Below are 70,990 nucleotides of genomic sequence, written 5' to 3'. Positions count from 1 at the left end.
TTCAGATCACTCACAAAAAATTCAAAAACAGCCCAAAATTATATTCATATCCAAACACAACTCTAATTTTCAAATACCATTTTCACTTTAAAAACACTTTGACTTTTTTTCGAAATTTTACCATTCTTATGTCCAAACGCCCACTTAATGTCTCATAATACGGACTTTCTTCACGTTTATCAACAAAGACCACTGTTGTATAAACAATAACTATTGACCAAGTAACTATTAAGTAACAAAGTAACAATTAAGAATTAGTGGTTTCAAATGCTCATCGATTTTCTTCTATTTTCTCTTTTAAGCTTCTTTCTGAACAATCATGCCTTATCATCTCTGGTTCTAAAAATTTTGTCTAAACTGAATGACTCATAGCCAGAAATCTGGGGGAGTGGCTCTTATGATCTCCAACATTTAATCATTTTTAAACTAGGGAGTACATCAGATGTAATAAAAAATGCATCTAGCAACAAATCGATGTATACTTTTCTTCTTCTTCTTCTTCTTCAACTAGGGTTAGGGCATTCCACTATGGCTCCAGGTGGCTCTTCTCTCCTCGACTCATTCACAATTGTCTTACTACTTTCCCCTTCAATCATCCCCTGTAATACTCTTTGTAGTAACGGTCCTTATATATCTTATTAATAATCGCAATATATGAATAGGCCAAAAATCTGTCTTTGGAATATTTAGCATAAAATGGCATTAAAGAACGTCATCGGTCGAGCTCACCGAAGACATAGCGAGATTAATGGCCTAGGTGTCGACATGAGCCGTTGTCGAGACGCCAATAGAAATCGCGGTCAAGATATCAACAAGGGTCGAGGTCGAGATCGACTACTAGTGATAAGACTTGTAACGACTAATTTGTCAGAACAGGGTATTAAAACGGGAATATTCTAGTCAATATTCCTGATGTTTGTACTATTAGGGTTTCCTAAGAAAAAGGTCCCATATATATAGAAAGAAGAGACAATGATAGGGGCATGTAATATTATTGCTGATAAGAACACTTTTGAGAAGAAAACTCTCTCTAGCACAAACACAAAGATTAACTTTTTACAAAGATTTTTGATCATATTATTCCCTACTTTTTCATCTGATCCCAGGATTATTAATACGAATCTTGGATCTATCTGTCATACACTGTTGTCAGGCAGAATATTCGTTCTGTCATTTATTATTGGGTGAATCATTCTCTTTATTTACATAAAGGTCATTTATTGCTAGATATATCTCACTTAATGTTCTTGTTGTAAGAGTATTTTCCATATATTGTCATCAACTATATACGAAATTTGTCTCATCTACCGTGCCTCCTTGTGCTTAGTATCTTGAGTTATTATCCTTAACTAGATTTAGCCCTTCATCAAATAAATTTAATAGTTTAACCAAAAATTATATTTTTTGGTCAAACAATTTGGCGCCGTCTATGGAGATTTTCTAGCTAAGTTTTTTAGTTTCTTCTAGATCCACAACCGACGCTGGTTATTGAATAAGAAAACCCAAAATAAGAACCTTCTTCTCTTTATATGCACAGATCTAACGTGGCGGGTAACAAAGAAGAAAGAACGAGAATAATGGGCAACCCCCAACCAACCTCATGGACATTATCCACGAGAGCTCTGAAGCAATAAATGTGGACGCAACGCCCAATGCCTCTCCTAGGTGAGGTGGATCACCCCCTCTCCACTGCAACATCACCAAATCCCATGGCAAGACTGCCTCCATATCTGTGGGAGAGGAGACACCGCCAACGATAAAGAAGCTCCTTGAGGCTTGGCTGACTGATACATTGACAAGTGTCATCCATAAGCCCGTTCAGGACGCGGCCACAGTAAAGGCGAGATCATGCGCCGCACTATCAGTGGGCGAGCAATGTGATCAACCTCCACCCACAACGACAGGTATTGCTCACAGTGTTGTTAATAATGCAGGCGACGATGCTCTCACTGCCATTCTGAGAAGGATGGAGGAAATGAAAAATGAGAACAAGACACTTCGAGATCAAATGAGAGAGCACCAAGCAAGGGTCGATAAAATACCGGGAACTCCTAAGTTATTGCCGAAGAGAGACGTCAGTCGGTTCGTCGAGCAGTTGTACAGTGACAGCATCGCACCGCATGCCATACCAAAGACCTTTAAAATGCCGCCTTATCTAAAAATATACGATGGCACAACCGATCCCGAAGATCATGTGACCCATTATGTCACCGCCATGAAAGGCAATGATCTCGCCAAAGGACAAGTGTCCTCCATTATGCTAAAGAAATTTGGTGAAACCCTGACGGGAGGTGCATTAACCTGGTACTCGCAGCTGCCAGCATGTTCCATCGAAACCTTTGAGGAAATGGCTGACAAGTTCATGACGGCCCATGCAGGGGCCAAGAAGGTCGAGGCAAGAGTGAATGATATTTTTGCTATCAAACAATCCTCGGGAGAAGGACTGGGGTCTTTCTTGCCCGTTTCAACCGAGTGAGAATGACTCTACCCAATGTATCAGAAGGAATGGCGGTAGCTACTTTTCAAAATGGGCTGAACAGAAATGGTTCGAGAGCGACAAGAAAATTATTTAGTCGGCTCATGAAATACCCCTCGAAACTTGGGACAAAATACATAATGCATGCTGTCTCGAAGTACGAGCAGATGAAGACGACCTCAATGGGCCGACTCATCGACTGACCTCAGTACAAGCAGAATCCAGAAAAGATCGGAGAAGTGATATCAGGAGAGATCCGGCAATCTCACGGCCGAACCGGGAACGACATCTCCCATATGTCAGAACTACCGCTGTATCCTCACCTCGCCATGAAGAAGGCCCATCCCGATCAAGAACATGGACTCACCGGAATGAAAGAAGTATGCCCCTTTATTATCCACTCACAATTTTTGCGTGTCACCTACAGAGATTGTCAACGCCTTAGAGAAGCTTGGACCAAAGGTAAAGTGGCTGCAGAAAATGAGGTCAGACCCTAATACCAGAAAATCAGACGCCCTCTGCGAGTTCCATCAAGAGTGAGGACACAGAACCAAAGATTGCATCGCCCTAAGACAGGAGGTCGTAAACATGCTACGACAGGGACACCTCAAAGAATCACTGAGCGATCGGGGAAGAACCAACTTTGCCAGGGGACGCGAACATCATCAAGGGCCGCTGAAGCCGCCCTCGCCAACCCGCACCATCCACATGATTATCGGCAGAGGAGATGATGCTTCCATCAATAGCGTGAAGTTCACCATGACCCACAAGCTCAAACGGTCGATCACCCATGAACGATATGATGAACTCGAAGAAAGTATCATCTTCGATAAGTCAGATACCAACGGTTTGGCATTCCCTCACTATGACGCTCTTGTTATTACTTTATGAATTTTTGATACAAACGTAAGACAGATTATGGTAGACGATGGGAGCGGCGCGTGTATTATTCATCCCCGAGTACTCACACAAATGAAACTCGAGGATAAGATAGTACCATACTGCATCACACTAACAGGATTTAACAATGCAGTTGAACAAACATCTGGCGAGATCACACTCCCCGTCCTGGTGGGTGGCGTCACTCTGGAGACCACATTTCACATCATGGACCAGGATACGACATACAACGCCATAATAGGGCGACTGTGGATATACACCATGAGGGTCATACCCTCCAGCTTGTACCAAGTCATCAAATTCCCAACTCCATGGGGCATATTCAACATAAGCGGGGAACAACACACATCCCAAGAGTGCTACCGCATCGCCCTAGATTGCACGGTCGCTCAACAAATGAGAGACAAAGAGAAAGAAGCATAGCAATCAATAGGGTCGAGGTCGGTAGGCGAAGACATCGAGGACGTCATTGATGAGTGGGGATTTTGACTACTTATTAGCATCTTTTTGCTTTCGTTTTAGTCCAAAAGTGTTTAGTTGTGTTCCCAAAAACTGATGAAACATGCTTAATTGCAGGAATGGTCGAAAATGAGCCTAAAAGATGAAATCTAACTCAAGAAGGAGTAACCTGAACCAAGGACAAAAATAGGCACAGAGGCTCTAAAGTGCGGACCGCAAATTATCATCTGCGGCTGTAAATTGTGCAGAAGAACTTATCAGAGATTTGTGAGAAGTGCGGTCCACACATGAGATGTGCGGCCGCAGAAGCAAGGCAAGACCGGAAGTTCAGAGGACATGCATATCAAGTTTAACGAAAGTGCGGACCGCACAATTATTGTGTGGCCACAAAAGATCAGCTATGCGGCCGCAATTGCATTTGTGCAGTCTGTAGAAAAGCTATGTGCGGCCGCACTCAAAAATGTATGGACCGCAGAAAGAGAGAGATGCGGCCGCGGTTCAGAATTGTGCGGCCGCAAGAGTCCAATCCTGTCAAGCTGAAGCAAAGTGCGGGCCGCACATAGAATTGTGCGGCTGCAGAACCTTCGAAAGCACATTTTTGTCCGAAAATTCCAACACTGTATAAATAGAAGAGGTTCACTTTTTTAGGTTAAGTTTTGACATCAACAGCTACAATAGACGTTTTCTTTTACTCTTTTTAGTAGTTTTTGCCATTTTGAGCTTTTTGAACATTGATTTCATCATTTTAATTATCAATATGGGTTTAATTATCACCTCTTCTTCTTTCTCCTCCAATTTAAGCATGAGTAGCTAGATTCTCACTAGGGTTGTGACCCAACCCTAGTGTGTGAACTTAATGGGTGTTTGATTTATTGCTTGTTTATAGTTGGGTGTTGATTATCTAGCCTAGTTCTTGTTTTAATTTGAAGAATTAATGGTTGCAAACATTATTTCATGCCTATTTGACTTGGTCTCTACCTGAGAAAGAGAGATTTAGTCTAGGAAAACTTGGCTAGTAAGAAATTGGGTCAATCGAGAGATTGATAAGCCCAATTAAAGGATTGAACCTAGAGATAGTAAAACTCGACTTGAGCTTATTATCAACTGCTTTGTTCAATACCCATTTGGACTTGAGAAAACCAAATTGGACAAAATCACTCTTTGACCGAGAGGTATCGAGTGAGTACTTGAGTGTTGATAGCTATAATATACCCCAACCAATAAAACAAGCTTTAAGGCTTACAACCCATTAAGCGAACACCTAGGTGAAGGTCATAGCCCTAGGCCTTGTATATCATTTGAAAAATAACCAAAAACAATTTCCTAGTTTAAATTCTTAGTTTGTAATCTAAGTTTAAATTAGACCTAGAAACAACCCAAGTTTGTGTAAGTGCAATTTGAGATAATTCAAGCTCATACACTATAATATATATCCCTAAGACCCATTCATAGCTCCCTGTGGAAAATCGACCCCGACTCCTTGTTGGGTATTACTATTGCATCGACCATTTTCATATCCTCAAATAGAGGAGTGAAATTGGACAAGATCAATTTTTCCCGCCGTTGCCGGGGAGCTAAAAATGGTGTTAGCTATATATTTAGGTGTGTTTTTGGAATATCTTCTTTTTCTTCCTTGTTACTAACGTGTGAGTATTGTAGGTGCAATCATGGCAAACAACAAACTCGGAAACATAGCCGTGGGGGATGTGGACGTTGATGATGATGCAATGGATGAGGTTCCTCTTGAACCTCAAGCCAATATATGAGGCCGACCACCTCAAGACAATGTGCCCGTTCCACCCCCACCTCTACCACGAGCGGCTTCACACCGGGTGTTGCCGAATGAAGGGTATGCAAGTGCTATAGTCCCACCCCGTATTAGGGCGAGCAACTTTCAAATAACCAACGTGATGCTCACCTTGCTCGAGCAACGAGGGTTCTTCTTCACCGGTGCACCGAGTCAAAATGCATATAAACACTTGAAGGGGTTCGTTGATACGTGTTGGGGGAGCAAACAAACAAATGTCTCCGAGGAAGCTTTGAGGCTAAGGCTTTTTCCCTTCTCTCTACGGGGGAAAGCCTTAGATTGGTTGGAACATTTGCCAAATCATTCCATTCATACTTGGGATGAACTAGCGGAGAAATTTATTTCAATGTACTTATCTCCCGCTCACATGGCTATTCTTCGGGATGAAATTCTAGAATTCAAGCAAGAGCCTAATGAACCACTACACGAGATATGGGAAAGATATAGGACAATGGCGACAGAGTGCCCCAACAATTATATGACGGAGAACATGATTCAACAAACTTTCTATCAGGGGATCAATACCAACAACCAATGTGTAGTGAATCAACTTGCCGGTGGGAACTTCATGACAACGCCGTATGTAGAGGCATGTGATATTTTGAATTAAATGGAGGATACTTCATCGGCGTGGCAATCTAGAGCCAATGTCCCTCAAGGTGATCCAAATGTGATTCTTCTTCATAAAGAGTTAGATAACCATGGGCAAGCAATAGCCGAGTTGACAACCATCATGAACCAATTGGCAAAGGCTCAACTTCAATGCTATGAAGGAAGTCCATATGATGGTAAACGAGAGAAGAACTAGAAGTCCACAAGTGCAACAAAGAGTGGACAATTTTGTGCAAGATGATAATGGGTTTGATCAAGCAGATTCTTACGATGATCAAGACGAAGAGGTCCAATATGTGAACAAATTTCAAGGGCAAAGAAATAACTACCAAGGCCCTAGTCAACAACATTGGAGACCTTTGAATAATTAAGGCAATTGGAATTCTAGCAATCAAGGCAATTGGAATAGCGAAAAAAATCAAGGCAATTGGAGTGGAAGCAATAACCAAGGGAATTGGCAAAATAATAATAATCAAGGCAATTGGGGAGGCAACAACCAAGGCAGGTGGAACAACGACCAAGGTAATCGAGGGTCGGGTTTTCAAAGGCCCCCGATTTTCCAACAACCGAGCAACCCACCTCTTTATCCTTCTCACGGTCCTAGTCTCTCCAATAATGAAATGAGTCGTGAAATCTCTCAAGCTTTAAATTCTCATCCTAAAGGGGCACTACCAAGTGATACGGTAGTGAACCCGAAGGGTGGGAACACTACGGGGCATGCTATGGCCGTTACTATGAGAAGTGGAAAATGTGAGAATGCACCTACCTCAAGCCAAAGGCAACTTATGGATGATGAGCAAGTGGTAGAAGAAGAGGAGATCCTGAATAATATGGTGCAAGCAAATGATGAAGTGCGGATTGATATTGATGACACCGTGGAAGAGACTCAAGAGGATATGAACCCGTCTAGGGATCATGTGATTGACATACCCAGAACGGTAGTGCAGAAAGATAAGGCACCATTGCCTAAGCCACCTCCTCCCTATACTCAAAGGCTTGCCAAGAAAAATGGCGAGAATCAATTTAATAAGTTCATTGATATGATGAAGAGTCTCTCTATAAATGTGTCATTAGTTGAAGCTTTGGAGCAAATGCCCGGATATGCTAATTTTATGAAAGACTTGGTGACAAAGAAGATATCTATGAATTTGGAAACTATCAAAGTCACTCACCAAGTGGGTGCAATTGTGCATTCGATGGCTCCAAAGTTGGAAGATCCCGGTGCTTTCACAATTCCTAGTACCGTTGGAAGTGCCGAATTTGCAAAAGCTCTCTGTGACCTTGGGGCGAGTATCAACTTGATGCCCTATTCGGTTTTCAAAATATTGGGAATTGGACAACTAAGACCCACATCTATGAGATTATAAATCACCGACCGTACAATGAAGAGACCGTTGGGGGTGATTAAGGATGTATTGGTTTGGGTTGACAAGTTCATTCTCCCGACGGATTTTGTGATTCTTGATTGTGAAGTGGACTATGAGGTGCCGATTATTCTTGGTAGACCCTGCCTTGCTACAGGAAAGGCTCTTGTTGATGTGGAAGCTGGTGAACTCACTTTCCGGGTGGGTGATGAAAAGGTGATGTTCCACGTGTGCAAATCTATGAGGCAATCGAATAGCAATGAAGTGTGTTCGTTCGTGGACTTGGTGACCTATATGATTATTGATGATACAAGTACCACGATTAATGTGGGTGATATGTTGGAGGCCTTTTTGCTAAATTTTGATAATGATGAAATGGAAGGCTTCATGGAAAGTGTCAATTCTCTGCAAGGGATGGGGTCATACAATTATGCACCTCGGAAACTTTCCTTGGATCTTGAAAATAGGAAAACTCCTCCAACAAAGCCTTCAATTGAAGAGCCTCCTATCTTGGAGTAGGAGCCATTGCCTCCACATCTCAGGTATGAATTCCTTGGCCCTTGCTCTACTTTACCGGTTATTCTTTCCTCTTATTTGACTAACGTACAGGTTGACTCTACATTGGCGGTGCTCCACAAGAGGAAGAAAGCTATTGGGTGGACTTTGGCGGATATTCGGGGAATAAGCCCCGCATATTGCATGCACAAGATTAACTTGGAGGAGGATGCCAAACCCTCCATTGAACATCAAAGGAGACTAAATGAAGCCATACAAGACGTGGTCAAAAAGGAGATCATAAAGTGGTTAGATGCCGGGGTTGTCTATCCCATTTCTGACAGTCTATCCCATTTATGGCAGTTCGTAGACTTCTCCGGTGCAATGTGTTCTGAAGAAGAGGGGCATAACTGTGGTCACCAATAATAAGAACGAGTTGATTCCAACAAGAACGGTGATCGGGTCGAGAGTGTGTATGGACTATCAGAAGCTAAACAAAATCACAAGGAAAGATCATTTCCCACTACCCTTTCTTGACCAAATGCTTGATAGGTTAGCCAGCCGGGTGTTCTATTGCTTTCTAGATAGATATTCGGGCTACAATCAAATCCCTATTTCCCCGAAAAATCAAGAGAAAATAACCTTCACTTGTCCCTATGGCACTTTCACTTTCAAGCGGATGCCATTTGGCTTATGCAATGCACCGATAACTTTTCAACGGTGTATGATGGCGATCTTTACGGATATGGTAGAGGACTACCTTGAAGTCTTCATGGATGACTTTTTGGTAGTCGGGGATTCCTTTGATGATTGCTTGGCAAATTTGGATAAGGTTTTGGCAAGGTGTGAAGAAATGAACTTGGTGTTGAATTGGGAGAAATGCCTTTTCATGGTCGAGGAGGGTATTGTCCTTAGCCACAAAATTTCAAAGAAGGGAATAGAGGTCTACAAGGCAAAAATAGAGGTGATTTCTAAACTTCCACCTCCAACATTCGTGAAGGGCGTGAGAAGTTTCTTGGGTCACGCGGGGTTCTACCGGCGTTTCATAAAGGATTTTTCCAAGGTGGTGAACCCCTTGTGCAAGTTTTTGGAGAAAGATGCTAAATTTCAATTCAATGATGATTGTCTGAGAGCATTTGAATTGCTCAAGTTCAAGTTGACAACTACTCCCATTATCACCGCCCCCGCCCCAAATTGGAGCATTCCTTTTGAACTCATGTGTGATGCTAGTGATATGGCGGTTGTGAGTTCTTGTGGAAACACCTACATCTTGGCCGCGGTTGATTATGTGTCTAAATGGGTTGAGGCCGTTGCTCTACCCAACAATGAAGCAAGAAGTGTGGTGGCATTTTTGAAGAAGAACATCTTCACAAGATTTGGTACTTCACGGGCTATCATAAGCGATGAGGGGTTGCATTTTTGCAACAAAGCTTTTGACACCTTGCTTAGCAAGTATGGTGTCACTCATAAAGTTATGACTCCCTATCATCCTCAAGATAGCGGTCAAGTGGAAGTCTCCCACCGGGAGATAAAGAGTATTTTTTCCAAAATAGTGAATGCTAATCGGACGGATTGGTCAAAGAAGCTTGATGATGCACTATGGGCTTATCGGACTGCTTTCAAAACTCCTATCGGGATGTATCCATACCGGTTGGTGTTTGTCAAATCTTGTCATCTTCCGGTAGAACTCGAGCACAAGGCCATGTGGGATTTAAAGAAGTTAAATCTTGATTGGGATGTAGCTGCTAACTTGCGGGTTGCACATTTGAATGAATTAGATGAATTCTGGTACCATGCATATGCATGTTCGTCCTTGTACAAAGAAAGAATGAAGTACCTTCATAACAAATACATCTGAAACAGGGAGTTCAAGGTGGGAGATCTTGTTTTGTTGTTCAACTCACGATTGAAGATGTTTTCCGGAAAGCTGAAATCTAAATTGAGTGGTCATTTTGAAATTGTGGGTGTGAAACCTTTTGGTGCATTGGACTTGAAGAACAAAAGTGATGAGGTATTCCGAGTCAATGGACATAGGGTGAAGCATTATTTAGGACAAGCTGATGATGGCCATATGGTGGCAGTGATTCGTTTGAAGTGATAATAATCGGCGTCGTGCCGCGACGTTAAATCAGGTGCTTCTTGGGAGGCAACCCATATTTCTTTTTCTTTAGATAGGTCTTATTTTGTGTTAACTGGTTTTGAAGTATGTTGCAGGACTTGATATTGATAAGCCGACTTGAGCTTATTGAAAAATGGCACATCAAAAGAATACTGTCAATGCCTTACCACTCCGCGGGTAAAGGGCAAGCGGAATCCTCCAACAAGTCAATACTAAACATCATAAAGAAGAAGCTCGAACATGCGAAGGGACTGTGTCCGGAGATATTACCAGAAGTACTCTGGGCCTACCGAACAATTCCAAAAACGATCACATGGGAAACACCATACTCGTTAGTCTATGGGACTGATGCAGTAATACCAGTCGAGGTCAAAGAGCCCAGACTAAGATACTTCCATGAAAGCGGACCCTAGAACAATGACGGTAGAAGGAATGAGCTTGATGAAGTCGAGGAACAAAGAGATATGACCTATGTGAGATCCTCTACACACACTCCTGCTGCACTAGTCACAGTGGATGATGATGATGACATTCCAGACGATGGTAGAGGGGGTGATACGAGAGTGGCCGGCCTAGAGAGGTCAAAAAAGAAGGAAGTCTGGGAAGATAGATTTGTGATCTTGACAGTATTTAATAAATTCAGAGAGTGGTGGCCCCAGAGATCGCTCACACTTGAGCGATAATTTCTATTCAAGGATTTGGATAGATTCAATCCAAATGTGGCTAAATAGTTCAGGGAGCAAAAGGGGTGGACATGGTTCACTCAAAGTGTTATGGATGCCAATGAGCATTTAGTACGGGAGTTCTATGCCAATGTGGCACATATCAAGAAGGGTACTAAAGTGACCAATGTGAGAAACTTGAAGGTTCGATTTGATCAAAGCACCCTGAACACGTATTTGGGGCTTGAGGATATGGAGCTAGTTCAGTACTTGGAAACGTTTTCAATGGGTGATGCAGCTCGCCCTTGGTTAGCAGAGATCTTGGCGGCCCCAGGACCACCACCACCATGGATCACATCGGGGGTTCCCATTTCACGAGCTACCCTCAACTTTGAAGCAAAAGGGTGGCAAACATTTGTGTGCAGCCGCATATACCCGAGCCAAAATGAGAACAATCTTCCAATCCCCCAGGCAGTCTTGGTGGCATCTATCATGGCCGAGTACCCAATCAATATGGGTGCCATCATATCGGCTAACATGTCAATAGTTGTCAGACAGGGTGAGAGCTCCTACCCGTATCCTAACACCCTTACGGAGTATCTCACATATGCGGGGGTGGAGCCGAGGAGCTTTGATACGAAGGTTCGGGCAAAGAAGCCCTTCTCCTAGTATTCTTTGAAGGACCCGAGGAACCTGAAGCTCAAGGGTAAGTCAACTGCTACCGTAGGCCAGTCTGATGAGCCATCGGTGGTGGTTGCAGATTCAGCTGCTATGCCTTCTACAGCTTCCATGCCTTCCATAGCAACCGGTCCTTCCACCGAGACAGCTGACATGCCACCACCTCCATCTTCTAGACCGTCAGCATCAGTATCAATGCCTTCCTTCTCCACATATCCACTCACTGCGCTGCGAGTCTCCTAGACATTGGCGAGTCTCAAAAACTGGATACAGACAGCTACTGCAAAGCTGTCTGACATATCCAGTACCATTGCAACTCAGTCTTCTACCCTAGCAGCACCACATGTTCCTCCGCCAGTGGAGGAAACATTGAATAAGATCTTGGACAATCAGAAGACCATCATGGATACATTGGTGGCACATGTGGGAGCTATTGAGGAGTTGTGTAAACAGGTGAAGAAGATGAGGAAATCACAGGCCTCAAGAAAATTAGTGGACAAGTTGAGAAAAGAGGTAACCAAGATAAATCACAGGCCTCAAGAAAATCAGTGGACAAGTTGAGAAAAAAGGTGACCAAGATAGCAGCAGCTGTTGATCTTCCATTTGACTTACTGATGGAGATAGATCCATCAGTACCAGCAGACCTAGCAGCACCATCAGCACCAGTGGCACTAGCTGGCCAGTCTGATGAGCCAGACCTTGCTGTCCATACTGCTGAGGAGGTGATTCAGATGTTCACCAACCCCGTTACTCCCCGAGCAGAGGATGATGAGATCCAGTTGGAGGAGCCTGAGGGTGGTGATGCCACCATACACACTGAGACCACATAGGGAGTTCTCTTTACTTTTTCCCTCCCTTATTTTGATTTTTGTTAAGCATTGAGGACAATGCTTATTCTTATTCAGGGGGTGGTCCATTTTGATTTGATATGACATTGGCCTGTAATAACTATAATACTCTCTTTTTGATCTTTATTTTATTTTTCATTATGTATATATTCCTCCCTTTCTATTGATGTATATATTCTCTTTCCCATTCTCGGCTTGTATATTCATTTTTGCTTTCAATAGTTACTTCATAGATTCTTTATTTTGTTTCTTAGTAGTTTAGCTTCTTATTTACTTTAATAGCTTCTTGTTGATTTGGTAGCTTCTTTTTATGTTTAAGTGATCAATAAGCCTTTGGTTTTCTTAATGCCACAGTTCTTTCCAAAGGTGATTTTTGTGTGAACCGGGTGTCTCTTCCCAACGATGGATGACGTGACAACCTTCTTAAGGGATTGAGTCCGTTTTTGATGATTAGGTAAAAATAGTAGTAATAATGAATAAAAGGGTCAAGCATGCTTCACTTGGTACCAACACACTTAACTACACGCTTATGGTTGAAAACAAGTTCTTGGAAAGAAATGGCTCTAGTTAGTGACCTTTTGACTCTTGTGTTGACTTAGGCAATCATCGAATGGTTTAGTTGAACCATTAGCGATTTTCAAACTTGAATACGATTGTTGTGGGCCCTCGCCTCTATCCTCTTTAACAATCCAGCTGTGTGAGAGGTGAGATGTTTTGTTACAAGTCCAAGTACCCGTGCGAATGGTCTAGAAGTTGCCCCGAATGTGTTTCTAGGCGAAATTCTAAGTTTTGCTTGGCTTGAGAAGTGATTGTAGGCTCTCCTTGACCCATTTTGAAATTTTCCATGACCAACCAATGATGTTATCCCTAGTCAACCCTTTTGAGCCTGAAACCTTTCTCATTTGATAACCATGTTACAAACCTTTACCCATTTTGTAGTGACCCTCTCTTGGCACCTGAGCTTTCCTTAACACTCCTGAGAAGCAAATTGGCAAAAGCATAAGTTTGGGGGAGAGACGAGGAGTTTGAAAGTGGTATCAAGGTACAAAAAAAAGAGAAAAGAAATGAAGAAAAAGAAAGAACAAAAGAAAAACACAAAAAAAAAGTGAATAAATTGAAGAGTTGAAGGGATTCAAAGAAAAGCAAAAGTGCAAAGCATGGAGAAAACAAAGAAGGAGAAAATGAATATCATGACCAAGAAAGAGTGATGTCAAGTATCTCTAGTTCCCCCAAGGAAAAAGAAAATGACTCAAAGAGTCGGCAAAGCATGAGCCAAAAAGAGAAAATGGAGTACTTAAGGAAAGATGAACCCGTTCTATTCCAATATTTCCTACCTTAGTCCAAAAGCCTTCATTACATGCCGAAAAATCCCTACGTGATTTCAAGCCAAGTGAGCTTACATTAGTGGTGATTTACATGAGGGGTAAGCATATGGTACTTAGAGTCGTACTTGTGACATTCTTTTGAGAGTGATGAGCGAACTTTCCACAAATTATTGAATTGAGTGCTACATTTTTAAGTGAGATGAGATAACGGAGAGTATAGGAGAAGGAGTTTGGGATCCACAGTGACCTACATGAAAGTGTGAACTTTCTTGATGAGTAAAGTCAACTCTTGATGCTCAAGTGTCACATTAGAGTTATTTGTGCTTTAACCTTCAAAACATTGCCATGTTGATGATTCATGAGTGTGTGGGTAATTGTTGTTCCCAATTGATGTGTGTTTGGTTCACCTTAGCTTAGCTGGAATAGCTCTTTTCTTGTGGAGGTAGAAATTACCTTATTTTCTTGAGGACAAGCAAAAGCTTAAGTTTGGGGGAGTTGATAAGTGGGGATTTTGACTACTTATTTGCGCCTTTTGACTTTCGTTTAAGTTCAAAAATACTTAAAGGTATTCCCGAAAACTGATGAAATATGCTTACTTGCAGGAGTATTGGAAAATGAGCCAAAGTGATGAATTTTAACTCAAGAAGGAGTGATTTTGAACAAGGACAAAAATCAAGCAAAAGGCTAAAGTGCGGACCGTAGAATACTATCTGCGGCCGCAGAACAAGAAGCAAAATTTGACAGTGCTGCAATGTAAAGTGCGGACCGCACAATAATTGTGCGGCCGCAGAAGTAAAGGTTCCGAGAGTTGGGAATTCAAGACAATCAAGATCTGCGGATCACACTATCTCTAGGTTCAACCCTTTAATTGGGACTATCAATCTCTTGATTTCATCCCAAACTCTTGTTAGCTAAGTTTTCCTAGACTAAGTCTCTCTTTCTCAAGTAGAGACCAAATCAAATAGGCTTGAACCAATGTTTGCAACCATTGATTCTAAAATTATAGCAAGAACTAGGCTAAATAATACACACCCAACCATAAAAAAGCCCTAAATCAAACACCCATTAGGTTCCCACACTACGGTTGGGTCACAACTCTAGCTAGAAATTTAGCTACTCATAGTGGGTAATGAAAAAAAAAAGAAGAAAAGATGATAAGACTCATATTGAAAGATAAATAGATGAAAATCCAATGTAAAATCAACAAGATGGGCTAAAGTTGCCTAAAAGAGTAAAGAAAACGGCTACAAACTTTCTGGTATTCAAAACTTGCCCTAATTTCGTGAAAGTAGTCTATTTATACAAAGCTGGAATTTTCGGACAAAATTGCCCTTTCGAAGGTCCTGCGACCATACAATTATATATGCAGTCCGCACTTTGCTTCATCTCTTGACAGGAGTTGGATCTGCGGCCGCACAATTCTGAACTACGGCCGCACTTCTTGAGTTATGCGGACCGCACAATTCTGGGTGCGGCCGCACAATTATAGTGCGGTCCGCAGATCTTCATTTTCTTGAATTCCCAACTCTCTGAACCTTGACTTCTGCAGCCGCACAATTATTGTGCGGTCCGCACTTTACATTGCAGCACTGTCAAATTTTCTTCTTGTTCTGCGGCTGCAGACAGAATTCTGCAGTCCGCACTTTAGCCTTTTTGCTTGATTTTTGTCCTTGTTCAAAATCACTCCTTCTTGAGTTGAATTTCATCACTTTGGCTCATTTTTCAATACTCCTGCGAGTAAGCATATTTCATCAGTTTTCGGAAATACCTTTAAGCATTTTTGAACTAAAACAAAAGTCAAAAGGTGCAAATAAGTAGTCAAAATCCCCACTTATGAGTCGCCCAAAAGCAGCAAGCATAACGCTACTATAACAAAAGAGCAAAGATCAGGCCGCTTAAAGTCGGGGACTACATGCTGAAAGCTAAAACACAAGCAAGCAAAGACCCACAGGAAGGCAAACTAGGAAAAAACTAGGACGGCCCCTACAAAGTCACGGCAGCGGCAAGCAAAGGGTCATTCACACTAGAAACGATGGAAGGAAAGCGACTACCAAACAAATGGAACATTACACACCTCAAGTACTTCAACTTTTAAAGGACGAGGTCCCTAAAGTCTCACTTTTTTTCCCTCACTTGAGTTTTGTCCCAATTGGGTTTTCTCAAGGAGGTTTTTAATGAGGCGAGGACGGGGATACTTCAGGATCGAGGTGCGCACAGACGAGGGCACTGGACGACTAGTTCATTGCTCAATCTCTCACTATTTTTCCAGTTCGACCAATGAAGAGACTAGATAGATGGGGATTGGGACTGCACAACCAGCTAGTGCTCGAAAAATATGCAAATCTCTCCAAGAATATGAATAAAGCACAAGCATATGAAGTTTATCCCCACTCTCCCCAAGTAAAGGTTACATTCGACCTCGTTTGAATTAACACCTTTTCGGCCCACAACCTCAGAAGTAAAGGTTATATTTGACCTCGTTCGAATTAACACCTTTTCGGCCCACGACCTCAATTAAGTAAAGGTTATATTCGACCTCGTTCGAATTAACATATTTTCGGCCCACGTCCTCAATTAAGTAAAGGTTATATTCGACCTCATTCGAATTAACACCTTTTCGGTCTACGACCACCTCAAATAATTAAAGGTTATGTTCAACCTCATTCGAATTAACACCTAATCGGTCCACGGTCTTAACTAATATAAGGTTATATTCGACCTCATTTGAATAAACACCTAATCGGCCCACGGCCTCAATTAATATAAGGTTACATTCGACCTCGTTCCAATAAACACCTAAGCGGCCCACTACCTCACTCAATTAATATAAGGTTATATTCAACCTCGTTCGAATAAACACCTAATTGGCCCACAATCTCAATTAATATAAGGTTACATTCGATCTCGTTCGAATAAACACCTAATCGGCCCACGACCTCACTCAATTAATATAAGGTTACATTCGACCTCGTTCAAATTAACACCTACTCGGCCCGCAACCTCATTTAATTAATATAAGGTTACATTCGACTTCGTTCGAATAAACACATATTCGGTCCAAGACCTCAATTAATTAAAGGTTACATTTGACCTCGTTCGAATAAATAACTATTCGGCCCACTCAAACAAATTTGTTATGACAGAGGCAATCAAGCAACAAAATAAGAAAGCGCACAAATCCGAACAAAGAAAAGAAGCCAGGTACGAATAACAAAACTAACATTTCATACTTAGAATAGTTTCTACAAAGGCTGCATGCCTACAAAAAGTACACATGTCCGCGGCTAAAAAGAAAGAGAACTAATCACTACCCGGCTCAGCAGCGCTACCCGCTTGATCGCCCAAACCGTCTTCACCCATCTCATCGCCTTCGCCAATAGGATATTCATCCTCATACCAGGCATTTTGTTCAATCCGATCCGCGCTCGCACCTTCCTCATCATCGCCAACTTCCGGTGTAATGAGATTATAGCCACAAGCAAACTGAGCGTTACGCGCCTTAACACGTGCATCCTCGAAGACGGCTTCTGAAACCGCCCCCACCCCCATCAGATCCCTGAATATATCAAGCTGAGCCTCGGCGTGAATCCACTCCTCGTATAAATCCCGAGGAATATCAGGAAAAATAGAAGCGCGGGAGGAGGACGGCTGAGCCAATAACTACACCTTTTCGGCCTCAAGAGCGGCAACTCGATCGCTAAGGCCTGAAGCTTCTTTTTCTAACTCCCATATCCGCTCATCAAGTCGCTCCTCTCTGAGCCTAGCCGTCTCCAAAGTGCAATCCCGCTCAGAATGGAGAACGCGGATAACGACCTCTAGAGCCTCTGTTTTCCTCGCAACTGATAACTGGGCTGACTCTGCCTTCTCCAAACCCGCCACTTTCTCGGCGACCTCACCACTCAAAGCGACCACTTGGAGCCGACACTTCTCGAGCTCAGCGCGCAATGAGACTACTTGGGCTTGAAGGTCGGCACATTGGGCCTCGACCCCCCTGCTCACCTCGAGCTCCTCTTCTTTGTCCCTCAATGCTCCCTCGAGTTCACTATATTTTTTGATGACCCTCACTAACTCGTCATCCTTCTCCTTCAGTTTATCTCAGAGGGCCTGGAAATTGCTGCTCCCACTAAGCCGCCTACAAAGCTCGCGGTGCTTATCACTATATTTTCGCTCCATCTTATGGAAAATGGCCTTACGCCTCTCCTCTCGGCGGGCGCTCTCGATCTCCAAGATCACGGTCTGAAAGAAAGCCAGAGCGAGTAAGAACAAAACTGGATTCAACATACAAAACAAAGAAAGCATAAAAAATGAAGAAAGATCACCTAAGAGCAAGGCCAACTATGCTCCTCAACAAAGTAGCATCCTTCTGTTTGTCAAGGGTCTTACCCCCCACATCGGAACATAGGGGACCAAGAGAGGGGACCACATCCTCCGTATTAACTAGTAGATCCCGGTCCAAAGGGATCGCAATAGTCCGCGTGCTACCCTCAAATCTCACCTCAAGCCGGGTGAGTCCTTCTCCCATCATCCTAACTTCCTCGTCGTCCACATCGGAGCCCGTCTCATAACCTTCTTCGGCTACACTTTTCCCCTTTGTTTCAACCCAGGAAGAAGGATCCTTGACTGGTAATGAGATTGATGGCCCGCCCCCTCGTAGGGTGTCAGGGACTCTCGCTGACGGCCCCTCAAAATCTATTACGGCCTTAGGGAGCAATATACATCTCTCGGCCTCCGACGACGGCGGGATCGTGGGCGGTAACTCGACGCTATCTCCAAGGTCAATGGTCGCCGTTTCTCGTATGACAAAATCCTCTATCACCAAACCCCCCGCACGGGCACCTCTTCCGCCGATATCTACAGATTGCCTCTTGCGGAGAAGCGAGTTATCGTCATTCAGCGATGATCCTTCCTCATCATCCTCATCTATTAGATGACGCAAAGGGGAAGTCAAAAGCCCTGCTGCAGTAGTTGACGACCGAGTGGACCTCGCCACTGCAGAAAGAATAGAAGCGGACTTCCTCTTACGGAATGCTGGAGCGGGAGCCTTCTGCCTTCTCTAAGGTCCTCGGGCTGAAAAGAAAAATTGAAGACTGTCACGTCATGCTCAAAATTGTAATGAGCAGGCGACTATGAGATCAAAACGGCATGAACAAACTCACTGGTCGTTGAAAGCTTGGGCCCGAATTTCTTGATAAAAGCTGGCCATTCGCGAATCCCCACCGTGTGAAGCAAGACCTGGCTGACCCAGTCATGAATATCTGCAATCAAAAGAGGGGGCGAAGTCTCAGCTAAGCGAGGAAAAGACGGAATGTTAGATTACGATTAAAATAGGCAAAATAAATGCTTGGCAAGAGACACTTACGGACATAGTTCCAAGCCTCGGGGAATCCACTCGCGTTGGCCACCACGTCCTCGATCTTGACGAAGAAGTAGCTGAGCCAGAATTGACGATTTGCTTTATCGTCCATCTTCACAACCAAACTTTTACTTCCTCGATGACGAAGATGCAACATTGTCCCCCTATAAAAATTAGGTGCGAAGAGGTGCATCAGGTGGCGAAGAGAGATCCTGCGGCCAGCCAATTCCGCGTATTTCGTCAGCATCCGGATGAGTTTGTAGATGCAAGGTGAAAGTTGGGCCCGGCAGATGCCGTAGTAGCGGCAAAATTCCTCCGCCAATGGGAGAAGAGGAAAGGAGTAGCTAACATAGAACGGATATGCGTAGACCGCCAGTATCCGGGGCGATGTATCTGTACCACATCACGCCTCGCCGGGACCAGATCGATGTGGGCCGAGATTTTGAACTTCGCCCTAAAATCAGCAAGAACGACCTCATTCATCACCGATTCAGAGACCTTAGGTTCGTCCTCGGGTAACTTCGAAAAATCAGATCTAGGCTTTTCACTACGAGGAATTATTTCCTCCACCGTAGGAAATTTATCATCCTCGAGGGCAGCAGAAGTATCGTCGTCGTGAGGAGGCGTACGTACCGCCAAGGGGGTAGGGTTAGACGCCATACCGGAACTGGAGGTTACGTTAACCATAGTCTTGAAGGAGGATGTCTTAAGCACAGAAATTGGAAGCAATGGTTACTAGAATCAGGGGAGTGGGCATGCAACGATGAAGCAGAATGGAGACTAGGATTCAATATGCAAAATGAAAGAGAGAAACATAGGGGATTCAATATTAGATGAAAGCAAAACAAACACAAATGGCCTCAGATCGCTATTTATAAGAGTTCGAGCACCAAAACCAAAAAATCAGACCATCATTACCCAGAGGCGTAAGAAACGACGCAAAGCATCGCGAAAACGCGTCATGATGACGCATGATGTCATGACGTCATTCTGAAACGACGCATCCCCAAAGTTTGCAACTTACGAAAAGTCATGCTGCCACCTCGCCTAAAGCACCACTACCCAACTTGCTCGCCCAATTTCTTCAAATAATGACAAACAGAGTCCGCTCACCAAGGCCGTCCGACCTCGGCCTTAATAAGCGGAGGGACTAACTGAATAGGCCAAAAATTTGCCTTTGGAAATATTTAGCATAAAATGGCATTAAGAGAACGTCATCAGTCGAGCTCACCCAAGACATAGCGAGATTAATGGCCGAGGTGTCGACATGAGCCGTGGTCGAGACGTCAATAGAGATCGCGGTCAAGATGTCAACAAGATTCGAGGTCGAGATCGACTACTAGTGATAAGACTTGTAACGTCTAATTTGTCAGAACAGGGTATTAAAAGGGGAATATTCTAGTGAATATTCCTGATGTTTGTACTATTAGAGTTTCCTAAAAAAAAAGGCCACATATATATAGAAAGAAGAGACAATGATAGGGGCATGTAATATTATTGCTGATAAGAACACTTTTGAGAAGAAACCTCTCTATGGCACAAACCCAAAGATTATCTTTTTACAAAGATTCTTGTTTATATTATTCCCTACTTTTCCATCAGATCCAAGGATTATTAATACGAATCTTGGATCTATCTGTCATACATTATTGTCAGGCAGAATATTCGTCATGTCATTTATTATTGGGTGAATCATTCTCTTTATTTACATAAAGGTCATTTATTGCTAGATATATCTCACTTAATGTTCTTGTTGTAAGAGTATTTTACATTTATTGTCATCAACCATATACAGAGTCTGTCTCATTTACCGTGCCTCCTTGTGCTTAATATCTTGAGTTATTATCCTTAACTAGATTTAGCCCTTCATCATATAAATTTAATAGTTTAACCGAAAATTATATTTTTTGGTCAAACAATATGGTCGAAAGAAAAAATCTCTATTTGATAGGGCTTCTTCCTATACCTATGAATTCCAAACAACAGAACCAGTAGTTGCCCCTACTCCTCAGTACTCCTCTGATCCGAAACCATGCCCTGTTACAATTTCCCCATCCCTCACTACAAAACCCACCAGTCGTTCGACATCACAAAACGACACGGTTTTAGTTGTTACTGCTTGTATGTATTTTTCTTGCGTCTTCCTAATTTTTATCGCTGCGGTGCAAGCATGCTTTGATAAATCATAGCTTTTAGTTAGTAAGTTAAATTTGAACAGAGATTTTGTAGGATCACCTACTCTTAACGATTAATGAGCATCATCAGCTTTTGATAGAAAGATCAGATAGAAACTGCAACTTAAAATTTTTATAATTCAGAGTTACAAGACATCAACAATGCTTCAAAAATATATATTTTCACATATAATCTTACAGATGATAACAAAGTTACTGTAGTGTATTTTTAACTTTTTTGGTTCTTGTGGTATTTATCTTACATATTTAACATGCTGGACAGGTCACTCGCTTATATTACTTTATGCTGCTTTTGACTTTTGACTTAATCTGCAATTTCACATTCCATTTTCCTAAGAATACTTGGTAATCTACAACACTTTAAACATTTTCCTTTATATAGCACCAAAATCGACTAGTAAAAGTCGTTTCGTCTACTTAATGATAGAGTTGATTAATAACTCATTGCTTGTTTAGATGGTTGTTACCTATTATATTGTATCGTATTATTATTTTAGATATAATGTTTGTTTTGATTATTTTTTAAATTTTTTGGTATCGTATCGTTAAATTCATCTTACTAAACAATGAAAAGAACCACTTTATGGAACGACGGATTTGGTGTGATAGTGTCGTTTCCTTACTTTTTTCTCTCATCATCCCCTTCTTTATTATTAAATAATTATGTTTTATCCTTTATCCTATTTTTTTATATAATAATTCTACCCCGTATCCTATTTTTTCTTTGTAATATTACAAGTTTATTCTTTATATTGTTGGTGAATGATATCATTAAACGATGACAAACGATACAATTTACCCAAACATTATATTCATCAAACAATACAATACAATACGATACATTATGAAACAGACATGTAATAACAACAATTCAAACAAGCTGTTTCTTGTGTGTAGCCAAATTATTTCCCTAATTTGTCTCTCTTTGATTTTTTTCTTTTTTTTTTTGCATTTACGACATAGGAGTTTTCCGTCGTTGTGTTGATTTTTCCGATATTCTTCAAACTTATAATCTGCTTATAGTAAAAGACATTCACCTATGTTAATTTTCTACCAAAAAATCTAACTTCACTTTTAAGGTGTTTTTTGTTTCAGAGTTCTTTTTCACTTTTCAGTGATTGTACCCAGCAATTTTTAAAGTCCTCGATTTATCTTTTTTTCTTTTTCTTTTTGGACTTCTTAATTACTCCTATGAGTTTAAAATGGAAAAGACTCTTGATTGTTGTCATAATTAATTACTTATCAAAGAAAATGTTGGTCATTAGCTTTGAAACAATAACAAGAATAACAACAAGTGGAATCCCACAGATTTTGGATCGAAAAAAAGAAGAAGATAAAAAGCGTGTCACGACCCAAAATTCACGTAACCGGCACCCGGCACACTACCCGACTCGAGTGAATCAAACTATATGATGCACCCAAATCATATGCATGAAAACCAATTTAACTGCGGAAATTCTTTGAAAATCATATACATTTTCAAGTTAAATAATAAAATATTTTCCAATTCAAAAGCACACATTATGTCTTTCATGATAATAACAATGAGACTAAGTAAAATAAATATACTTTCATGTATGTCGTGTACAACCCGGTTATTACAACCTTTCACAACTATTTATGGAGCATCTATACCAAAGAATAGAACCAAAGGTTGAAGTAATTCCGACAAAATAAAATAAGGAAGAACATGATAGCTACCACGAAATAAAAGTGGTGCTTCATAATACATCGGAAAGAGAGTCGTCCTAGCCTGACCGCATGCCACATATCATACATCATCCTGAAACATGTAAAGTAAGCAGGGCCCTGGAGGGGGCCCCCTAAGGGCTGAGTACACCACAGCGGTACTAAATAAGTGTCATAGACTCTCTCTACTTAAGTTCTTGGGACAAACTTTATAAAAATAATGCACCAATATTTGATGTAAAACGATAAGAAATTTTATCAATTCACGGCCCTTGTTATTTTAAATAACAACCAAGTGAGATATAACCCACAATATAAACTTTTAAAATATTTACATCTATCCAAAATTTTGGATAAAATCGTACAAAATCGTTCCATTTGCTTTAACTCATCGAAATCACTTTCGGCTCCTTAGGCCTAAACATAAGGAAATCATTCTTACCTTTCACTGGGAGTACTATACCATCACCGACACAAGAGGTTAACTAGGTTATGTAACTAGCGGCAATTATCATATACCCTACTTGCTCAGGTCGTCTCATCGTAGTGCCGTACGAATCGACTCAGCCATGCTAATAATAGCAAAAAATAGTACTCTCTCGAGGGAGAACACTCTGCCGTAGTCTATACCACAAAGTGGCCATCTACGCCTACATCGATACGTGTAGTTTCATGACAACGAACACGATATATCCGAAGTCAATCTCGGTGAACACAAGTAACTCCCAAAATATTTGATACTTCAAAATAGATTCATAGCATAATAGCCTCAAATGATCTATTTTTATTAAATCATAGCATTTATAGAAAATGTAAATCCTTTGAACAAAATTTAAATAAATAACCTTTTACATGCTAAAGCCTTTAGAAATTTAACATCAATCTTTAAAAGATACCACAAATGCTATTATGTTCGTCAATTTCCAAAAGAATACTTTCCATGAAAATTTATCTTTAGCACTCAAATATGTATACTCTTGTCACTACGTAATTTTTGATAAAAACTTATAACATTTACCTTAAGTGTCACTTTGCCAACAAGATTTAAAATAAAATTTTATAAAACGGCGTGACACTACATATGCAACATAATATTCTAGTACACGGAGACATTCGTACTTTTTTGTCCCTACAAGTACGAAAGCACATTTGCAAACAACTTAAGTATTAACTCGAAACATGCTTTTAGAGAAAGTCCCTCAAGAAGAATAAGTTTTAATCAACTTACCTCGCTTTCGCTTTATTAACATTCACAAGCTTTCAATCCTCCTCCATCATTCCAATGTTTATTAAAATGCTCAACATCACCAACAAGTCGATATCTATAATTAGATATCCTAATTACATCAAAATATGACCTAAGATATTGATCAACATCCATATATGGCTCACAAGTTGGCTACAAGCCTCCAACAACTCAAATCGCCAAATAGTTTTACATGCTAGACCATTCAACTTTATTCTTGTGTTTTAATACCCATTCGGAGTCATTAATGATACTACATCAATTGTCCATTGCCACCAAGTTACTATTAATCGTCTTCCATTGTACCGACCCGGCCAGTCGTTCCGAGAGTTATAGCCCAGTTTCCCCATTCCTGCTTCTTTATGTATTGTTCAGCGGTGTTGAGTTGTATCGAGTTGGTAGGTTTGGGTCCGGAGTAGTTTTGGAGTGAAATGAACAGTTAGTCTCTTAGTTAGAAAGTTAAGTTAGAAAAGTTAACCAGAAGTTGACTTATGAGTAAACAAATTTGGATGTGGATTTTTATGATTCGATTAGCTTCGTTAGGTGATTTTAGACTTAGGAGTGTGTCCGGAATGTAATTTGGAGGTTCGTGGTAGAATTAGGCTTGAATTGATGAAAGTTGGAAGCTTAGAAGTTCTTAGGCTTGAATCCGATGTTGATTTGGTGTTTTGGTGTTGTTTTGGGTGTTCCGAAGGTTCGACTAAGTTTGGGTAGTGATATATGACTTGTTGAAATTATTGGTTGAGGTCCCGAGGGCCTCGGGTGAGTTTCGGATAGGTTTGGGTTGTGTTGCGCTCGTTTTTCTTATGTTTCGACGCCGTTTTTTCAAGCATAAATGATATCATATTGAACAAATGAGCTCCGATTTCTTTTTTGATTGAAGCATTAGATCTGTATCATAATTACGGACCCGTAGCAAAAAGAATCGTCGAATTTGGACATCGTATGAGGATTTTATGGTCATTTTACTAAGAATTAGGTTGTCAGATTTTTCAGATTAATTACGAAATTGCCACTGAAGGTGTATTTAAAAATCTGCACGATTTGCAAATATTAAAACCTACATATCTCCTTCATTATAAGGTCAAATTGAGTGATTCAAAAGCCTAACTTGACTAAAATTTTACAAGGAATCCATTGGAGACATAAAAAGCGAGATTCTGGATCATTTGGCATGAGAAACGAGGTAGAATAGCTGGCAGAAAAATATATAAAACGAGGATTTGTTCATTCGGTCATATTTTGAGTTGGGGAGATCGGATTTGGGCGATTTTGGGGGAGATTTTCACCATAAAGATTGGGGTAAGTGTTCTCTACTCAGTTTTGGTTAGATTTCATGAATTCATCTTCGTTTTTGGGATTTGATTGATGATTTCAAAGTAAAATTGAGGGAGATAAGGTTTGAGTTATGGAGAGTTTAAGTAAGGATTTGAGAGACTAAACAGAGTCCGATTTTGATAAATTTTATATGGTTAGACTCGGGAGAGGACGATATTTATTATTTTGTCATTTTTGACTGATTTCGAGACGTGGGTCCGGGGGCCGGGTTTTGGCCGGTTTCGAATTTTTGGCATATTTTGTAGTTTTTATTGTGGAATTCGATTCGTTAGCCTATCTTGATGGTATTAATCTGATTATGGTTAGATTTGGAGATTTTGGAGACCGAGTCGAGAGACGAGGGCATCCCGAAGTAGGATTTTACGCTGTTAAGGTAAATAACAGTTTTAACTCTGGCTTTGAGGGTATAAACCCGGAGAATTTGATATTGTGTGACTGTTTAGAGGTGATACCCACGCTAGGTGACAGGCGTGTGGGTGTATACCTCAAGGGATTGAGACTTGGTCCGTCTTGTGAGGCCTCATGGCCATCATCTGTGTTTACGTAGTTACTTGTTGTTGAACTTGTTTGCCTTCATGTTAGAGATCATGCTTAGGCTTTATTCATGCTCACATTATTTGTACTCAGTCATAGAAATTATTGTACATGTTTACCTCAGTCTCTATTATTTGTTAATATATTGTGATACTTGATGTGGGCTGTGTTCCCTTATTTGTTGATGATGGTGAGACTAGTGAGGTACATGATTGAGTGAGGCCGAGGGCCTGGTTGTGAGGATATTAATACCATAGCGCATGAGTTGTCCGCGTAGCATTTGAGTTGACCGTGTGGGTCCAGGTATTGATACTATAGCGCGTGAGTTGTTCGCGTAGCACGTGAGTTGACCGTGCAGATCCAGGTATTGATATGATGGCACGTGAGTTGTCCGTGCTTAGCGCTTGAGCTTTGGGAGCCCCTCCGGAGTCTGCACACACCCCTAGTGAGCGTAGAGTGTTGAGTGTTTTGACTATTGAGTGCCGAGTGCGAGTGATGGAGTGACACTGATGTGAGGTTGTATTTATTTGTGTTGTTGCTGCATTTATCTGTTAAACTTCTTTGATGTATTTACTGAGTTATGGAATTTACCTGTTTATTTCTGTTTATTTTTAAATTGTGAAAATAAATAATTGGACTGTTTTACTTAGCTCGTCACTACTGCTCAGTTCCTTAGTTATTTCTGTTACTACTTAGTCGGTTGTACTGATACTATACCCTGCACTTTATGTGCAGATCCAGGTGAGTTAGAGCGCGACGATCGTTGAGTTCAGGCCGGCTATCTGTGGAGATTGCAAGGTAGCTGCTAGCGTCCGCAGGACCTTGTTACTCCTTTTGTCATTTCTTCTTTCGGACAGTTAGACAGTTTATATATCTTAGTTTATAGTTTTAGACGCTCATGACTTAGTGACACCCCGATGTTTGGGGCTCGTTTTCGTATTTTTCTATATTATATTTAGAGTTGATTTAGTTTATGAAAAATTTAAATGTTGAAATGTTTTATTAAATTCTTATAATCGGTTTAGTAGTAATATTTTGGGAAGTAGGCTTGCCTTGTAACACGATAGGTGCCATCACGAGCATGGTTAGATTTTGGATCGTGGCATCCATAATCAACACTTGCAAAATATACAATTCGGGTGATTACTTAGTTGATCACTTCCATCTTTTGCTAACAATTATTTCCATAGGTTCATTGTATTCATAAATTTCATCGTCAAGATTACCATTCATCTTCTCTCTTATTTTCTCAAAAATACTATTCATGCCGTGAACTAGAGTTTTATAATCCAATCCTTCAACCATTAAAACTTGTAAGAAATGCCTCAAATACTTCTAACTACTCATAATAAACGAGTTTGAAGCATTGGAATTACCTCTAGTAGATAAATCTTGAAAAATCACAATTTTGGTGATTTTTGTGTTCTTGAGGATTTGATGAAGAAATCTAGTATTTGGATGTAAGAATGATGTTAGAACTCATGTATATTAAGTAATAATCAACCCAAAACATCATTAACAACTTACCTTGGTTGATTGGACTTGATTTGAGCTCAAAATCGCCCATTCACTTCAAGAACCCTAACCCCTAAATACACAAAATACTCCCCTCCCCTGGCCTTATATTTATAGGCCCAGATTTCTGGGTTTCAGATGCGGACCTGGATGCTTCACATCCCCACTTCACTCCCCTCTTTGAAGCTCGGATGCAGACCTGAACACTATGGCAGCAATTCACTGCCAGCCTCTCTTTCGGACGCGGCCTCTCCGCAGGCTCCTCCGCCAGCCTTTGGTAATTTGGTCATAACTTTTTGTAGGAATGTCCAAATGACAAACGGTTTGAAACGTTAGAAATTAGACTCAATGATCTTTCATTTGATAGGTTTTACATCACATAACTCCTTATATATATATATGTAGATATACTCGTCCAAAGTTTGATCTTGTGCGTACTCATTTGGAACTTTAGTCCATCATATAATTTCCAATTTGACTTAGACTTAGGGCTCTCCTTAGACCCCACATCACTTATAATATGCCTCGTACACTTATTATCATATCCAATTGATATCCATCAAATTAATAGACCTTCGTCTGCACACAAAATAATATAATTAGCGCACATCAACTTTATTAATAGCGCTTAAGTACTTCGAAATTTTCCGGGGTGCTACAAAGCGAGTCCAAACTCGTGTGACATGAAACAGTAAGCTTGTCAGCAATTTACAAAAAAATCACCAGTTACACTATAAAAGCGATATGATGGACCGTGTAACCCCACAAAAACTAGCAAAGAACCATCTTTTAAGAATAGTTAAATGTTCCTCCTAGGAACCTAAAAATGGCTTCTTGCCAAACTAACTATATGCTAATATTAATCAGGACATTTTTCAGAAGGAAGTCTTTACCATGGAGCAGCTGCCAGTGCCTTGAATTTGAGCTCAAAACTCGTGTCTTTTAATGTTAAAGCCTCAATTTCAGAGTCTAACTTCTGTATCACTTGTTTCACTTTCAAAACCTTTTCTTCAAGATTCCTCATTTCCTCTTTTGCTTCAGCTAGTTCAACTCTCTTTGACAGAAGAATGCTATCTGATTCACATGACATGTTAATAAGCTTACCAAGCCTTGCACGTAAAAATCCAACTTCCATGCCTAAACACTCGAACCCTTTCAATGTATTGTCCCAAGTCTCAAGAAAATCACGAGGGATCGAAATCTTGGAAGCTCTAATGGCATCAGCAATATTCACAGTCTCAGTGATCATTCCGGCAGCTAGCTTGCAATTTAGTCCACCAAGTAAATGCTCATGGAGAAATGACTTCTGAGTGCAGCAAAGATAGTAGTATTTGGTCCGAATGTGTGCTGGAATCTCAGCATCTATGATCAATCCATCCACAAGAATGTTGAAACCAGAGAAGTCCTTCACATCTTTGAATTCAAGTCTCGATTCTGAAAATCTAATGCTTAAAACTTCAGAGCCATTATCGCTATCACTCCCACATTGATCTGATGCAGGGCCTTGGTCTGAGTCGGGTATCAATATGGCTTCTTCTTGTTTGACATCTTGATGGACAGGAGGCTCCAAGTACTTTTGTTCTTTTGCTTCACAAATTTTCATGTCCTCACTTTGATCTATGTGAAATAACAAGCATATAGAAAGGTTTTCTAAATGGTCAAGTTCAAGTAGTACAGATTGATTTTGATAGAAAGTAAAACTAGTGTTTGTAACTATACCTGACTTGATTGGTCTAGCATGAAAATCCAGATTTAGAAGACTAATAGCACCATCAATTTCTGTCAAGTTGTTTTCTCTTATTATATATACCTAAAAATAGGGGAAACAACAGTTAGACCATTGCTTTACTGTCCCTATGGGGACATAATAAAATTGGAACATACTAAAGAATATTAGCATTGTCACTACAGATAAAAAGGTAGTCCAATGCACCAACTCCTGCTATGGGCAGGGTGTGGAAAAAGACCGAACTACATTGTATCTATTGTACGCAATAGCATGGTCACTTTAGGATGACATGAACAAATCGAAAAATGATTCTTGCTTTACCTAGGACAAAATAACCATAATTTTAAGTACTTTAAAGGGTTACCTTAAATTTGCAGGGTTGGATCAACTGGAAGACTAAGACATCCCCTTCAAGCAGGTTGTGAGCAATGGAAAAACCTCTCCAACCCCCACTCAATCCGTTCTTATCAATAAGGTACTTGGTAGCAAATTCTTCTTCATTTTCGTCCACCAAAACAACAGTATCATCATGCTTTGGCAAATAAGAGTCACAAAATTTTCTTGGGAAACTCTGTTGTACCAAAATATCAAAAGAAAGACTATATCACCAAGAAAAGTTTCAATTTGTTCTAATTCTATCAAGATAAAGAATTTGACTTACCAACCAAAATCCACGACTGACATGTGAATGGAGCATATACTTGACAAAACTAGGAAAGTGAGAGGGCAAATTTGCTTGAACTTCTTCGGCCCGCAGCATGGCTGATGAGTTTGCATCCACAGTGCTAGTTTTGTATGTCTTCTTTTCAGGACTAGTAAAATCAAGAATCAAAAGCATTATCAGAAAAATAGCAAGTCCAGGAAATCTAATATATAAACCATTATGCATTTTCTCCGCTGACCATATTCGAAGCTTCTTAGTGTCTCCATTTTTCACCTATTCAAGTATTTGTCAAGTACATTCATTAGTTTTTGAACTGATTATCACCTTAAAAGGATACTTTTCTTTTTATCAACACAAGGAGTAGAAAATGATTCTCACCTTGTTGGTTTTACTTGGACCCAAAGCCCTTTTCCTGAGGAGTTTTTCCTTGATTTCTAGTACCCTTTTGTGATTAAGCCGTTGAATGGGAGAAGAATATAACATGGGGCCATCATTATAAGCAAAAGATTATGCTGATATTCAGAAAGAAAGAAAAAAAGTTGAAACTTGAAAGGAATAAAATAAGAGAAGGAGAGAACCTTTGAGGAAGAAAGGAGAGGGCTTTTCTTGAGGAATTCATAGCTGAGATTGCCATTTCTGTTAATAAGTGTCTGCTCCAACACTTAAGAAAATGTGGAGTATATTTTTTGTTTGTTTGTGATGAAGGAAAGTAGAGAAAGGAGACAGTGGTGAATGAAGAAAATAGGCCGTTTGGCTAAAATACTTGTCTTTTACTTTTTCTAGAAAAGAATTTGAAGTGGAGATGTGACATGGTTGTTTGGGACAATTAAGAGGCCAAATTGGAGCCAAATTTTGAATCACTTGGCAGAGTACTAGTTATGGAATGATTTGTTTCCTTTTCCCAATGCTATTTAAAAGAAATGCTATTTTCACCCTTTTATATTCCTGGCCAATACTTGTTTGGGGTAAATGGTATTCAAAAAAGTTTCAAACCTTTTCATTTTATGATTTGATATGCTAAGAAGGAGAATTGTTAATACTGCTATGAGAAAGTAACTTTTCTTGGACCTATTATTTTAGGGGTTGATATGCGAACTAAATTATTCTGGGATTATAATTCTGAGATTATAATTCTGAAGATATAGCTAGTTTTCTGGGATTAGTTTCTATAGCTATGTGACGAACTTGCTACTGGGAAACCATATTAGTAGCTTAGGGAGTGTTACAATTCTGAAGATACAATACTTATTATATTAGTTTTCTGAGAGCATTATCACTATAAAAAAAACACCTTTTACTACAACCAATGAGATGTGACATGAAAAAAGAAACGTATACGCTTGTAGGTCTCGTTCCACATATTAGTCAGACTCTATCTCAGACTAAACAGTAAGCTACTAAGCTTGTTAACAATTTACAAAAATTTTACTCCCCAATTACACTAGAAAAGGGATATGATGAACCGTGTAAATTCACAAAAACTTATAGAGACCCATCTTTAAAAACATGAGAGCTACTCGCCAAACTAACTAGTACTCCCTTTTCACCATGGAACAGCTGCCAATGCCTTGTACTTGATCTCAAAACTGGTGTCTTTAGTTGTTAACTCAATTTCAGAATCTAGATTCTTTATCACCTGTTTCACCTTCAAAAGCTTAGTTTCAAGATTCCTCATTTCCTCTTTGGCTTCAGCTAGTTCATTTCTCTTTGATTCAAGAATCTGTTGTGATTCACTTGATAGGCTAACAAGCTTATTAAGCCTAGCACGTAAAAATCCAACTTCCATGCCTAAACACTCGAACCCTTTCAACGTACTGTTCCAAGTTTCAAGATAATCACGAGAGGTCGAAATGTTGGAAGCTCTAATGGCATCAGCAATGTTCACAGTTTCTGTGATCATTCCAGCAGCTAGCTTGCAGTTCAGGCCACCAAGTAAATGGTCATGGAGAAATGACTTCTGAGTGCAGCAAAGCTCGTAGTACTTGGTCCGAATGTGTGCAGGGATCTCGGAGTCTATGATCAAACTATCTATAAGAATGTTAAAACCAGAAAAAACCTTCATATCTTTGAATTCAAGTCTTGATTCAGAAAATCTAATGCCTAAAACTTCAGAGCTATTGTCACTATTGTTTCCACATTGATCTGATGCAGGCCCTTGGTCCGAGTTTTTTAGCAGCATGGCTTCTACATTTTGGTCATCTTGATCGATATCTATAACAGAAGGCTCCAAGTATTTCTCCTCTTTTGCTTCACAAATTTTCATCTCTTCATCTTGATCTATTGAGAAAATATCAACAAATAGAAAGTTTGAGTGGTATATATTGATTGTGATAGATACTAAAACTATTGTTTGACTTTACCAGATATGATTGGTCTAGCACGAAAATCCAGTTTTAGAAGACTAATAGCACCATCAATTTCTTGTTTGTCATCTTGATGAGTATCTAGGACAGGAGGCTCCAAGTACTTCTGCTCTTTTGCTTCACAAATTTCTAAGTCCTCAATTTGATCCATGCGAAATAATATCAGCAAATAGAAAGTCCGGAAACCAAAATGGTAAAGTTCAAGTAGTACATAACAAATGGATAGTGATAAAATTAAAACTGGTGCTTGTGACTATACCAGATTTGATTGGTTTAGCATGAAAATCCAGATTTAGAAGGCTAATAGCACCATCAAGTTCTGCCAAGGTACTTTCTCTTATTATATACACCTAAACAGGGGAAATAATAATTAGATCATCGCTTAAGACATTGAATTAGTACTCAACAAAAGTGATCTCGAGTCGAGGAATAAAAAGCAAGCTCTGTCAATCGGACCTCCTCAGAAGTACATAATTGCATACCATCCCTTTGGGGACATTAGATAAACATGGAAAGTACAGATAATATTAGCATCCACCCCTTTAGAATGACACGCACAATCCGAAATATGAGTCTTGCCACTGGAAAAAAAGTTACCACACTTCAGCACTTTAAAGGTGTTACCTTAAATTTGCATAGTTGGATCAATTGAAAGATCAAGACATCCCCGTGAACCAGGCTGTGGGCAATGGAGAAACCCCTCCAACCACCACTTAATCCAGTTTTATCAACAAGGTACTTGGTAGCATATTCTTGTTCATCCTCATCCACCAAAACAACAGTGTCGTCACGCTTTGGCAAATGGTAGTCACAAAATTTCTTTGGAAAACCCTGTTGTATCAAAGTATCACAAAGTAAAACTATAGCACCCAGTGATGAATCTAGACTAGAGCTAGTTGGGTCGACAGAACCTACTGCGTCTATCTCAGATTACATATATGCATGTGAAAAAGATATCAGCACATATATAAAGAGTAAAACTTTGGCTGACTCTAAATCTTGAATTCGTCACTAATAGTACCAACATAAGTTCCAATTTAGTTCTGATTCCATTTCCATTAATAAAATATTTGACTTACCAACCAAAATCCACCAGTGACATGTGTAGGGAGCATATACTTGACAAAACTAGGAAATTGAGAGGGCAAATTTGCTTGAACTTCTTCAGCCCGCAGCATAGCAGATGAGTTTGCATCAACAGTGCTAGGTTTGTTTACCTTCTTTTCAGGGCTAATAAAATCAAGAATCAAAAGCATTATTAGAAAGATAACAAAAACATGAAATTTATTAAAAATAAGTTTCGCATTTTTTTTCCAACTGACCGTATTTGGACCTTCTTATTATCTCCATTTTTCCCCTGCTCAAGAAATATTCAAGTACATTTCATTAGCTTAAAACTGATTTTCACTTTAAAAAGATGTTACATGTGAAGGAAAAACTAATATAAAAAGGTACTTTTTTTTTTATCAATACAGATGGTAGAAAATAATTCTCACCTTGTAGGTATTACAAGGACCCAAAGCCCTTTTCCTTAGCAACTTTTTCTTGATTTCTAGTGCCTTTTTCTGGTTAAGTCATAGAATGGGAGATTAAATAAATATGAGGGCACCATTTTAAGCAAAAGAACAGGCAGAAATATTCAGAAGAAAATATTTAAAACTTGAAATGATAAAAATAAGACAAGGAATGAACCTTTGAAGAAGAAAGAAGAGGGCTTTTTTTGGAGGAATACATAGCTGAGATCGCCATATTGTTTACAAGTGTTTGCTCAAACCTTCAGAAAAATGTGCCACGTTTTGTTTGTGATGGAGGAAACTAGAGAAAAAGGAGATAGTGGTGAAGAAATAGACCGTTTGGTTAAATCTTTTCGCCAGGCGTTTGTACATAAAAATTACTGTATAATTTTTGTATTTTGAGTTAAATTGAAAAATAATAATATTTCGAATTTGAAATTATGTTCGGATATGTATTTACTTGAAAAATTATTTAAAAAGTAATTTTTTTTGAAAAATTTATTTTTAAAACCTTTTAAAAACTTACAAAATTTATGAACAAACACATTTTACAAAATAAAAATTGAAAAAAAAGAAAAAAAATTACGGACAAACGAAGCCTTAATTTATCTAGAAAAGAAATTGAATAGTGGAGTGTGACATGGCTGTTTGGGAGAAGTGAGAATAGGCCTAATTGGAGCCAAAATTTGAATCGGTTGACAGAGTACTATAGCTGGTACATACTAGGTATGGAATGATTTGTTTCCTTTTACCAATGTGTTTTTCACCATTTTGTATTCTTATTTCGTATAGCCAGTAAGTTAAGAAATTAATTTATTTTGAGAAATATTATTTTTTTTAAAGTATTTTTGACCAGAAATAATTTATGTTTGACTAATTAATTTAAAAATATTTCTAAGCAGCAATTAGTATTTGACCAAACTTTTAAAAAGTACTTCTAAGTATATTTTTCTCAAAAATACTTCTAAGTATATTTTTCTCAAAAATACTTCTCAAAAAATACTTATGGGAAAAAACTATTTTTTTTATGTTTCTCCTCAGAAGCACTTTTTTCTCTTAAAAGCTTGGTCAAACACTTAACTTCGGGAAAAAAATTATTTTTTTTTGAAAAAAAAAATATTTTTCAGCTTGGAGAAGGCTTATGACCCTTCACTTTTTTGATTTTACTAACTTAACATAGGGAATTTGTAATACCTTGAGTTATAATCACGAGACAACTATGTACATATACCCATTTTTTGCCGGAGATTTGGTTCATTATATTGAAGACTAGATATATGATGTAAAATTTAAAACGTGTTTAAATTAATAAAAATTATTTTACATAATACTCTTGACCTAGACAATACTCTTATAATTTTGAAGAATCATGAATGAATAACAGCTTACTCAATGAAGGATGTCACTATGAGCAATTATAACATTTTACTGGAATTGATCTACACTTATACCTTAAATTTAATAATTGTAAAAACAAAATCGTGTGATAGCATTACACCAAAGTAGGGTCGTGCATAATTTGATAAATATCGAATTACCGTATCAAAATCGAAAATTTTGGTATTCGATATGGTATTTGGTTTAAGTTTTTAAAAAAAACTGGTATTAGGTATGTTATTTGGTATTTTAAAATAAAATACCGAAATACCGATACCGTACCAAAATATATATTATATTACACAATACACATATTATTAGTTATAACATAAATATAAGAAATCTAAAATTTTACCTTCCTTTATTCTCTAAGTTCATCAATTAACTCTAATCAAGTAACAAGACATTTCTAATGATCAAATTTATTCTTTTATGTACAGTTTTCTCTCTCAGGGTTGGTTGCTGGTTTTGGACAAAACTTTTGTCAACAAATATTTTTAGTTTTGTACTTTCGAATACTTTAATTAAGAATATTACCGTCTATGACTCTATGCACTAGTTAGTATTCAAACTGAATAAACCGAAGTTACCGAACCGAATAAACCGAAACCGAAAGGAGAAAAATTGAACCATACCGACTTTAATTAGGTACGGTATTGGTATAGCATTTTAAGAAACCGAATATCGAAAATACCAAATCGAAATGTCTAAATATCGTACCGTACCGTATCGACTGACCTTTCACCAAAATGAAGAAATGGTATTATAATTGTCACTGTATCACGTAAATACAAATCTAATATAAGAAATATATGTCTTTCCAAAAGTTGGTCAACTAAATATAGTGCAGAGTTTATGTTTATCCTATCATCATATAACTCGTGTATAAGCCTAATATAGTAACTTGGAAAATAAACAACAACTTGCTATAACTTAAATTACACATATGTATAACCTTAAACTCTATAGTTATCGGCCACATTCACGGCCTAAATGGACAAGGTTAAGCTGGTTCAATGGAGTACCCACACGAAAAGTATCTGATCTCTAACTGCTCAAGTTCGGTTGGCCTTGTGTTCCAGGATGAAGGGTCATTAATTTTGCTTGCTTTTACAGCATCCACAATGCTAAGAGTTTCGTAGGTAAGTCCTGCAGCTAATCAAAAATGATATACTTGAGAAGATGCTGATCTATCAGAAAATATATATTTACTTACACCTAGTGTAAATATACAATTTAACATTTAGTGTGACAAATAAGGTGAGAATGTATATCATTTAACCATGAGGAAATTATAATGTCAATTTGTGTATCCGTTGATTTGGTGTAAACAGCTAGTGCGGATACATTTTTCCTAATCTACCTCTAAGAGTTTGTTTGGTTGGGAAACACAACAAGTTATCCAATGATTAGTTATCCCGGGATGAGTTATCCTACCCTCGCATAAGAATAAAAAAATACTATAATCCCGGGGATAAACTCATTTCAAATTTAATCCTTGGATTAATTATCCTTTATCCCTCGTACCAAACGAGCCCTAAGTTATTGAAACAGGCTTAGTACACCCTGAAGTATAGTGTAAGAGGAAAGTTGTCCATTTTCAGGTAATTTTGGAGCAAATTGTTGAGGTAAAACCAGAAGTAATCAGATGTAGCAAAATGTATCAAGTTTGGAACCTTTTGAAGGCAGGTCAAGATCCTTGAACGTAATCCTTGGATGACTATGTTTGTGCAACATGTTTTCTTCTGCAGAATAATCATCCTCTTCTCGTTGTGAAGAAAATCTTTGACGCTTGATTCCAGCTTGTTTCGTACTTCTATTATCCTGCATTTGGTGCACTGCTCTTCCACACATCAACACAAGAATAATGGCAAACAAAAGAGAGACGGAATTATTCAGGGAAAAGATATCTTCTCAGGGTAGCAGAACAGACCAGGATCAATTTGTTTTTGGTGGGCATCTAAATGCAGAAGAACAAGTGCGGCATCAACTTCAGCCAAATAATTGGCTCTGACTATATATACCTGCACAATGTGGACATCAATGAACAAGAAACTTCGAAAACATACTGGAGTAGTAAATTGTTTTACACTGTCAATGTATAAAAGTTAAACTCAAAAACATATTAGAGAACAAAGGGTAGCCCGATGCACTAAACTCCCGCTATGCGCGAGGTCCGAGGAAGGGCGGACCACAAGGGTCTATTGTGCGCAGCCTTACCTTGCATTTCTGCAAGAGGCTGTTTCCACGGCTCGAACCCATGACCTCCTTGTCACATGACAACAACTTTACCAGCAACTTTATTAGAGAACAATCTACAGAAAAGTTATGTTTTAGCTCCAATTCAATAACTCTAATTCATCATTTACATAATTCTCAGTTGAAAGAAATATGTAGATCTCTCAATTCACTGAGCTCTATTCATTCACAAACCATCCAACCAAATGAATAGCAGCATGCACCATATTGCTAGAGAATTACAGAAGGAAGATTCTTAATTTGTTCTGACCTTCAATCTGCAGAATCTGAACAACTGAAAAACTAAAACATCTCCCTCCACTAAGTTATGTGCTAGTGAGAAACCCCGCCATCCGCCGCTAAGTCCATTCCTCTCAGCAAGATATTTTGTTTTGTACTCTTCTTGGCTTTCATCTACCAAAGTTACAGTTGTATCATGGCGTGGCAAATGTAACTGGCAGAAAAACCTTGGAAGAGACTGCGACAAGAAAAAATGAAGCAAATCAATCACTTAGCATATTCAAATAACAAAACACTAATTATACTATCAGGTTACTTAAGGCTAATTGCAGGTAATTTTTATAGCATAGTGTAAAATTTCTTTATAGTGTCGGTATATATGAGTTATACTCTAAATTCAAATTTATGAAATTCTTGAATTTGAGTATAGATTGGTGCTTACTAGCCAGAAACCTGCAGTAACATTTGATCTGATCATTGGCTTCATAAAGCTTGGATATTTAGTGCTCAATCTTGATTGAACCTCCTCTGCTCGATATTTGGCAGATGATGCCAAATCAAATCGACCATAAAGATTTTGCATCATTGCCATTTTCTTTTTACAGCTAAAACATCATATAAGCAGCTCAGTAAATTTAAAATCAAAGTTCAGGTTGAGGAGAGAAAGTATAAGAGGTTGAATAACGAACCTTCGACGTTTCTTGGACTTCTTACAAAAAACCTGAAAAGGAATTTACAGCGCTAAGATGTAGAAAGAGGAATACATGAAAACTGAAAGGATCACATGCATACACTTTCGGTGTTTCCATTTTAAAAATATTTCTCCCTGCCAAAGTATTCTTCGCTCTGGTCCAACCTTTAGCCTTCACGGCGTTTTTCCCTTTGAAGGGGAGCCTTGGCATAACAGGTAAAGTTGCTACCTTGTGACCAACAGGTCACGGATTCGAGCCATGGAAACAGCCTCTTATAAAAATGTAGGGTAAAACTGTGTACAATTAGACCCTTGTAAGGTTGTCCTTTTCCTTTTTTTAACTTAACACCCAAAAAGTTTCTCAAGTTGAATTTCTAAACTCGGCTATTATGATCCCTAACATTCCTCTTGGATTACGATCAAACTTTAGAGTGACCCCTTTCAAGTTCAACCATCAACAATCTGCAGGCTATTATACTTACACCTTTATGAACATAGTATCCTTGCTAAGGTTTGCCAAATCATCATATTAAGAAAAGTACCGGCTCTGGTACCACTTTCCATGGTCTAGGCCTAAAAGGTATTGTCCGCTCTGACTCAAACATTAGGTTCTTACAGTTTTGTCACACGCACCCGATCTTTATGGTCCCTAACTTTCCCCTCCTATTCAGATATTGAGATTTTCGTAACGTAAGCGTCATGGGAAACCTCTTCGATTCAACGTAACTGTCAATCCATAGGCTATTACAATCCCCAAGGCAACCAAAAAAAACGATAAAGAAAAAGTAGAAAATACAGAATTAAATTTGCTCACTTGCTTATGCGTTCCTTGGAGTCCCAATGACATGTCCTTCATTACTTGAGGCTTTTGCGTGACATGAGAAGGTCCTGTCTTCTTGATCTGACCATAAACAAATATGAATGTTAAATATAAATACAAATGAAAATTAGACGTTTGTTCTCATTAAAATTAAGATCAAATATTCAGATTTGGGAGCTTTCATTTGAAAGGCTTGACAAGAGATATATTCTCTCCACAAATGAGAAAGAACTTTAAAGGTGTAAATTGAAATTGGTTGAGGTCAAAGAACAATCTTACACCGACATTCACCTCATCAAATTGCATTCACACAATTCCTTTTTTGGGCAACTTTCTTTTTCCTTTTTTCTTGTAGCTGACAGATTCAAACGAGGCAGTTGACGAAGAGATGGATCCGAACATGAATCTTACTGCTTCATTTCTTTTTGTATCTTTATTTTTAATTTGTAATTTAATTTGAATTCTTCATTGACATTTGTTATTTGCATGGATATTATGGAAAGAAATTGAATGATATCAACCGACTTTATAAATATATATGAATCCAATTATCTTTTTTTCTAAAAAACCATTTTGTTCATAATATTAAAATGCGATATACAAAGATTTGAAATAATAAAAGAAATGTGTCATAAGCTAAAATTTCAAAGAAGTATATGCATCTATCCCTAAAACTTATTGTGACATTTTCTTTATAAGTGAGCGAATTATTTTACGTTAATTGATGAACTATATTCTTATAACGAGGATTGAAAGAGAGCTTATTAATTAGTACGTAGAATTATTGCTTTATTACTGCAATAATAAACTTTCGCAAAAGACCATTATATTATAACAGTAAAACTATAGGGATTGTTAAACAAATAGGGATTATTCTTCAAAACTATATCCAAATTAAACAAAAATGATACACTTCTCAACGAATGAGAATTACAATATCAGAGTTCAACAAAAAGATTGAAACTACTAGCGAACTAACTAATTGCTTCACGCATCACTAGATTTTTCTTTCTAATGAAATATCAAACCAAATGCAACGCGAGGTACACGTACAAAATCAAGTAAATATAACCTTTGTTTGATTATTATATTTAAACCGAGCCTGGAAACAAACACACACACGTTTTGTTCTCTTCCTCATATTTTGATGGTTTTAGTTAGTTTGCTAGATTAACATCTTCCTTTACTCTCGTGAACTCCCTGCTGGTTTACTTTTCTTTTTACTAATACAAGGAAGCAAATATTAGCTTTTTAAATATCAATTTCCAACAGCAACATTCTCAAGGTTCATAGCAAGCAGCTAGCAAGTAGTACGGTTTCGGATTAATAGTTTGCCCTCGCCGAAACCTTTTCGAGGGAATCAATTAAACACTTGATCTGCTTGAACAAGGAGAACTGGAGATGAGAGAATCAGTATGTGGCAGAAACATATACTTCTGATAACCAATACTTATTAAAAGGAATACCCTTGCAAAAGTTTCTATCGTTGTCAATACCTGTAACACTATTCTGCAGTCTAAACTAAACTACAATTCTCAGCTAAACCATCAGCTTGGTAAATCCTCCACCGCACTTCAAAATCCTTTATGTTGTCAGTGCATAGAGCTTAAACTGCTTTGTAGGCATATCGATACAAGGCAAAATCTGATCCTTCTTGAGCCTCCTTGATGCCTGATACTGTGAAGGATAAGAATTTTACACCAAATATGGGATTTCATCCTCTGTAACCATCACATCTTGACTCTGTGGTTACACATTTGCCTGCAACTCTGTCACTAGCAAAATTTTGAACTCCTAACTATACGAATATGGCTTCAAATTTTGCACATGGGTGGCTTTGAATGTAATTCTTAAACTCGGTATCCCCGTTGAATCTGAAGGAAAACAATGCTTGTCTCTGTGTCAAGCCAACGGGATATACTTTGTAAAGTTTGAGTTCATCACCACCGCGTAGTACTTGTGGTCTTTCCTCCTTCCAAACAGGAACATGTTTAACAGACTTGAACCTCGAGAGGATAGCAGATTCAAACGCCTTTAAAGACAAATTACTCGACCTGCACAGATACAGAAATTAGGGTGATTCAAAGTTTATATCAGAAAGATGAGGAAAACTATGACGAGAAAACATTAAACAAAAGAGAGGATGCTTTGCAATCTAACAGGAGGAGAATTCCAGGACAGAATTCAAAAGATATAATGGTGGTGCAGGAAGTCCACATAAAAAAATGGAAGAATTTTCGAAAATTCAAATGAAAAGGGTTCAATTTCCTTTTCCTTTAGTTTCCTTACTCCGAGAAATTCAGAGGCAACTACCCACTACAACTTTCAGGATCTTCCTGCTTCAGCCTACGAATCAATCAGAAATGATTATACACAGATTGATAGTGTCTCTATGGTGTTATCCAACCACAAATCTCTTTTCCTCTTTTCATGTTGAAACACTTTTCAACCCCTTAGACTATCGACTCTTGCCAAGATATCATGTATTTCACATGCATTCATTGCAAATGAGAGCTCCACTTTCAGCTTTACTTGTTGGAATCTGTAGGATAAAAAAGAAAAATTATTTGACCTCACAGTTGAACAGATGGTGGAGACTGGAAGGCCCAGCAGAAGGTGCAAACTCTCGGGTTCTACTTTTAGCTCTTCAACATGAAAATAATCACGCAGCTTGGTAAGAGGGAAAGAGAGATAAAAGTAGATGATAACTTTTCAAGTGTCTTGGACAAGAATACAACAGACGTGGACAGAGAAAGAGTCTACCCCATCCCCAATGAATTAAAGGAAAAGCACAGAAGATTTCACGATATAGAAATCAAAAATATTATTTCCTCATTTAAAAATCTAAAATATTATTCTCTGTCTGGTAGAATTCTGGAGAACATATCTCAAAAATTGTCATCCACTTGGTGATTGAGTGCAAAACAACAGCAAACGAAGCTGAAAGGAATACAAATAATCTATATCTATATTATTATAAAATCACGAATAATTTATGCTAAATGTTAAACGACTAAAATATCCTCAAAATATTTTTTATAACCTTAAATATTTATAGAATTTAAGGATATAATTGTAAATCACCTGAGGCTGGATTTCTTTTCCTTTTAAACTACACATAGCCTACAAAGTTGATCCTACGTCTCCATCGTTTTTATTGTATAGTTAGACTTATTTTCTTATTAATTTGGAAATTGTATTCTTCCACAAATATGTTTAACTGTTTTCCTTTTTGTAGTTTACAAATAGTTAATATGCTTACGGTATTCCATAAAATATAGACAGAGAGGACCCAAACTTCATATTCCATAAAATATGCTTATGGTATTTCATAATATGGTACGTATAGTAGCCTTTTTCTTTTTGGACAACAATATGATTCATTTTGTTATTCTTCTCCGGTTTGTATGGGATTCAGATTTATTACATGAATCCACGTAAAAAAAAAAAAAAAGAATAAGTCAGTTATTCTTATAAAAGATGTCATTGTTCCACATTATCCGTTATAAATTTTTTAGGGAGTATTGGCCATAAATTATGGTATTGCTGTAGACAGAAGCAAAGCTATCTGAAGGTATTGTTAGTTCACTTTATTGTTTTTTCTTTTTGCAATTGAGTAATGCTTTGATTTAGGGTCATCTATATGAATTCGAGCGAAATAACATGGTTTAGAAATTCTATGAAAAGTAAAAATAAAACAATGACATCTTAACTTTTATTGCAATTGTCTTATGACGTACTTTTTTATTTTTGTCATAATTTTTAGTTTTGGATATCAAAGTCTTATATATTGACGTAGTATGTAAGTTTAAATTCTATATATTAAGAGATAAATGATTTGTGCAATTTCAAATATTATGTTAGTGTAATAATATTGATTCTCAGCATTTAAAAGATTTCTCTCATATTTTTCATGTCAATCGTTTTACATTTGCTTTCATATACTCTTTTACTATTAAGGGTTTTGTCCGACTGAATTTCTATTCATCTATTGTTAGAACATATATTATCTTAATATAGGAACGTATGTATTAAGTCATTTTTTATAATATCTAATAAATTATCTTCCTTGTCAATACATTATTTGCTATATTGAGCATTCTGATACTTATAACTACTATATAGATTATTCAATCAAATAAGATATTATTTTGCAGTTGTTGTGTACTGAGCATTCTGTTAGCTTGTAGATAATAAATATATTAATCATCAATATTAGATAATATTTTGTAGCTTTTTCTTATCTATTGCAGGTATTTTGCGAAGGGTAATGGATATTGTGTCCCTATAAATAACTTAAACCTTAAGATGTTTAATGGGTAATTAAGGTATTGGATATTCGAACATGATCAATAATAAAATATAAGAACGGCAAAGGAGCGGGTTTCGTTGGCATTTAATATTTATTGACGAAGAGGTAAGCTTCTTTTGTACATTTATTCTGATATAATTTATTACTTATTTGTATTATTTTTAATTTCTTAAATTATGGTTATATTAATTTATAGGGGGGGACAAGGGGGGAACAAAGATCCATGCAATACTTTTCAATAATAATGTTGAAGATGGGAAAGATTCATTTCAACAAAACAAAAGGTATTGAATTCTAAATGGTTCTTTACCTATTAATCTGTGCACAAGGAGTTAGAAATATCTTTTGGAAATTATAGTACAGTTAGGGAATGCACCAGCCACTTTTCAACCACAAAATTTTCAAATAATTTTCTAACTTTAAAGAGACAAAAAATTCACTACTTCATTAGAATATTATTTAGTAATTTCTTTCTTGATATCTTTTGATAATACATGGATACTTTCAGTTTAATGTATGTAAAGTATTTCACTTCCTTTAATAGTTAATCTTACGTGTGTTTTCTCTTAATACTTTTTACAGACGTGATTTGCATAACATAACTATATTAATAATTTTGCAGGTTCGGATAATGATGTCCAATCAGTTTGAATTCACGTATTATATATATATATATATCAGTTTGAATTCACGTAATATATATAATTGTTGTATTATTTATATTTCTCTTAATAATTAAATTTGGTATTTCTTCGTATAAATAATTGACTAAACCAACAGGTGTCATTGTTAACGTGCAACGTACGTTCATAGAAACTAGTAATATAAAAGCAGTTGAACTGATAGGAAATAGTAGATAGATATCTGCCTCGAACATATTCAGAAAATATGCTTTGATATTCTTTTTAACGAGTCAGAGAAAATTTGCTTAGACATTCATGGTCAGAATTCAGTAACTGGAGAATGAAAATACCTTAAGAAAATGGAATCCATCTCAAACCTCCCTCTTTCACGTACATATACATGATAGACAGTTTCAGCCCCTCTAGTACATTTGCAGGGACGCTTCATAAATTTTGGACTCTGCTCTTCTCTTTCCCGGATCCTACTTGCCAAGAAGATGCACAAACGACAAGATGAATGAACTGCTGCCATATCAACCAGGGCTTTGAAGGCATCAGATGGGCCCTCAAACTTCCATCTGAACAATTAAAGTAAATCATTTGTTAGATGTCCAGTAAATTTAAGAAATATTAAGTAAAATCTTGAAAGGGAAGAAGTTGCTTGTAATTACAGAAAAACAGAGAGATCCATTGTGTTCTCGTTCAATTCAGTTATCCACCTAACATCAAAAGGCAATATCTATATATAAATTGGTCAAAACTGGAAATACAGTAGTGAAAACATTTTAGTGAAATGGGTCTGTAATATTTTCTTCGTAATACTATTTTCAAAAGGTACCAAATGGCTTAAAAAAGAGAGAGATTTGGACAGTGTGTAATTGCAAAAAACAGGAAATCGAACAATTAAGAAGAGTACCATCCCATTATCAAGTAAACAACTGGAGTAACAAAAACAAAAAAACAAAAAAAAAACACAAACAAACAACAACAACAATTCTTATTGACGCATACCTTAATGACTCATTGTATGCAATAGGGTTTTGAGCAAGGTACTTCATGGTATTGGCGATTGATTCAGCATCTTTTATCTCTTTAATGTGTAAAACTGAATTAGGAGAAGGAGCAAAGTCTTGGATGTTTGGAGCACCAACCACCACAGGGATTGATCCTACAAGTTTTATAGACTTACTTTTATCAGCAAGTTGAAACCTTAAATCTCAATTCTGAACTAATAAAATTGTCAAAATCTTAAACATGGGATAGACCTCGAAAAAGAGAATTTAGTCTTAGAGCATAAAGAAAATGCTCAACTAAGACATACCCCTAAAATCATCTCAACAAAATTCCAAAAATATTTGAGCCATCTCAGTGTAGAGCACATTGTGCATTCTACAGAAATGCAAGTCTAGATCCAAACCATTGTTGAATGTATCAAGAATTTATCAGAACTCAGAAGTTTGTCCTTCCTGAAACTTCTATAAATAATTGTACGCTTTAGATACTACAATTCCAAGGTCTGCTAGTAAACGCAGAAGATCTAACCAAAACCACATCAAATACAACTAGGAACAAATGTATCTATCATGTTAAGGGAGGGACTGAGCTAAAATAATAGATGCTCTCAACTCTGAAAATCCAAGTCTACAAACCCAATAAGAAAAAACAAATGTAATTACCAGCTACCAGAGACTGAAAGAATTTTTCAGTTACATAGTCCTCCTCATTAGAATTCTCAAAAGCCAAGCTAAACTTGTACCGCTTCAGTGCTTCCACTTTGTCAACTGCCATCAGATTGAGAACAGAGACCAGAAGTTAGATTTCATTGGAAATTTTTTATTGACAAATAACGCAATTCAGTTGGATATTAGTGCAACCCTAAACCAAATGCATGTATAAAATACACGGCATCCAGAAAGATGATTTGTCCACAACATTTTTTCTCGCTATACGTCTCTTTCCAACAAATCTCAGCCTAACTTCCTCAGAATGAAATCGAACTATTTAAATGAATGTTGTATTCCAACTTTATTCTTATCAGGTGGCAAAATTGAAACTCAAATTTTAAACAAGAAAAAGAGCAAAATAATCCATTGACAAGCAATCATTGGACTAGCATAAATTCAAATCACTAAAAAAACGACGACATGCGTGCTCACGTTAGCCAGGAGAGAAAAAAAAGGTTTGCACTGGTAGTAAAATCCTGTCTTCTGGAGGAAGGTGTGATACCCGAGGAAGAGTCAATCAAACCCATAATACTACTCTATGGACAAGAATTAGCTCCCTAGTGACACTGCTTAAAATTGCACCATCCGTATTCTATCCTCTAATCCTTCAGTAAGTTTGGATAATTGAAATATACTAACCTCTTCCATCCCTGTTATGATGACAACTGCCATAAGAATCAATTCTGATATTTGCCCTTTCAAGGGCTTCTAAAGCTTGCAAGCGGAAATTGCGAGCACCACAATTAGAAATGAAAGCGGCTGCTAAGACATTCTCTGTTTTAGGTTGTACTGGAGCCATGATATCATACTCAGCCCAAGAGAAGTATCCAACAGGAACATCTGAAGAGAAGCTTGTTGTCATTACAACATCATATCCCCTTCTGGTATGTGAGTGAAAAAAATAAAATTGGTTAGCAAGCTTATGCAAAGTTTAAATCTCAACCACGCCATGGTCCTTAAGAACTTTGGCTTCATAAATTAATCGTGTGACTCAATGTAACGAAGAGCACTAACCAACTAACCAAGATAATTTTAAACTCTATCATGGCAACTGGCATAGCTTTAAATATCTATGTCTATATGCTAAGCTAATTTTTTAAGCAAGGTGATGCCAAAATCTCAACTACAATGAAATTCAAAGATTTTTGTGATAGAAAAATTAGCTTTGTGTTTCAACCTTTTTTTTTTATTTTATGATAACCGAAATCGGAAACAGCCTCTCTGCCCTTCCAGGGTAGGGGTAAGGCTGCGTACATTCTACCCTCGCCAGACCCCACTTATGGGAAATTACTAGGTATGTTGTTGTTGTTGTTGTTGTTGTTGTTGTTGACCGAAATCCCTAAGGGCTAGTGACGCACGGTTCGAAACTCAATGGATAATACGCCCAGCTCTCTATCCTTCTCCACGTAAATACCAGGATTTTGTCTGCTACAGGGTTCGAACTTGTGACATGCACCTAATCCACACATCAAAAACAGTGCTCTCACTCAACTTCGTCTTTCAACTTCTGTTAGACGCAGTTGGCATAGCTTTAAGTATCTGGTGGCGCTCAACTAATTCTGTAAGTTTTAAAATTTTCATTTTATTGAATAGGCATGGTTGGACATCATATTACAGATGGCTCAGTAAAATATCATGAAATTTGGCCAATGGTTTATTGATATTGAAAAGTCAATCCAATAACTCAAACATTAAACTAGATTAGATGTGCTCATTGACCATTAGTTGGTGATAACCCTGTGCAAACACTGAACATGGGTTCTGATCATGTCCTTAATACGTCATGAAAATCCTTGCTAGAGTTCTAAACACCTCTTAGCTCATTTAGCATACCCAAAGACCCCCAAGAGTAGACAATATATTTATCATCTTATACCCTTTATAAAGTAAACAAAAGGAGAAGAACTTCTATATAAGTAAAATAGGAAGAATTTGACTTATACCATGTCAAAACTAAGTTCTAGTTTGACTTGTGCGGTTAAATAACCAAAGCTAGTACATTCACATTATGACATATCAAAAACGTACTTTAGCATCTTTAGCTCTAAATTAGCTTCAATAAGTATGGTTGGTGATCCACTCCATCCCAAAAACTCCCCAATTGAAAAGCAGAGTTCCTATTTTTTTGCCCTAACGGAATGAAGAAAAAGAGAAAGGAACCCAGCCAGATTAAAACAACAAAAAGCAGTGTCAGCGATGATTCAGTCAAGGTGAATCTTAACTATTTTCTACAGGAAATATATTTAGTGCCTAAAGGGAAAGAATTCATGTCATCAGTTTTTAAATATCTTGTCTATGGCAAAAGTTTGGTCAAGGACCTATAGCTGCCAATATACTTATAATGCAAAAGTTCTTAACTAAAACTAATAGCAATACAACAACAACAACAACAACAACAACAAACCCAGTAGGTCTGGAGAGGGTAAGACCGTAAGATGTACGCAGCCTTACCCCCACCCCTGGAAGGGAAAACTAATAGCAATACATAACTTAAATAAGAATGTGATAAAAATGAAAGAGAATGACAACAAATATTAAAAAGAAAATTGCCAATAAAGGCAGGGAATGAAATAAGACTTCTTTCACAATGTGCTTACCCACCGTCGTGCCAAAGTAATGTTGTTCTCTGCATAGTATTGAGCTGACTCCATTGACCGTAGCACACTAGCTGTACCAGCTTGTTGTGGTAGCCGAAATGCTGCATCAGGCTTCTTATCGGAATCTGTTCCAAACTTACATCCTACGGAACAGGTTTTCAATTCCTATATAGTGATTGAATCATTGAATAGACATCAGAATTTCGTATAGGGCAGGACATTCATAAAGCCAGAGATAAGTAATGCCTAACAGTTAAACATTCAAACTCACAAGCGAATAGCATGAGAGACCAAGAACAATAAGAAGTGGTATTCGCATTATGATAAATTGATTTCTGATCATTCCATTAGCATGTTATTTTTATGAAATAAGTAAAGGAATACTGAACGACTATATGCTTCAAAAGGCAATCAATATGAAAATTCACAATGCTTCTCTGCTCTTTCCCCTTTTTAAATAAAAGTATTAGAAACTCTAGTCCTTATGAAAAGCTCCAAGCAAACGAAGCTAAAAAACTAAAATCCATCAACTAAGCAAACCTCTCTTGCTATGACCCAGCTACAATAATAGTCAAAAGTCTGAAATCAACCATGCACCTTACGCATACTGAGATGCCAATACATTTTTTTGCAACAACAACAACAACTACTACTACTACCACGCCTCTATCCCAAACTAGCTGGAGTCGGCTGTATGAATCCTCAATATCATAATTGCTCTATTCGGGTCCATAATATTTCAATACCCTGTATTTAAGGATTATCTAACACTAGGAATTACGATAAAATCCACAAAAATAAATAAACACATTAAAAGAGATTTAGGCATGCCACAAACAACGGACGAAAAAAGAAAAAGAAAAGAAAAAGAAAAAGAAATACGACTATGGCTCAATCCCGAACTAATAAGTCCAATTATATCAATATTCAATATTCAGTCATAAATAGAAGTGGTTATAACCTGTCCAGGCCCATGAACAAAAATTGGTTCATTATCAAAATCCCTCGAATAAGCCACAGAATCTTCCCTTTCCAACCACTCCTCGCAACTCCCGGGTACGAAGCCCTGATCAAACTCACCACTCAAAATACCCAACTGGACCTCCTCAACGTCGCCGTGGTCAACAGCCAGTTTAGAGGTGGACCAAGAGGCTGTGGTGAACTGATAAAACGAGTCGGCCCAAGAGTTGGCTTTTTCAGCCACGTCGAGTCGAACCAGAAAAGAAATCTCTGCTATAACCACTAGGGCAAAGAACAGAGGCAACCAATTGCGCCATTGTTTATTGGGTGCGTTTGAATTTGACGAAGATCTCATTGAGGAAACCTTTGAATTGGAATAGCTATTGGCTTTAATTTGCTAAATTTTGATAAGGAAGTAAAGAAATTAGAGAGAAAAATAGAGAAGTGGATTCCTAACATTATTATTACGGGAAAGGGGTTTTAGCGAATACAGGTCAACTAAAGACTTGTATAAATTGTTACCTTTTCCAATGTAGTTTCTATATTTTAAATTTATTTCCATCAGAGTTAATTATTTTTCCTTTAGGGAAAACGAAAAATGTTCCTTGTGAGTTGCGACATCTTCTATGTTCTTTTTTAATGATAGTGGTTTAATTTCAGGTTCCTAATAATTTCGTTCATGTTGAGATTATTTTTACCCATTTGAACAAAATGATGCTCAAAAGCTTAAAAATAGCACTTAATATTGCACAAGTAGAGTCTAGAAGTAGCAAAGTAATTCCATTTTTAGCGATCCACCTAACTAGTCCAAGTTTAATCCTTGGATTGAACCTGAAGTGACAGCATTAAACTATTGGGTCAAAAGCAAAATTATGAAAAATTCAAGGAAGGTATCCAATTGATATAGGATTAGTCAGATGTGGGAATTTCAAGTGAAATCTCCACGAGTTCCTAATATACAACCTGTCAAACTATTTAAGTTCTCTATTCCTTTTGTATATCAAGTCAGAAATCATGCTGAATTGATTACTCCTACTAGTTTGTTCCATCTCCATTTTGTAACAAAGCAACTCATTCTGCAAACAAAGACCAAAGCGAGCAAACAGCGTCGAATAAAAGAAGAAAAGAGTTTCGAATACACTGTACAAATAATCGAAAGAGTTCCTTTTGATTACGTATACATGAATCTGTATGGGGTTCAAGATCACAACGCAAGGGGAAAAAAGAATGAAAACAAACGAATTAGATACCAGAACTCCTAACTCATTATCGGTTCTCCGGCTAAAGTTCATACAGACAATTACTCTATATATAGACAGATCACAGAGATCTCAGAATTAACAAAATTAATGATTTCCTAGCTTTTTCCCTTCTCTTTCTTGCAAAATACTTGTGCTTGTATAGATAATTATCTACTACTACTATCATTTACATTTGTAGTGCAATACTGCAAACCTCTGCAAATGTACGCCACACTTTTTCCTACTCTATATTACTAACCAAATTTGATACGCCAACACTACTAACTTTCATGTAACAAATCTAATCTTATCCAACATCACCTTCTCAAATTCGCTAAAGTTATCTTTTAGAGAAGCCACCAGCAAATACCAACTGCTTGTCTTTGTGACTCAGTGTTCTCCAGCTTTACCCACCCCTGCATTTCAATAACGGCTCATAGCACGTCTGAGGACACTCAAATCCATCAGTCTCCTGATGAACTTTCGGATTTTACTTGATCATTTCTCTGGAACATGGAATTAGCTCCTATGGTTGTTTTCTGATGAACTTCCAAGATTCAATTGGTTATTTCTCTGGGACATGGAACTAGCAACTCCTGGACTCCCAGATACCTTGTTGGAACGATCTGAAGTACACATCTAACAATTAGAAATGGGGTTCTCAGAACCATTAGATCATTTTTTCAATGTAATGGGAAGAAGTTGATGCACATTACTTGCTCTTGGTCTGTAGTGTCCACCAAAGCTATCTTCATCTTTTTGCAGCTCGAGTTTTCTTCAAAATCTTCATCCACAAAATTTTGACCAGAACCTTCTGTAAAAATTTTAACATATTCAAAAAAAAAGAAACACTAACAAATGTAGAATTAAAACAAGCTAGAATGTAACTACATATGTTTCCTTGGTTTTTTAGCATCCCAGGAATCCAAGCATGTAAACTAAAAGCTCCAACATTTTAGTCCTCATCAATGAACTACTGTCTGTAGCACTCAACGTCCATCCCCCCACCCCCCCCCCCACCCCCATCCCCACACACACACAAAAAAGGGAAGAAGAAGAAAGACCAAAAAAAAAAAAAAAAGGAGCTGCAAAGATCATATTAAAGGGAAAACAGGATAATAGTTTTGACTCAATTTTCCTGCTGTTGCATTTCAGCCTCAAGTATGTTTCCATACCTCTAGTCTAGCATTTCTCAACCACTTCAACTGATACGTACTTACAAAATAAAACAAAAGAAAGCCAAAAACAAATCCATGCTAAGGAAATAAATATTGGCTAACTGATAATTTCCACGTCAATTTCTCTAACATGCTTTCTGAATAGCAGTAAACTAGGTACGAGAAAAATAAAATTGGAAAACTGCAAATAACATATATATGCAAAACTGGATAATTAGCCAAAACTAAAACTGGAAATCAAAGACTAGAGCACTTGAATAGTGTAAGAGGAGACAACTCTCAGTTAACAGCCCTTCAAAAGTAATGATACCAATGTCTCCATTTTCCCAAGTCTCTATCCATACCAGTTAATAGAAAGGCACTGAATGCTTACTTAAGAGCTTGTTCATGCACCAATTCTAGAAAAATACCCATGATACGACACAAGAAAAACCGAGAGAGAGAGAGAGAGAGAGAGAGAGAGAGAGAGGGAGAGAGAGAGAGAATGTTACATCGCCTCATGAGTTACCTTGACTACTAGTCTGGGACGGGTTTTACCATTAGTATGGTACTCTAAGCGGATCTTTGAAACAGTTTCTCTGTTTCTAAGTTTTGAATGTACCCATCCCAAATTACTCACACCCATACTGGGATCCATGTAACATGGAGAAACAAGAGTGAAAGAGAGGAAATGGGGTTGCAACAGGAGCAAATAATTATCTCAGCTGGCACAAGAAAGGAGCAGGCACATCTTCAACCAGCAAGAAAATGTCAACGGCATAACAGGAAAAGGGTGGTTTGTGTTTTCTTTGCATGATTTTTACATAAAAATACCTTTTATCCTCACAACCCTATAACCACTTTTATTTCCACAAGGCTAGTATTATGCTCAATATCAGTTAGCGTCCCTATCACAGTTCTGCACCTATGCAAATTTAGCATATTAGGCCGGACCCAACTTTACGAGGACTCTAGGAGTAAAACATAACAGAAAATGATATACTGATTAACTAGATCCTTCAACACCTAAATTATGAAAAAAAATAAATCACAACTTATCAAAGTGCTTACCAGTAAGTCTACAAATTTTTTTCCTAAGTCCTGCAGATTCGGATAGGATTAAATGTGATCTTGTTCCGTCTCCACAAGATGAAGACCTCTTATCTTTTCTTCGTTTCCCCTTGCTATGTTGTTTACAACAAAATTGGATATCCAGAATGTGATGCTGTCCATCACTGTGTAGATTTTTTGGGCAATCATGAGAATCAGCTGCACTATCCACAATAGGTGGCTTCCTCTGAGTAATCATCTTCTTCCAACGGAAATCATGCAGAGCAGGAAACTGGAAGAGAGGAAAAATACTATCAAGCAAGATCCACCGAAAGGTTTTCTTTCTTTTTAAGAAGGGCATGGTGTTGTTTTCATTGTCATGTACAGAGAACGAGTGGAGCAAAAGGGGGACAATTTTGTGCAGATCCCTCCCAAACACTTCAAAGGTGAAACCAAAAAAGAAGGGCAACAATACAGTTTTTTATTTTTATTTTGGGTGAATGGGAAACAATACAGTTTATATTCTACCAGGATTCCAATATAAAGCATGAAACCTACTAACAAGTTTTCAATTTTTAAAGGAAGCAGAATATCTTCCTAAACGAGAAAGGATATCCTTTAAAGTATAGGAATTTAATAGTTAAGCGTCCCTTCCCCAACTAAAAGGAAATACAACAGACACTCCGATTAATGGCAATATCTGATGTTAACTTTTCGCACCTATTTCTTGAATTTTGGCATCTCAAATCAATAAAGCAAGAAACAAAAGTTTGTTCTTTTGAACTTTAGAAGACACTAAAAGCCAAAAAATGAATATCAAATCTTGGTATGTATTTTTCATGATCATAATTTCTTATGTTCTTTTGGTCAGACATGCTATTCATATAAATAACTAATGATCATAATTTCTTTTGGTTGGAAATGATCGCATTAAAACAATGTTTAACCTATTTCTCTCACAGCATAAATTTTCACTTATGAATTGTAGAAAGACATGTGTAAATGGGCTTAGACATGCACCAAAAAGGAAGGAAAATAATTCAGAATATGAGCCCTGTATTCTTGAATTCTTTTTTCTTCTTGATGTTGCATGATTTACAATTATTGTTAGAATATGAAGGTTGTGTTCCAACCCATGTGGTGTTCTAGGTATGAACGCTTCGATCCCCATTCAAATCTTCCTTCCTTCTCCATCGTTAAAATAGAAGTGGAAAGGAAAAAGAGACCGTTGCATTTCTTTATTAGTAAGCTCTTAAATCAATTTCACCTTGCTGTTATTCCTACTTGTTGCAATTACATGTTCTTTTTCAGTCGTTCTCTAGCCTCGAGTCTATCGGAAACAGCCTCTCTGCCCTTCTAGGGGTAGGAGTAGGGGTAAGGTTGCGTACATCTTACTCTCCAGACCCCACTTGTGGGAAACTACTGGGTTTGTTGTGGTTGTGGTGGTTAGATTGGTGTCAGTATGACAAGTGTTTGGTATGAGAAAATACTGCTTTCCCAAAATATACGGCTGCCTGTGACCCGGTCATTGTGAAAGTGAAGCCAAAAAACAGGTCGTGTTTTAGCTCTAAAAATAGAGAAATGAACTAAAATTAGGCTCCTGACCTGCTCCGAAGCTTTGTTGACATGTGCAGATAGCTTTTCAGACAAATCGCTGCAGCTCTCGTCACGCGATGCCATGGAGCTGTGTAACTGCTTTACAAATGATGCTTCAAGACAGTCTAGAAATGTATTGTGCTTCTCATTTGTCCATCCTGTGTTCTTGTCCTGAATTCAAAACGTGAAATATGCAAGTGTTATTATCCTAAATTTTGGCAGGTTAGTGGAAAAGAGATATGTCAATCTCAATTTTGAGCTTTCGTGTATTGGTCTGCGAGTTCCACGCAACTTAGGAATAAAATTGCTGCAGGAGGCTAAAGGATATTGAAGAATGTGTAGAATTAAACCTCCATGATCCATTAATCAGAAATCAGCTAAACAGAGAATGCCCACTAAGGAAAAATTAGAAAATATATCAAGAAATATGCATGCCATACAGCTTATACAGATGATCATTTCAAGGACCAACATGAAGGTATAAATAATGGATCCAACATTCTATTATATAATATGTAGAACGGAAGTAGAAAAAGCAGAACTTTGAGGTGCTACTTCAGATAACCGGACATGAAAGAACTGATCACATGCAGGAGCCCATATAAACGAACTACAAATGCAAATTTCAGTAGGAAGATCTGATGAATTTTATGTGCATTAAGGATGTCGTGGAGGCCAACAGTCTCCCACGTCTTATCTCAGGAAGAATCTAACGAATTTTGTGAAACCTCACTTAAGTAGCAATGCAAATCAGGAAATACTTCCAGTCGACATAATTGGACCTACATAAAGACAAACGTACCTTGCTCACCACAAGGCAAACTCCAAACCAGCCCTAGTAAAATTTAAAGCTCCACAATTGTTCATTCTTTAATTCACTAGCTGATCCCCCAAACCTACATCATAATATGAACACACCCCCCCTCCCCTTACATGCCACATGACCTGAAAGGATGAACCCAAAAACAAGAGTGTAACAATATCACTAATGAGATTTCCCTTATTTGATTGAATGGGTATATATTAACCTTTATTAGCACTCCAATATGATGCCCGAGGAGTTTACGCATAAAGTATTCAATTACGCACAGCGCATTTGCACATATACGTGAGTTTCATTTTAACACATGAATTACACACTCATGCACTGGGACAGTTAAATATGATTATCAAAAAGATTCGTGACACACCAAGTAGGTATGATGGCAAAAAGTCTACTTTTAAAAGAAAGCTATATAAATATCATGGTAAGGAACAAGAAGCATGACATTTTTATCAGGAAAAGGAAACGTTTTCTCTTCTTTTGTGGGTGGGGTAGGAAACAACATTCAGAATCTAGAAGAAGCTCTTAATAGGTATGTTCAATTCAATGAAAATCATTATCACCGAAAAACTTTTATAGAATTGAAATTGTCGAGCCCTATTGACTTCATGATTGTTCTGATGGATGTCAGCATAGAAGGAAAGGATTTTACTTCGATTTATGTCAAATTCTAGTTTATTAGATGAAACCATGCCTCAGTTAGAACCAATTCAGCAACTCTTAATCGTTCTAAAAAAAAAAGAACATGAAAACCAAAAAGGCATGTCAGTAAATAAAGGTTGAATGATTGCTTAGTTCCATTTATAACAAGAGGTCTCCAAGAAACCTAATCCTGAACAATATTTTTTTTTTCCTTCTTTTTTTCCTAAATAAGTAAGACACTTAGTTGCTGTTGATCAATCAAGTACCAAAAAGGATAAAATGACATACAAGTTCTAAACAACCAGAAATCATAAAATGGGAATTGATCAGAATAAATAACCAGTGACTAAAGTCCAGACCTAAAAGGATGACGATGATACAAAAAGCTGCTTAGTTTCACACGAACAGTACTTGTGTAGACAGTTTTATGAACCATGCTGAAGAAAAGTATTTTAGTTGTCTCCTTATTCTGGCATGCTAAAACCTGGTCTCGAGTTTCGGATTGGCTCCATCGATAGGAATTCACTGCTATGCTTGCACTCTTTCTTTGTTTCCTTTCTACACCAACTGAAGTTTCTTCACATGCAATTTCTTCCAATATGAATCTGATTATTTCTATACAAGAAGTTTCTTCCCGTAGATGATTTTTAAGAAAAATATGAGCTGTCCTAGAATGTATCATGAATAATTTACTAGCAGCATCTTTTGTAGATCCTACTTTTCTTCAAAACGAGTCATAAGTTTTACATCAAACCTTCTCAACTATAGCCGAGAAATGTGTTCTTAGAAACAAAAATTCCAAAATCTGAGAAATTTCAACGCCAATAAAATAGGACACAAATCCGAAATCTGTCTCCAAGAACTTTGATTTAATAATTATTGCATGTAATAATTTAATCCGCCACGTACAAGATTACAATAAGGATATCTCTATCAGGAAATCTGAAAGCATCTCATTTAAAATCTAATAAAGCTAGCTTTAAGAAATATGTTGAACTTCAATCATCCTATAGAAACACACTTAAACAGAAATACACTTAATTATAGATAGTCAATTCCAAGCTTGAACTGAACACTTCATAACTCAGTTGTTCCCCTACTTTGCAGTTACCCTTTTGCATGCTTGATGTCAAACTTTATCACATCAGCTGGAACCAACCAAGTAACTGCTAAGGAGTGCTCATTAGATCACTGTTGTGGATTCACTATATGCAAACAATGTGTAAATCTTGCAAGCACTATCAGATAAACAGTTAAATGAAAGCCTAGAGACGTAGGGGGTCTAAAATCTCTGAGAAGAAAGGTAGTCCCACAGGAGCACCTTTTAGAAGAAGAAATTTCGTTCTCCAAATTTATAGTATAATCATTTATAAAACAATACACACATGCAGTTTCAACAAAAAAATTCAATCAATTTTCAGATCATTGATATTAACTGCATGTGCAGGATTAATGCATAGGTAACCAAGAAGTGTGACAAAAGTTTTGAGCATTCAATAGCTACATTTTTGGTAAGGGATTTAAAGAAATCTGGGTTCTAAAAGTGACAATGTAGTAACCTCTTCTTTTTTAGGTGTCCGAGCCAACTTGCTTGTACCTCGACTATTCCACTGGGTAGTTTCTACCTACCATCAGGTACCAGAACTTACTAACTGCAATTCTTTTTACTAGTAACAGCTGATTAACCATTAGGTCCATTACTGAAAATGCATACAGAATCTGATATTCCCAAAAACAACTAGCACAAGACAGTTTCAGCCAGATACGCCAAGTTTACCCTAATGACATCACAAAAACTTTTAGGCAAGCCTTAATAGAGTAGTTGAATCTAAAGGTGGAAGTGTCCAATAAAGACCATGACAATAGAGTGTCAATTAATGCTCAAGAGGGTAAAATTCTTTTTTAAGTAAAACATGAAAATAGGTATTTTAGAATGACAAGCTAAATATTCATTATTGATCATCTAGACATCTACAACCTCTAATGTTTATCTTCAGGATGCTCATTTTATAGCAAATCCTGTAAAAAAAGCTTTAAGCAACATTCGCTTGTGCCTTCAATGAATGACAACCCTCCCTCTTTCTCAGCACGATAGAAGAGGTGGATCAGACCGGAGAAATATTAAGTCTCAGCAGAGAAAGAATTGCACAAACCGTAGTCTGCAGGATATACGAAACCCTTGCCACAAAAACTATTCATTTTTCCGTATCCACCCAAAATAAGCACCACTCCACTTTTTCCAACTCTAAAAACGCACTTAGCTCATGCTAGGTATTCCCTTAACCAGATAAAATAAAACAGAGTTAACAAGCATATCACGCATAAAATCCTCAAGCTGATCTAAATACGTTTTTTTTGGGTTAATTTCTTCCTCCAATCCTTCTCCAGCAACAAAATAATTGTAGCTACATAGACTTTCATCTGGCTATAAAGATCACATCGAAAAATTGAAACAAATAAATAGCAGTCAAATACTGACGTATATATTATAAGTTACGGTGCTTCAGGTAAACTATAAGCAGATTTTCAGCTGCATCACAAAATTTCTAAACAAATACATAAATATACACGGCGGCAGAATCGGAAAAAAGGAACTATTACCGTGGTAGTATTTCCACTCGGTAGCATAGTATCGTTGAAATTGGCAACAGTTAAAGATGATGCGCCAGAATTCAACCGGGTCAACTCATTAGTGCAACTTCCCGAAGAAGCTTTGTTTGACGGTGTCTCCGGCGCGTAGCTGTCTTCCATTTTAAAATCTCCGATAATGCAGATTTGAAAATAAAAAAATCTCTAGGTGAATAAGCGTGAATTTTGGGGTATAAGAGGGGGTAGGCTTTCGGGGGAGAGTGGGGGGCTAGGGTCTCAGAGGAGGCGGTTTTTATGAAGCGGAGGGGGTAGTGGTGATTGTTTCGGTGGGGGCCAAGCTCCACATGGCGACGCTTTTACACGTGTCGGACAATGGCGTTTTGCCATGTCAGCAGTGGGCGATAATTTCTTCAGCAAATGTCAACCAGATATTTTCTAAGAAGAGAACGAAAATAGTGTGTGGGTAAAGTAAGGTACTTTTGTAACCGTGGCATGTCGTAACCGGAAGGTGCTTATCACGCGCCACGTGACTGACAGCACAGGTCAAGTACCAGATAAGCGTAGGGTCCACTTGCACTTTTCCATTTACCACTTTATTTCTTTTTCAATTTGTGTTCTTTATTCACCTCCAGATTTTTACCTCTCCTTGTTACTAGTAAATTTCCACGTATATAATTAGGGGCGGATCCACCCTTTACCATGTGCCGCCCGCTAAGTTGATAAAAAAATTTATATACTTATGTTTGAAATTTTCTTAAATTAAGTTAAATATATGATCTTACCACCCGCAGCCATAAATTAGATAAATGTGTCATGGTTGGTAGATTATTTTGAAAGTTTTTCTCGTGTGTAAAATTCAAATTGGAAATTATCTTGAACCTTGTCTGACTTTTCCTTTTCGTGTGCTTTTTATTTCTTTTTGTCCCGGTCATTTTTCTTTTCTGCAACCTCCTAATTTTTTATTTATCGTTTCATTATTTTTTGTATTTTTATTTTCTTTATTCTATTATTTATATGTGATCTCTAGCAAGAACATTCAAAAAAGAGACTCCAAAATTATAAAATTCTATAAAATAAGCATTCCTCTTAATCTCAAATTTATGAGTTTTCTTTCTTTTATATCCGAAAAATTTTAGTCTTAATGGAAATTTTCGATTGAGATCAAATTTTTTTCTATCTTTTTTTATTATATCATAAAAATTGTGTTACAATTCTTGGCATAGGGAAGCCCATGACCGACCGAACCGAGGTTGGGGTAGACAGAGGAAGAGAAGATTTATTCTATGGTTATTAAGTATAATTTAAATCACTTTATTATTAAATTATGACGAAAATTTCGTAAGCATTGCTTAAAAAATATGAGATTTATGATTTTGATTTTTGAGAACTTGTAGTTTATTTAATTCTATACTTGTGGGGTATAATTTATCTATTGAAGATATTTTTAAAAAATTTCTTATTCTGATTGATGTAATTCCCTTATTGAAGATGTTATCTTACTTGTGTAAATTTATTTTTAATATACACACAAAAAAAATGTAATTTCCTGGTAAAAATGTTGATTTTACTTGTGTTGTTATAATAAAGATATGATTCCTTATTTAAAATGCTAATTACGTCTATTTTTTAATATCTGAGATGTAATTTTTGTATTTGCAAATTTAAAATACCTATTAAGTTGACCCGAATAAACTCAAGAAAACCGACCTCATACAATAACTGTCCTAGCTCTACCATATCTTTTGTTTCATTTCTTCTGGAACAATCACAAGCTATATCAAATAGGAATTGTCTTTATATGACTCGCAGTCGAAAGAGTTGGTTGGCAGTTCAAACCTCAGAGGGAGTTGAAGAGAGGCCTTTCAGTTCGTTCAAAGGCACTAGGGACGAGCCATTACAGACGGTCTGAAAAAAAATTCCTAACAAATTTTATATTAGTCATTACAAGGTATACATTAAAAGAAATTATGTCACCCGCCACCTTCAAATCCTAGATCTGCATCTGCATATATTTATAGTTTATTTATTATAATCATTACTCATTCTGGATATATATTTAAATTAAACTACTATAAGCCACATGATATTTATTAACTGAAATCAGCATCACTACATATCTGTGCTATATATTAAATAATAGATAACTCTAATATAAATTACTGGCCACTAGTATTTAAATAGTTTTAGGGGAATATAATTAAAACAATTGATAGTGAGTTGTGGAGTAACGAACAGTATAATATGATTATTTTACATATATTTTGTTATAGACAAAGTGATGAATGTTAGAGTAGGATAGGAGAGATAAATATCTAGTCAGATATTTTAGGTTGTTTTCGTTCAAATCTATTTGAACAAATTAAATTTAGTCACTTTCCTTATCTATTAATTAGCCGAAGCCGATCGCAATGGCAAAAAGGATTATGTTCTCTTACATCAATTTAGTACTTGATGTATTGCTATTGGAGTTGGTGTGGAAATAAAAAGGCAAATGGTGATAAAAATATTTTTTTGGGCTTTTAATATAAAATGATTTTTGAATCCAAACAATTCAATAACATTCAAATGTAATAAGATTCCCTTCAATTTGATAGACTGTAGCTCCCTCCAACAGCATATTTACTTCATTCTAGTTCTAGAAAGATATATAAGACAGGTCTAGTTTTCTTGGTTACCTTGCTTTTTTGTTTTTCCTTTCCTATTTTAACCATTAATTACGTACACGCACCTTAATTAGGTTATACACAATCATAGACTCATGAGTCATACAGATGTTTGAAAAATTATGGTTACACATCAAAATGAAATCAGTAGTGATCAGCAAATTGTAGCTCGAAAATATCTTATGCTACAGCACCATTCAGATATTTTAATTCCTCTATAATGCAACTAAAGTGCAATTAGGTGAGCAAATTAATCACAATACTGCCTGCAGCGCTACACGATTTTTTTTCTTTAACATAAAGAATGGGGTGGGCCAACATAATGGTTGCGTCATCATTTATAGTATTTGATACTATTTCTTTTTGTTAGTAAGGAATTGGATTAAATTTGCGGCGGCGGATAAAGAAACCGTTGGCGGCTCCGAGCAATCGTCGAGAATAATTCATTACAACAACAACAATAACCCAACAATAACCCATTAAAATCATACTAATATGGTTTGGGGAGAGTAGTGTGTACGCAAATCTTATCCCTACCCCAAAGGAGTAGAGAGACTGTTTCTGAAAGACCATCGGCTCAAAAAAACAAAAAGACAAAAGGACAAAAGGAGACAATATTAGTATCACCACAACAATCATATGAAAAATAGGAACACCATGAAATGCAGAAGAAAGATGCAAAGCAAAAGCGATAGCTAGTAAATAGGACATGCACTGAAAAGCGAAGTAGTAAAACACAACATTGTCACTAGCTATCTTAGACAAAAACCCTACCTGGCTAGTCCCACAATAGTACGAAGTAAGGCAAGACTCAATTACATTCTAACCTACAACTCTAATACTCGACCTCTATATCTTCCTATCAAGTGTCATGTCCTCGGAAATTTGGAGCCTCGCCATATCCTATCTGATCACCTCTTCCCAATACTTCTTAGGCCGCCTTCTACCTCTTCCCGTGCCCTCCACAACCAGCCGTTCACACCTCCGTACCGGAGCATCTGGGCTTCTCCTTTGAACATGTATGAACCATCTAAGCCTCGCTTCCCGCATCTTGTCATCAATGGGAGCTACGTGCACCTTCTCCTGAATAACATCATTCCTAATCTTATCTATCCTAGTGTGCCCGCACATCCAACCCAACATCCTCATTTCTGCTACTTTCATCTTTTGGATATGTGAGTTCTTAATGGGCCAACACTCAGCCCCATACATCATGGCCGGTCTAACCACCACTTTATAGAACTTACCTTTGAGTATTGCTGGCACTCTCTTGTCATACAGGACTCCAGATGCTAACCTCCACTTCATCCATCCTACCCCAATACGGTGTGTGACATCCTCGTCGATCTCCCCTCTCCCTGGATAACCGAACCAAGGTACTTAAAGCTGCCTCTACTCGGGATGACCTGTGATTCAAGCCTCACATCCACACCCACTTTTCCGGCTCAACGCTGAACTTACACTCCAGGTATTCCGTCTTCGTCCTATTCAGCTTAAAACCCTTAGACTCAAGAGCCTGTCTCCAAACATCCAACCTCTCGTTAACACCGGCTCGCAACTCATCAATCAGAACTATGTCATCGGCGAATAGCATGCACCGTGGCACCTCCCCTTGAATATGGTGTGTTAACACGTCGATCACCAGGGCGAATAAGAACGGACTGAGCGCAGAACCTTGGTGTAACCCCATTACTACCGGAAAAAGCTCAGAGTCGCCTCATATTGTCCTAACCCGAGTCTTAGCCCCATCATACATGTCCTTAATCGCCATAATATCGAGAATAATTCATTGAATATAGTAAAATTGCTATGCACGTCGTTATATATGTTTCCAGTGAAATTTTTATTAAACTATCAGCATAATTTAATTGAATATATCAGGTTATTATTCTTTTTTACAGATATCATATCAAGCTTGCTACAAAAGTTACATGTTATTAGTTAATTAACTTGGCTTGAAAACCTTTAATGTTTAGTGCACACAAAACACATTGATTATCATATACTATATATAGGCAGAGTTAAAGCCAATTAAGATTTGAAGTTACTGGGTCCGTGATTTTAGCATTTTTATGTTATTGAGTTTCAAAGTAAAAATATGTACTTATTCAATGAATTTCCTAAGACAAATATAAGATTTGAAGTAAAACTATTTGATTCGACCGAACTTGTTACTAAAACTCTAGCTCCGCCTTGTATATAGGTCAATGACCATAAATAAAGCCGATGTCTTCCATCTACGTTAGAGGAACAAAAATGATTAAATTACAGTTTGTGAACATTTCACGTGCTTAATTGGTTATCACTTACTGCAAGATACTAGCTCCGACTCTATGTAGAAGGAAAACGGAAAAAAGGACTTTCGGGTTCCCAATCAGATATTTTATTGATTCAGTATTAGAAAATGCAAAACTTGACGTAATGACTAAATTATTTAAAGTGAACATCAATCAGAAAAACAACTCGTCTAGCCTGATTTTTATTCGGAGGCGTTCGCTTCTCTTTATTCTTTCTTTCTTCGTAAAATTAAAGGATGACAATGACAACCAAAACTAGTTGAAAGGGAAGAGGATTTTGCATTAATTAAGCTGGCATAAAAATTAATTAATCATATATTCACCATTACTTTGTTAGCAATCAAATAACTCTAATTTACTGCTAAAGGACAGACATGCCTTTCTTGGCGACATTTATTTACGTTTTTTCTCGTAGGACCGTGAATTGCGTACGTACACTCGGGTTTTACGCAATCACAAAACTCAGTCATAGAGGTACTTATCATGATTACATGTCCAAATAATGTGTAGTTAGCAAAATATCTTATACTACAGTTCCTTGTCAGATATTTAGTTCTTTTTAATTTATATTTATTATTATAGTGAATACGTGGGTCAAGTAAAGGATAAATCACAACGTGAACTACTTTTGGTTGCGCATTCTTGTAATAATTCTAAAGAAGCTCTAACTCTCAAGCAGGTTCTTTATAAAAAACCATAAGTAATTGTAATGGAAGAATGACCGAACTGTACCAGTTGTTAATTCTTCAGTTCACATAAATTTTGATTATATAGCTCTTTTTATTTCTAACCTTTTTTGTGCACAACGACAGTCACAAAACAAAAAGAAAGAAGTACTACTTGGTAATTGTTGGCACATGCATGCCAGAGAGATAGATTAAGGAAGCAGATCACATCGTATAAAGTCAGAATTTAAAGTTTATAAGTTTTGAACTTATCACTAAATTCATAATTAGTTTTAGTTATTGGGTTCGCAATTAAATATTTATACATATTTTGTGAACTTTCTAATACAAATATATAAATCCAAGCAAAAGTTACTGGCTGGCTTCCACATTGAACCCACATTTACTTTTCTACTAAGCCACTGATAAAGTCTGCCATAAAACTTGAAGAGTTCTAATGGAAGTAGAAGCTAACTCTCTCTCTCTTTCCTATATTTATATATACACAGTGAATAAAGTTTAATAACTTTATCGTTATTTATGGTGGATAAAGTTCAACTAATTAAATATCAAAATGAGTTTTACGAATATATTGTTATAGTGAATAAATGCTTAGCCCTTTTTGTAATCATAATGATATAAAAGAGAACTACTATTTCTTTAATAGCAGGGGTATAGTTAGAAATATTTAACAAATTTAGTTGTGAGACTAAAGTGACAATTATCTGCAACAATTCTTTGAGCTAAAAAGACACCTAAAATGAGACGGAGGGAGTAGCAGATTTAGCCACTAAATTACTCATTAGTCTTTTGTATGTGAATCAGAAAAAATCCTCTCAAACTCCTCCGGAGTAAGGGTAAGGTACCGTCCTCAGACTCCACTTGTGAGATTTCACTGGCTTGTTGTTGTTATCTTGCAATTTTAAGAAAATCAGTTCGCTATTGACTTCTTAATCTCAGTGTCAGCATTATCCTAATCAAGAGTGATTTACACTGTCAGTAATTTTGAAATGGTAACTGCACTCTATATAATATGGACATTATTATATACTCCTGGGAGTATTATAATAATGTGCATACATGCATGTAATCTTTATAAATAAGATGTTCAGAACATTATAGCCCAGGCATGTCATTGTAGCGGTACAATATATCTTTTTACATCAATTCACGTTCAAGAAATCATTAGACTGAAGTTTCAAGGTCATTTTACATGATGCGAATGATTGGTGACTTTTTCATGAAAAACGCTAGAACATTCAAGAATCCATATAAAAGATCACGAGAATTTTGCATTGTAAATTGTAATTATATTACTATAATCTGACAGGTAATTATTGGTATAAAAAATATTCCAGTACAGCATATTACACTTTTCAGGATTGTGTATCAACCACTTCTCTCAACAAGAATCTGTAATTAGATTAATAACCAAATACTCACAGAATTTAATTATATTAACAAATCAAGCTCAAAAGTTGAGGTATATACAATATTTTAGTTTAGGGTAGAAAACATGTATTTCAATTCTAAAATAAGAGAACTAAGGAGACTATTTATCAACAAGATCCTTATTAACTTGGAAAAATGTCTACGCAAGTTGCCCAATTTGGATTCACTTATTATAACTTTATCACTAAGGCCTTGTAGTTTAGTGATATTAGTGTGCATTAAGTTTCACTGGTTTCGTAGTTTCGTCCCGTTTCCCTTCTCTCGTCTAATAAATTTTTTAAAAAGAAAATCTAAATCCATAATTTGATGATTAATTAAGATATAGAACAAGGAAAAGAACTTCTAATAGGAGTAGCTAGCTATAGACAGATGTAGTAAATAAGCATTCAGTTCCATTTATATATAATTGATCAATTTTCAAACAGATATATATAGTTATACATCTTGTTTAATTTGCACCTACTCTTACAACAGAGTTTTGAGTTTAACTTAAATTAATTTCTTCCTCCCGAAGTATCCATAAAAGGAAGAACTAAAACGAAGGTGATCTTCGCACTGAAAGAGCCACCACTTGTGCCCACTGTTTCAATCTCTTCTTCGCTGTCTCCGCATCATCACCTTCATAAAAAAAAAATAGTAAAAAACATGAACAGCTACAATCACGTGAGTTAAATTCTGTGTGAATTTTGTAATTTTTTTTACCTGGTTCAACAATGGAGACGGAGCTTTCGCCTGAGGACGGAGTTTCACATGAATCGGAAGTTACCGTCGAAACAGAAGAAGAAGATCTGGATAACTTATTAACAGCTTGATAAAGCTCCAAAGCGGGAAAAGCTTTCGTAAGCTTCGGATCCAAATCATCCGACGGGTCAAACCCGAATCCTAACTCAAAACAAGCACGGAGTTCTTCGAGGTCCTCGTTGGTGACGCTCGTTGAACGACGGTCGTCAGCAGCGGCAGCAGCGGTGGGGAGGCTCATGGAACGGCGGATGGCGGCGAGGCGCATACGGTTAGTTCTCTTACGTTTGAGCCAAACTTCTTCACGTTGAATGTCAGGAGACCATGATTTGTGTTTGAATAGAGCTTTTTTGGGTGGTTCTGACATTGGGCCCACAGCACCACTCTCAACTGGAGCCGCCGTTTTTTTGTGTCTGAAGAGGGAGACTGAGTAAAGAAAAGGAGTTGATTGCTTGAATATATATATATGGGGGGGGTGGGCTGGCCTGACCAGGGTCTCTCATAATCTTACTAGGAATTCAGTATATTCGATTCTTATGTGGGTCCACGTCATCAGGGGTCAACTTTAATGAATTTTAAATATTTAAACAATAATTTTAAATATTTATTTTTAAATTTGTAAATTTAAGATATATTTAAATTTAATTATTTTTTTAATATAATTATATTGTTGAACAAAATTTACTAGGACAGAAACAGAATCCATAGCCGGGCTTTCACCTCCACCCATGATTGCAGAACTGTAGAAAGAGTTGTATGAAAGAAAAAAGATTTTGAAAGAAAAGATTGGACGTGTTGGATAGTTATAAACTGCATCAATATGTGTGAGTGTTCCATGAGTGAAAGAACAACTTTTTAGATTAAAAAAAAACTGTCTCATACTTATTCTTCACTGAACAATTTCTTTTCCCTCTAAAAATAGTTTTGAAACTTTTTTTTTGAAAAAACATCTTCAAAAAATTGCACACAACACAAAGGCCACTTATCTTTACCCCTTAACACGTCAATGTACTCTTAAAGATGGATATTAAAAAGTTACAAGTTTGAGTAAGGTCAAAATCTGAATACTTGGAGTGCAAGTTGAGCGACGAGAGGCATGAACAAGAAGTGAAAGTAAAGATTGATATTCAAGTCATTCCCAAAAGAGATAGTTTCAAGTATCTTGGGTCTATAATCTAAGGCGACGTGGAGGTTGACGAGGATGTTACTCACCGCATTGGAGCGGGTTGGATGAGATGGAGGCTAGTTTCGGGGGTTTTACAAGAATGTGCCGCCTAGACTTAAGGGCAAGTTCTACAGGGTAGTGGTTAGACCCGCTATGTTGTATGGGGTTGAGTGTTAGCCCGTCAAGTAGTCACATGTCCAGAAGATGAGCGTAGCTGAAATGAGGATGTTGAGATGGATGTGTGGACATACCACAAAAGACAAGATTAGAAATGAAGTTATTAGGGACAAGGTGAGAGTGGCATCCGTGGAAGGCAAGTTGCGGGAATCGAGGCTGCGATGGTTTGGGCATGCGAGGAGGAGAGACATAGATGCCTTGGTCAGGAGGTGTGAGAGGTTGAATATGGCGGGCTTGAGGAAAAGTGAGGGTAGGCCAAAGAAATTGTCACAGCCCAAAATCTTGCCACAGGCGTCGTGATGGCACTTAGTCTCTAAGACTAGGTAAGCCGATTTTATAACAATTTAAGCCATTTTTTTTACCAACAACGGAAATAATTACAAATATAACAACCTCCCAAGACTGGTAATATTAAGTCACGAACTCTAATTGAATACATGAAATGATCTCAAGGATCGAATACTCAATATTGTTTGAATAATAAATAACAGTACAATAAAATGGAAAGACTCCAAGGAATTGCGACGACTAAGCAGCTCTACCTTGAATCCTTACGATCCCACTCTAACTCTGTTTAAGTCTGATATCTCCAATACCTGGCTCTGTACAAAAATGTACAGAAGTGTAGTATGAGTACACCACAGTCGGTACCCCGTAAGTATCAAGACTAAGCTCATTGGAGTAGAGACGAGGTACAGTCAAGATACTCACTAGTCTAATAACCTGTGCAATATAGTATACAAAATAATAGGAAACAAATAACAATAAGGGTAACACAAATCAACCAGTAATATGCCCGGCATGGCAACAAAAATACTATTAATATTGCTCAACAAATAATAAATACAAGTACACCCAATTAAATCAAGTTCTTTAAATAAATATCTTTCACATATAATTCTTTCAAACATAATTTTCTCAAATAAATATCTTTCAAATATAATTCTTTCAATAACTCTTTTTCAAATGTAATTTCCTCAAATAAATATCTTTCACATACAATTCCTTCAAATACTACTTTTTGAATAAAAATCCTTCCAAATAAATATTTTGAATATAATTCTTTCAATTAAAAGTCACCATGTGACACCTCATTTCATAATCATAAAAATACGGGTCTCAGCCCTTTTTATATTTTCACGGCACTTCGTGCTCATAATTAAATCATCATATTTCCTCGGTACCTCGTACTCATTTTTCATATCACATATGCACGGACAGTTCACGTGCCAATAATAAAACCATCATATTTTTCCTGGTACTTCGTGCCCACGTTTCATATCTCAACTGCACGGACAATTCACGTGCCAATATCATCATTATTTACTCACGGCACCCCGTGCCCATATTTCTTTTCATAATCCGTCTGATAATAGCCACAGACTCTCAATTTCAATATAAATCAGACTACTATCAATTTACCAACAACAAGATAAATTGCACAAGGTATAAAAATAAACACAAGAAAAATCACAACATAACATCACATATCATCCGTGACAATAGCCACCCTTATCTCTCTTATAGACACCCTTATCACTCATATAATAGCCTCCCTTATCCCTCCGCCCTGACAATACCAATAGTTACCCTTATCGCTCATATAATGTCACGACCCAATTTCACCTATAGGTCGTGATGGCGCCCAACACTACAGCTAGGCAAGCCAACTAATAAGTCATACGTACATTGGTTAAACTTTTATTCCAAGAAAATAATAAAATACCAACTTCTACCAATGTGTGTGTGCTAAGACCCGGTGTCACAAGTGCATGAGCATCTAGTAGATTATGCAAAACTCCAAATACTGTCTGAAATGAAATAGACATAATATAAATATAAGAAGAGACACTAGTAGCTACAGAATGGCTCAGAAAGGCAGCTCACCACTATGCATCGGGATGACGTGGGTATGTGATGATAGGTCCTCCACTAGTACCTATCTCAGATCCTGTACAAAAAGTGCAGCAAGTGTAGTATGAGTACGTAAACAACGTGTACCCAGTAAGTATCAAGCCTAATCTCGAAGTGGTAGAGACGAGATGGCCGACTTTGACACTCACTATGGGTCAATAATAATAACTAAAATATAACTAGAATATTTAAATCAGCATGATTTACAGAATTTACAATAATTTATTTAATCAGCAGAGATAATCAAATTCCTTTAAATGTAATAATTCTCAATATATTAATTAAATTCCTTCAATTCAGAAAAATTCTAATTTATCAATTTATATCTCATTTACAGGAGTAACAATTAATTCCATAAACAAGCAAGAATAATAATTCATTAAATTTCAAGGATTTTTTAATTTATTAATTAGCTTCCCAAGCTAAAATAAATTATTAAAGTATCGTGTAATTATTATTATTAAGCACGATTTGTGCCGAGGACGTACGGCCCGATCCAGAGTGTCGTGTACACTACCGAGGGACGTGCGGCGCGATCCATAGATGCATCTATCCTGCCGAGGCGTTCGGCCCGCTCCACAAGAAAGGAGGACATTTTCTTATGTGCCTCCGGAAGGACAGTATGTTTATTATAAGATAAATTTGGGAGGAGAACAATTTCTTTTAACAATTAATTGATTTAAATAGAAAATCAAGCCTATGAGATTTCCATCCTTTAATATCTTTATCAAACAATTCACAATATATTCATATATATCAATTAATATTAATTAATCAAAGAATATATATATATATATATATATATATATATATATCAATTAATATTAATTAATCAAAGAATATAATTTACACAAGTAATACATGCTTTGAGTCCTAAACTACCCGGACTTTAGCATTAATAGTAGCTACGCACGGACTCTCGTCACCTCGTGCGTACGTAGCCCCCACAATTAGCAACAATTATTTAATCTTAATCACCTATGAGGTAATTTTCCCCTCACAAGATTAGACAAGAGACTTACCTCGTCTTGCTCCAATTTAATCCACTATAAGGCCTTTTCCACGATTATCCAACTCTGTCTGGCTCGAATCTAGCCAAAATAATTCGATACAATCACTAAATATTATAGGAATCAATTCTATAAGAAAATACTACATTTTAAAGAAAAGATCCGAAATTAATTAAAAATTTGCCCGTGGGGCCCACATCTCGGAATCCGGCGAAAGTTATGAAATCCGACAACCCATTCAATTACGAGTCCAACCATACCAGTTTCACTCAAATCCGACTCTGAATCGATACCGAAATCTCAAAAATTTGTTTCTATGAGATGTCTAAACTTTTTCTAAATTT

The 70,990-nt window shown here is 37.3% G+C and overlaps 6 protein-coding genes across 14 annotated transcripts; all 6 read right to left on the bottom strand.

Annotated features, from left to right (window-relative positions):
* Window positions 1–28,268: 28,268 nt before the first annotated feature.
* LOC104106013 (B3 domain-containing protein Os01g0234100-like) lies at window positions 28,269–31,168 on the bottom strand. The gene is made up of 6 exons (XM_070184814.1): window positions 30,387–31,168; window positions 30,247–30,281; window positions 30,006–30,156; window positions 29,709–29,915; window positions 29,335–29,425; window positions 28,269–29,232 (listed from the first exon to the last, which is right to left on the bottom strand). Exons 1-6 carry the CDS (start codon window positions 30,489–30,491, stop codon window positions 28,505–28,507), a joined length of 1,317 nt encoding a protein of 438 aa, XP_070040915.1. The 5' UTR covers window positions 30,492–31,168; the 3' UTR covers window positions 28,269–28,504.
* Window positions 31,169–31,320: 152 nt separating this feature from the next.
* Window positions 31,321–34,207, bottom strand: LOC104106012 (B3 domain-containing protein Os01g0234100-like). Its single transcript, XM_009614467.4, has 8 exons — window positions 34,064–34,207; window positions 33,868–33,936; window positions 33,694–33,728; window positions 33,451–33,601; window positions 32,996–33,202; window positions 32,631–32,721; window positions 32,369–32,500; window positions 31,321–32,285 (listed from the first exon to the last, which is right to left on the bottom strand). Exons 1-8 carry the CDS (start codon window positions 34,118–34,120, stop codon window positions 31,552–31,554), a joined length of 1,476 nt encoding a protein of 491 aa, XP_009612762.1. The 5' UTR covers window positions 34,121–34,207; the 3' UTR covers window positions 31,321–31,551.
* A 1,794-nt stretch (window positions 34,208–36,001) lies between these two features.
* LOC104106014 (B3 domain-containing protein At5g42700-like) lies at window positions 36,002–39,829 on the bottom strand. Of its 8 annotated transcripts, none has more exons than XM_070184804.1 (8): window positions 39,531–39,829; window positions 39,246–39,332; window positions 38,430–38,461; window positions 38,183–38,345; window positions 37,772–37,978; window positions 37,196–37,286; window positions 36,939–37,105; window positions 36,002–36,411 (listed from the first exon to the last, which is right to left on the bottom strand). In XM_070184804.1, exons 1-8 carry the CDS (start codon window positions 39,555–39,557, stop codon window positions 36,373–36,375), a joined length of 813 nt encoding a protein of 270 aa, XP_070040905.1. In that variant the 5' UTR covers window positions 39,558–39,829; the 3' UTR covers window positions 36,002–36,372. The 8 variants fall into 8 exon arrangements, with proteins under 8 accessions (XP_070040905.1, XP_070040901.1, XP_070040887.1 ...); XM_070184800.1 differs by having other exon boundaries at window positions 36,002–36,417; window positions 39,531–39,827; XM_070184786.1 differs by having other exon boundaries at window positions 36,939–37,100; window positions 39,531–39,827.
* An 840-nt stretch (window positions 39,830–40,669) lies between these two features.
* On the bottom strand, window positions 40,670–49,960 carry LOC104106034 (putative fucosyltransferase-like protein). 2 transcript variants are annotated; one of them, XM_070184764.1, is made up of 7 exons: window positions 49,469–49,958; window positions 48,512–48,672; window positions 46,550–46,791; window positions 45,863–45,967; window positions 45,198–45,354; window positions 44,537–44,764; window positions 40,670–41,305 (listed from the first exon to the last, which is right to left on the bottom strand). In XM_070184764.1, exons 1-7 carry the CDS (start codon window positions 49,820–49,822, stop codon window positions 41,050–41,052), a joined length of 1,503 nt encoding a protein of 500 aa, XP_070040865.1. In that variant the 5' UTR covers window positions 49,823–49,958; the 3' UTR covers window positions 40,670–41,049. The 2 variants fall into 2 exon arrangements, with proteins under 2 accessions (XP_070040865.1, XP_070040870.1); XM_070184769.1 differs by lacking the exon at window positions 40,670–41,305 and adding an exon at window positions 41,669–41,793 and having other exon boundaries at window positions 49,469–49,960.
* A 735-nt stretch (window positions 49,961–50,695) lies between these two features.
* On the bottom strand, window positions 50,696–58,838 carry LOC104106033 (cold-regulated protein 28-like). The gene is made up of 5 exons (XM_009614495.4): window positions 58,578–58,838; window positions 54,521–54,682; window positions 52,937–53,207; window positions 51,425–51,522; window positions 50,696–51,334 (listed from the first exon to the last, which is right to left on the bottom strand). The coding sequence occupies exons 1-5, from the start codon at window positions 58,725–58,727 to the stop codon at window positions 51,266–51,268; spliced, it is 750 nt and encodes a 249-aa protein (XP_009612790.1). The 5' UTR covers window positions 58,728–58,838; the 3' UTR covers window positions 50,696–51,265.
* A 7,176-nt stretch (window positions 58,839–66,014) lies between these two features.
* On the bottom strand, window positions 66,015–66,798 carry LOC104106032 (uncharacterized). Its single transcript, XM_009614494.4, has 2 exons — window positions 66,345–66,798; window positions 66,015–66,260 (listed from the first exon to the last, which is right to left on the bottom strand). Exons 1-2 carry the CDS (start codon window positions 66,745–66,747, stop codon window positions 66,175–66,177), a joined length of 489 nt encoding a protein of 162 aa, XP_009612789.1. The 5' UTR covers window positions 66,748–66,798; the 3' UTR covers window positions 66,015–66,174.
* Between the last annotated feature and the right edge of the window lie 4,192 nt (window positions 66,799–70,990).

This window comes from Nicotiana tomentosiformis, chromosome 1 (genome assembly GCF_000390325.3).
Source record: "Nicotiana tomentosiformis chromosome 1, ASM39032v3, whole genome shotgun sequence".
Lineage (NCBI taxonomy): Eukaryota > Viridiplantae > Streptophyta > Magnoliopsida > Solanales > Solanaceae > Nicotiana > Nicotiana tomentosiformis.
The sequence above is the reverse complement of the archived record's forward strand: the minus strand, read 5'-3'. Positions and strand labels throughout refer to the sequence as shown.

Bases quoted from the DNA above. Each gene is read 5' to 3' on its own strand.
- LOC104106012 (XM_009614467.4), bottom strand. From the start codon at position 34,120: ATGGCGATCTCAGCTATGTATTCCTCCAAAAAAAGCCCTCTTCTTTCT. The intron at 33,602-33,693 runs GTCAGTTGGAAA...TGATTTTATTAG, and splicing joins AATAAGAAGGTCCAAATACG to CCCTGAAAAGAAGGTAAACA. The intron at 32,286-32,368 runs GTAAAGTCAAAC...TTTTCTCAATAG, and splicing joins TGCTAGACCAATCATATCTG to ATCAAGATGAAGAGATGAAA.
- LOC104106032 (XM_009614494.4), bottom strand. From the start codon at position 66,747: ATGTCAGAACCACCCAAAAAAGCTCTATTCAAACACAAATCATGGTCT. The intron at 66,261-66,344 runs GTAAAAAAAATT...TTTTTTATGAAG, and splicing joins CGTCTCCATTGTTGAACCAG to GTGATGATGCGGAGACAGCG.
- LOC104106034 (XM_070184764.1), bottom strand. From the start codon at position 49,822: ATGAGATCTTCGTCAAATTCAAACGCACCCAATAAACAATGGCGCAAT. The intron at 45,355-45,862 runs GTAATTACATTT...TAAAACTTGTAG, and splicing joins CTTTCAGTCTCTGGTAGCTG to GATCAATCCCTGTGGTGGTT. The intron at 44,765-45,197 runs GTATGCGTCAAT...TTAATTGTTCAG, and splicing joins GCATACAATGAGTCATTAAG to ATGGAAGTTTGAGGGCCCAT.
- LOC104106014 (XM_070184776.1), bottom strand. From the start codon at position 39,557: ATGCAATTTGATGAGGTGAATGTCGGT. The intron at 37,287-37,771 runs GTCAGAACAAAT...CACATTGTGCAG, and splicing joins TCAGATTCTGCAGATTGAAG to GTATATATAGTCAGAGCCAA. The intron at 37,101-37,195 runs GTCTGTTCTGCT...GTGGAAGAGCAG, and splicing joins CCAAAAACAAATTGATCCTG to TGCACCAAATGCAGGATAAT.
- LOC104106013 (XM_070184814.1), bottom strand. From the start codon at position 30,491: ATGTTATATTCTTCTCCCATTCAACGGCTTAATCACAAAAGGGTACTA. The intron at 29,916-30,005 runs GTAAGTCAAATT...TTGGTACAACAG, and splicing joins TCAGTCGTGGATTTTGGTTG to AGTTTCCCAAGAAAATTTTG. The intron at 29,233-29,334 runs GTATAGTTACAA...TATTTCACATAG, and splicing joins TGCTAGACCAATCAAGTCAG to ATCAAAGTGAGGACATGAAA.
- LOC104106033 (XM_009614495.4), bottom strand. From the start codon at position 58,727: ATGGAAGACAGCTACGCGCCGGAGACACCGTCAAACAAAGCTTCTTCG. The intron at 51,523-52,936 runs GTAAGCACTTTG...AAATTTTTACAG, and splicing joins AAAAATTTGTAGACTTACTG to AAGGTTCTGGTCAAAATTTT. The intron at 51,335-51,424 runs GTAATGTGCATC...TGTGTACTTCAG, and splicing joins ACACTACAGACCAAGAGCAA to ATCGTTCCAACAAGGTATCT.